Consider the following 72,089-nt stretch of genomic DNA (forward strand, 5'->3'; position numbering starts at 1 on the left):
TGGGATGGGATGGTGTTGCATGCATTGGTAGCACACAGAAGTTCAGTGTGAATGGCAGAAGTAGCAAATCACCTCTATCACCTATCCCATCAGATATCTTCTCACTGTTTCGCCAAACTCGCGCTCATTCTGCCAAGGTCTAATCAATCTCACAGTTGCTAACTATTTTAACTGCTCTTCCCATTCCCAAATTGACCTTTCTATCTTGGGCCTCCTCCATTGGCAGAGTGAGGCCACAAGCAAACTGAAGGAGCAGTACTTCAAATTCCACTTGGGTAGCTTACAACCCAATGGTATGAGCATCAAATTCTAAACTTTTTGGTAACTACAAACACCTCACTCTCACTTCTCCCCCCACACCACCCCCACTCTCTCCACTGTGCCCCATCTGGGCTTGCACATATTTCTCCCCTTCCTCTACATACATACAAACCTTCCTCTAGCTTTACAATTCACAACTATTCAATCCTTTTGTCTCACACCTTCTGTCTTTTTATCTCTGACATTTGTCCAACCATCTGCCTATCAAAAATCCCTCTCACCTGTATCCACCTATTACTTGCCAGGTTTTGTCCTGCCTCTCTTCTCTCCCCCTCCCCCTCACACATAATCCTAAAGAAGGGTCCTGACCCAAAATGTCAACTATCCATGTTCTCTTGAGATGCTGAGAGACTAGATGACACAATTTGTTTGCCATACAGCTGAGACTATGCAATAATAGACAATAGACAATAGGTGCAGGAGGAGACCATTCGGCCCTTCGAGCCAGCACCGCCATTCAATGTGATCATGGCTGATCATTCTCAATCAGTACCCCGTTCCTGCCTTCTCCCCATACCCCCTGACTCCGCTATCCGTAAGAGCTCTATCTAGCTCTCTCTTGAATGCATTCAGAGAATTGGCCTCCACTGCCTTCTGAGGCAGAGAATTCCACAGATTCACAACTCTCTGACTGAAAAAGTTTTTCCTCATCTCAGTTCTAAATGGCCTACCCCTTATTCTTAAACTGTGGCCCCTTGTTCTGGACTCCCCCAACATTGGGAACATGTTTCCTGCCTCTAACGTGTCCAATCACTTAATAATCTTATACGTTTCGATAAGATCTCCTCTCATCCTTCTAAATTCCAGTGTATACAAGCCTAGTCGCTCCAGTCTTTCAAAATATGACAGTCCTGCCATTCCGGGAATTAACCTAGTAAACCTAGGCTGCACGCCCTCAACAGCAAGAATATTCTTCCTCAAATTTGGAGACCAAAACTGCTCCAGGTGCGGTCTCACTATGGCCCTGTACAACTGCAGAAGGACCTCTTTGCTCCTATACTTAACTCCTCTTGTTATGAAGGGCAACATTCCATTGGCTTTCTTCACTGCATGCTGTACCTGCATGCTTCCTTTCAGTGACTGATGCACTAGGACACTCAGATCTCGTTGTACGTCCCCTGTTCCTAACTTGACATCATTCAGATAATACTCTGCCTTCCTATTCTTACCACCAAAGTGGATAACCTCACACTTATCCACATTAAACTGCATCTGCAATGCATCCGCCCACTCACACAACCTGTCCAAGTCACCCTGCAACCTCATAGTATCTTCCTAACAGTTCACACTACCACTCAGTTTTGCATCATCTGCAAATTTGCTAATGGTACTTTTAATCCCTTCATCCAAGTCATTAATGTATATTGTAAATAGCTGCGGTCCCAGCACCGAGCCTTGCGGTACCCCACTAATTACTGCCTGCCATTCTGAAAGGGACCCATTTATCCCCACTCTTTACTTTCTGTCTGTCAACCAATTTTCTATCCGTCAGTACCCTACCTCCAATACCATGTGCTCTAATTTTGCCCACTAATCTCCTATGTGGAACCTTGTCAAAGGCTTTCTGAAAGTCAAGGTACACCACATCCACCGGCTCTCCCCAGTCAATTTTCCTAGTTACATCCTCAAAGAATTCCAGAAGATTAGTCAAGCATGATTTCCCCTTCGTAAATCATGCTGACTCGGAACAATCCTGTTACTACTATCCAAACGCTCCGCAATTTCGTCTTTTATAATTGACTCCAGCATCTTCCCCACCACTGATGTCAGACTAACTGGTCTATAATTTCCCATTTTCTCTCTCCCTCCTTTCTTAAAAAGTGGGACAACATTAACTACCCTCCAATCCACAGGAACTGATCCTGAATCTATAGAACATTGGAAAATGATCACCAATGCATCCACAATTTCTGGTGCCACCTCCTTAAGTACTCTGGGATGCAGACCATCAGGCCCTGGGGATTTATCAGCCTTCAGTCCCATCAGTCTACCCAACACCATTTCCTGCCTAATGTGGATTTCCTTCAGTTCCTCCATCACCCTAGGATCTCTGGCCACTAGAACATCTGGGAGATTGCTTGTATCTTCTTTAGTGAGGACAGATCCAAAGTACCGGTTCAACTCGTCTGCCATTTCCTTGTTCCCCATAATAAATTCCCCCGCTTCTGTATTCAAGGGACACACATTTGCCTTGACTATTTTTTTCCTCTTCACATACCTAAAAAAGCTTTTACTATCCTCCTTTATATTATTGGCTAGTTTACCCTCGTACCTCATCTTTTCTCCCCCCTCCCACACTCCAAAGGCGTACAGGTATGTAGGTTAATTGGCTGGGTAAATGTAAAAATTGTCCCTAGTGGGTGTAGGATAGTGTTAATGTACGGGGATCACTGGGCGGCACGGACTTGGAGGGCCGAAAAGGCCTGTTTCCGGCTGTAGATATATGATATGATGATATGATATGATCTTCTGTTGCTCTTTAAAAGATTCCCAATCCTCTGGCTTACCACTCTTCTTTGCTTTGTTGTACTTCTTTTTTATTTTTATGCTGTCCTTGACTTCCCTTATCTGCCACGGGTGCCTCTTACTCCCCTTGGAATCTTTCCTCCTCTTTGGGATAAATTGACCCTGCAACTTCTGCATTATTCCCAGGAATACCTGCATTTGCTGTTCCACCGTCTTCCCTGCTAGGGCCTCCTTCCAGTCAATTCTGGCCAGCCCCTGCCTCATGCCTCTGTAATCCTCTTTGCTATACTGTAATCCTGACACTTCCGATTTTCCCTTCTCCCTCTAAATTTGTAGAGTAAAACTTATCATATTGTGATCACTGCATCCTAATGGTTCTTTTACCTCGAGTCCCCTTATCAGATCATGTTCATTACACAACACTAAATCACTAAATCCAGAATTGCCTTCTCCCTCGTAGGCTCCAAAGAGGGACATTGGCATCAGTGATGGGCTGTAAGCAAGTGTACAATTTTATAACTGCATTTATGAATTTTCACAATATAAACTTCGATTCTTTGACGATATGTGTTTTTGATTTCTGAAACCATTTTTTACTATAATGGATGACAGGCCATTCTGTGCCCATTGTGGATCTTATCCAGCTTTTTTTTTAATGTATGAAGTTTTGCTTACAAATTTTGCCTAACAGATTTTGCTTGCAGAAATACATAAATTTTGCAATTTGAAGATTGTCTGTAAATAGTTGTTGAGGGCCAGAGAATTTGCTGAACTGTAATTATTTTTCCGTATGGCATTAAGCCCTAATGCAGCAAAGCCAAAGAATTTGATGTATTTTGCAGCAAGAATACTCTATGTTCTTACCAGTTCAGATAATTCCCTTTGATTCCAACAGGGAAGGCTGATCAACAGTGGAACCAATGGAGGGTGCTGGAATCACTGACAGCAACTTTAGGAAATTAAAATATTGCAGAGACTTTCTCTGTTTAATATTGATTATTGCTCTTAGTTTTATGATCATTATAGTCACAAACTAAGTGAAGCATGATGAAAGGAAAATACTTCATACAAAAATGGCTATTTTCACACATTACTACAAGTAAACGTTGAAATGGCCAGAAATCCACTTGTCCCAAATTGACTGAGACCACAAACATCCTTGTGAAGATTGTATTGTATAGTGTAACTGGCATCGAGAATACTATGTTAGCAATATGTCTTCTTATAGAATTATCAAGACTGCCTAATTGTCTGATGGCTAAATCCTGGTATCTACTGGGACATGTCAATAATGATACTGAATTCATCCATTATTAGCCTGTCAGGATTTATCTTGTTAACTCCGACAGGAGTTTATTTACGTGACAAGACGGTGGCAGGTTTTAGACAGCTGTTTTGTTTAATTGCATCTTATCAAATTGCAGAATACACAGTGCAAAAATCAGTGTGTTGTTCAGTTATTTAACAGCTGCTACCAGTTCTTGATAGAATATCCATACTTTTTATTTTTATCACTTTTTCTGTCGTGTCTTTCCCAATCTCTGAATTATGCCCCAGTCTCCACTCCCTGTTCCCTTCCATATCTGAGACTGTTAACGATCAGTTTTCTACCCATTGATTTACATAACATTATTGACAAGGGAGCCACAATAATTCGGGTTTCTTACTGGTATTTAAGTTGACAAAGTGAAGCTATCCATGCTGTCACTCCAAATTTACTCTTCTGTTTGAAATGCACTTTACTGGAATTAGGAATTTAGTAAACTAGATTTTTCTCTTTGTGGCTCGGTGAATTGGATGTTCTCAGCACATCAATTAGAAGAACATTATTGATGTGATTTTCCTGTAATAAGAAAGATAGTAACTAGATTTAAATGAATAGTTAGAAAGTTGTACAGTCCTTCATACTCCTACTGAGCTATGTCCCCAGTTTAATCGACTGCGAAAACCATAATTTATTATAATAATCTCTGATTATTAATAGACTATAGAATTTTTTTTAAACTGTTCGCAACTTCAAAAAAGTAAAAGAATCATCTAAAACAATACAAATACTCATAAGGCTTTTTAAAACACTCAATGTAAACAAAAACTGTATATGAACTAATACCTTAGTCCAGAGAAATCTCATCCATGATTTGCTGACTAACTTTAGCTTGAGGTACTCCAGCCTGGGCTACTTAAAGGGGTGTAAACCTAAGTCTGGGACTGATGATCTACTGAACATAACCCACAAGGAGCTGTGAATAACATTTCCTTCATAATTACCTACCACACTGGAGAATGTAGATCGCTGAATAAGTGGTTTTGAGAGAGGACTACAAGAGGGTAGGCTGCTGATGGGAGAGGCCTGAAAGTGGAGCCTCAGAGAATCGATCACAATAATAAAGAGACAGAGAAATTATTGGGAAGGATGACATCGTTTTATACAGGAAAGTGGATCTTGGAGTAGGGTTCAGCCCTTTTTCTTACAACAGAGGAGATTTCCAAGTCGGATCTGAATTAATGTTCTTTGGGCCTCATTTGAATGGTACAATTTTGCACAAATTACCTCGTACAAGTGTTCTATGCCATTATACCAATTTAAAACCCTAGCACATCCATGTGTTAATGTGCCATGCACATAAAACTGCTGGCATAAGTTTTGTAGTTTTATTCTTGAAATCATTTACCATTCCTAAACATAAGGACACACTTTCCTTGATATGTTATAGTTTCTATCTGCTTTTGAAATTAATGGCAATATACTCTTTGAACTGTGTCTAACCCGATGAAGAATGGCCTCCACCATGCCAGAGAATTACTGGAACTTTATGTTTCCAAGCTGGTCAACAGCTTCAAATTCCTTGGCATCACTGTGGCGGTGATTAAGGAAGTGCATCAGTGTATTTATTTTCTAAGGCAGCTGAGAAGATTTGACATATTCATGAAGATTTTCTCAAGCTTCTACAAATAGCTATCAATGCATAGAAAGGAGCTGCAGATGCAGGTTTACACAAAATGCTGGAGTAACTCAGAGGGACAGACAGCATCTCTGGAGCGAAGAAATGGGTGATGTTTCGGGTTGAGACCCTTCTTCGGACTGAGAGTTATGGGAGGGGGAGACTAGAGATATAGAAGGGTAAGGTGTGAAAATGGCTGATCAAAGCAGATGATGGTCAAGGAAATGTAGAATGGTACATTGTTAGCTGAGGGAGGTTGACAACAAGGCATACGATCAGTACAATATCTGTAAACTGAATCAGGAGGACAGTGAAACTAGTCGGAAACTAGAGTGGGGGAGGGCCGGAGAAAGAGGGAAAGCACGGATTACTTGAAGTTAGAAAAATCAATATTCATACCGGTGTGTTGTATGCTGCCCACAGATCTGCTCTTGCACCCCCCCCCCCCCCCTCCAGTCTTAACAGAGACAGTCCCCCAAGTCCTCACCTTTCACCCCATCAGCCGTCACATATAGCACAACATTTTTGCCACCACCAACGGTGTATCAAACAAGCTGCCAGAGGAGTTAGTTGAGGTAGGGACATTTAAGAAACAGTTGGACAGGTACATGGATAGGACAGGTTTGGAGTGATATGTACCAAATGTGGGCAGTTGGGACTAGTGTAGCTGGTGCATGTTGACTGGTGTGGGCAAGTTGGGCCAAAGGGCCTGTTTCCACACTGTATCACTCTATGACTTTATGACTCTCTGACTGATGAAGGCCAATGTCCATGTGTTTTCTTATCTACCATAATCTTCCAGTACTGCCATCTTCAAGGAGTTTTGAACCTGTACACCAATGTGCCTCAATGCTCTCTAGTACTTTGACATTCATGGTTATATTCTAGCCTCATTAGCACTTCCAAAATCATCACCTCACATATATATGAATTAAACTCCACCTGTTATTTATCAGCTTCAATATAACCTAAGCAAAAATTATCCTTCACATTTTCAACAACTCCACCAAACTTATTGATCATACCTTCTACATATACATCCAAATCATTTGTGTAAATTGTAAACAGCAAGGGTCTCAGCACCAATTCTTGTGGATCCCCACCAGTTATTGGCATCCAATTTCAAAACCAACCCATCTCAACCTTCTCTCTCTGTTTCCTATTGCCAAATCAATTCTGGATCCAATTTTCATACTTGCCCGAGATCCCAAAGGGCCTAGCCTTTTTACTCATCTCCAATGTGGGGACTTATCAAATGCCTTCTTGAAGATAAAAAAACACAAAGTTTTTTAAATAACTCAGTGAGTCAGGGAGCATCTGTGGAAGAAATGGATAGGTGATGTTTTGGGTCACCTATTCATGTCTTGCAGAGATGCTGCCTGACCCACTGAGTTAATCCAGCACTTTGTGTTTTATTTTGTAAACAACCCCCCCCACCCAGTTCCTTGTGTCTTTGCCTTATTGAAGTACATGTGAACCATATCTATTATATTGTTTTCCTCAATACTCTATTACCTGGACAAAATATTCATTCAAATTGGTTAGACAGTTTTTGCCCTTGACAAAACCACCGAAGTGACTATTGATCTTGTTTCTCTGAATTTTTTCCAATGACCTCCCTACTACTAAAGTTAATCTCACAGGTCTCCAATTACCAGGCATTTCCTGCTGCCTTTTTTGAATAATGGGATCGCATTTGCTACTCTTTAATCATCTCGTACCTCACTTGACCAGCTATATTCCCCCAAATAAGATCTAATTGGTCTATCTACATACTGCGTCACCTCTCCTTGACACACCTCATAAATCCATTCCCCTCTGCACCTTTTATGCTAAGGCAATCCCAGTTCATATTTGAGAACTTGTAGATCCCTAGTGACAATACCCTTTTTGTTCCCAATCTCTTCCCATTTAGTCTCATATGGGGAACCTACTTGGATATCCTCACTCAATACAGAAGTAATGTATTTCTTGACTAAGAGTGCCATGCCTTCTCTTTTATTTCCCCTCTGTCTTGCCTGGAAATGCTGTACCGCAAGATACTGAGTTGCTTGTCTTTCACCCACATCTCAATGATGGCAACAAATATCAATATAAAGCTTTCAGTTTATCTACATTACTACTTAGATACCCTGCATTAAAATAATGCAATTAAGCTTTTTACCTTTTACCCATTAGCTCTGCCTTTTGACCTTACTAATATTTTATCTTTCAAGTTACTGTACTTTCCTTTCTGAACATTTACTCAAGAATATCTACACTGAGCCCCTATTCCCTTGCTAACCCAGTTTAAACTTCCCTAGTAACATTTAGCAAAGCTCCCCACATGGATGTTGGTCTCATTCTGGTTTTGGTGCAACCTGTCTCATTTATACTGGGTCCCCCTTCTCAGAAATGGTCCCAATGATCCAGGAATATACAGCCTTTCTTCCTACACCACCTTCAGGCATGTATTAATCTGGTCTATCTTTTTCACGTACTCATCAGCTTGTGGCACTGGAGGCAATCAAGAGATTACATCCTTTGAGATGCTGCTCTTTATATGGCTACCTTAAACTCATATTGCAGAACCTCATCTCCTACTGATGTTTTTGGTACCAAGATGCACCATAACTACTGGCTTTTTATTCTCCAGATTGTCCTGCAGCTACACCAGGCATCCTTGACCTGAACACCATTCTGGCTGAATGAATATACGTCCTGTAACAATCACTTTGGCACATCTCATACCATTCTTAAGCTATACCATGATTGTGAGAAGCTGTTTCTAATGTCTAGAATTCTCTGCTCTGACTGGTAGAGGAAGCTGGATCATTAGAAGTATTTAAAGTGGAGGTGGATAAATATTTGATATTAGAAGAATTGGGGAGAGGTGGGGGTTCTGGAAAAATGGTGCAGAAGAGAACATGAAGCCAGCATGAATCACCCATGATAATATTAGATGGCGGGGCAAGCTTGGGGGGCCTGGAAATGCAATATTGTTTTTACTTTCAGATGTTCTTGTGTAATTTACATCGTTTTTCAAAATTAGTAGAGTAAAGCACTTTCTATTGATCCCACTTTACAAATCTCTCATTATAGGACTACTTAAGATCTTTGGTGGAATTTTTGAAAGCAAACTGGAGACAAGGGAAGGACTTTAATTTTAATTGGTCTATTTCATTTACTGTATCTTATGATTGCATCTTTGTCAATATATAATGATTATCTTGTGTTTAAAATATTGATGTTCTTTGTTGTCCATTACGTCTATTTTAAAAAATTATGCATTTGATCGTGTGATGGAATGTTCACATTTCTCAGTGACTTCCATAACTCCTTAATTGATGCACATCTTGCACTGCACTAACATATCCTGATGACCCTGTGACACAAGAGGTCTGATAAATTGTTGTTGAAGTGCATTGTGCAAGGCTGATTGTGCAAAGCCAAAAGAAACTTTGAAATTCCCCTTTCATTTTTCAGTACAGATTCCTGCAGCACATGTGATGTGGGGGTTTGTTATAGTTCAATCCAGTCCCATTCCATTTTTATGTCACTTGATGCAAAACACAAAATACCTGAGATTTGCTTGAACATTGGATGAATATATTATCATTCTATCTCTAGTCTATGAGTCATTCAAATGAACGGAAAAAACTATGAACTCTTCAATCAATTTCCGATGGCAAAATGAAAAAAAAGAATAAGTTGGAAAATTTCTGATCAGCTATATTTCGATCAGAAATGGAAAAATGCGCAATGCAAATGATGGTCGAATAGATGCGCTTTAGGGTGGGCATCAGTAAAATTCTCCATTTCCTGTGATATTCAGATCCACAGTATTATGCAAATCAAAAATCTTTGATAGAGGTTGAAATTGATAGACTTGGTCATTAACCAGAGACGATCCATCCAATTAATTCTGAGTTATGATACACTTTTCAATACTTAAAGATTTGGACATCATTATATTCCACTTTTATAATGATGTGATAACTTATTGGCAAATGAAAAGAGAAAGCAGCACACCATTAAGAAGTAGAATGGAATGAAAGAGGATAGAACTTTTAGCAGAAAGTGGTTTGTGCAGAAGTGCCAAGATGTTCTAACTATGAAAACAAGGCTTTCAGAGAGAGAATTATTGAATTCCATTACATTAAAGCATAGTATTAAGAATCTCTTGCCAAAAGCTGTGAAGTTATCCTGAAATGAACATTGTGATTTGATAATGATTTAGTGTTTATGATCAAGGGGAAATGTACACATGCAGGAATCTTAATCCTGCTCAGAGGAAGCATGTGGGGACAATGTTTTCCCTAGCTGGGTTTTTTTGAATGAGGTGTCACAGACTTAGGTTATAGGTTGAGAGATTTAGTACTCAGATGTTTCAGAGGCTAGTGAACACTTTTAAGATGCATCTACACCGCATCTGCGCCCGGGACGAGGTGTTTCACACTAGGGCGTCAGAGATGTCCTCATTATCCAGGAAACGGGGCTTTCCCTCTTCCATTATAGATGAGGCTCTCACTAGGGCCTCTTCTACATCCCGGAGCTCCGCTCTTGCTCCCCCTCCCCCCATTCGTAACAAGGACAGAATCCCCCTCATTCTCACCTTCCACCCCATCAGCCAGCGTATCCAACAAATCATCCTCCAACATTTCCGTCACCTACAACGGGACCCCACTGGCCATATCTTCCCATCCCCTCCCCTTTCTGCGTTCCGCAGAGACTGTTCCCTCTGTAACTCCCTAGTCCACTCGTCCCTTCCTACCCAAACCACCCCATTCCCGGGCACTTTCCTTCTCTCATCCGTCACCCATTCCTTCTCTCCTGAGATGCTGCCTGACCTGCTGAGTTACTGCAGCATTTTGTGAAATAAATTCCTTCGATTTGTACCAGCATCTGCAGTTATTTTCTTACACTTTTAAGAAGGAGCTAGATTTCTAGTTGTAAAGAGCATTAAATCGGGAGAAAGTGGGAATATGATGCTGAAATAGATAATCAACCATGATTTCATTAAATGGAAGAGCAGTCTTGAAGGACTGAATCACCTACTCCTACTTTATTTTATGGGACTTAAATATTCCTGAAGAGTGAATGAAATCGAGAGTGAAAAAATGAAAATGTGATATAAGAGGCAATTTTATAAATCACTTATTAAACTGGTTTTAGTTTGTTTAAAATCATTTTAGAATGATTAGAATACATTTAGAATTTTGAAGTTCAGTTAATATAATTTTTTTTGAAGAACACAAGTCCAATAATTCACAGCCCACTTGTTAGAGTTTGTGTACTATTGGTTTTATTTGAAGTTTTAAATTGGACCCTTCAATAACTAATAATACAGGAGAGTGCACAGAATGAATGTCCTGGTAAAAAAATTGCAGATGGGCCACTTGTCCTGTATTTTGTGGTAGTGTCTAAGTATTGTATGTTTGCATGAAGATGGTAATTCCCACTAAGAGGAAGCAAGAGAATCCCATTGAGACAAGTAATACCATTCCCAATAGCAACATCGTAAGCAGCATTTAAAAATCTGTTCAAAATATATAGAATATACTGCAATTTGGACTGAATCAAACAGAAAGTATCTTGAATGAATTATTCGATGGATTGCAACATGTTGCATTACTCATCAGGTGCGTATGCTTTAACCATTTCATAGAGCTGTGGTTAAAGATAATGAGCTGCATTTCAAGTGTAATGTGCAAAATATGTTCAGAACAAATGGGTCATATGATGGAGCACATTAAGTTAAATCCAGCAACAATAAGAATAAAAGCATAAGTCAGGAAAATGTATTGTAAGCGTATGTTAAAAAAGTCAATATAAAAACATAATGCTGTAAAACAGAAATGTAACAGACTTTGCGAGAGCATAAGATTATCTGTCAAGACACCAAGACACAACCACATATTCCTTATGACTGATCTAATCTTTTAACTTTTATTCTGTTATATGAAATCATCAGAACACATTGATTCTAGCACTTACTTATGATACTGTACATACCCATGTTTCTATATTTTTAATTGCTCTAGTCGTGTTTGATGATAATTATGTAAGGCTAATATAAGAAAATAACTGCAGTTGCTGGTACAAATCGATTTATTCACAAAATGCTGGAGTAACTCAGCAGGTCAGGCAGCATCTCGGGAGAGAAGGAATGGGTGACGTTTTGGGTCGAGACCCTTCTTCAGGGACAGATCTGAAACATCAGTTTTCGGTAAAATCCTTTCATAAAGATACATAGATACAATTGATTTTGTGGTCTAAGGAAATATGCAGAGATGTTACTTAACTTAATTCAGTTCAGAAATAGCACTTTTGTGGAGGCAATGATATGTACTGTGTAAATTATTGTGTATTCAGTTTTATTATCTTGCTTTCAGCTAAGTGCATTTTGTGATTTATGATTGCTGTGTTGTCAGTGTGTCATAGTATTAACTTCAGATTGTTGTAAAAACAAGTATTTATCACCAGTGATTGCAATAAATTTGCAACATAATCTTCAGAAATAAAGTGCTGTTTAAACTACTTTTTTTCCAATAACATCTTGACAACTGTTCAGTGAGTGTTATATATTGCAGTAGCATGCCCTTTGCAGATTATTGTAGTATTTCATAATAGTGGGAAACTGGCTGTTTTCAAAGACACAAAATTAAATTTGTTTTTGTGAACATTTCCATTCAGTGGACAGGAAAGTAGGTTATTCTAGATGTTATGATATTAAAACTGTAGAAAATATATCAATGACATACATATAGTCCATGGAATCAGCTATATATACTTGCTATACTACTGTTATTACACACCCAGTGCAAAAGAATAGGTAGAAATGACAAAAATTCCAAAAGGAGCTTAAACTGTGCGATGATGAGTAGGATCAAAATCCAGTTTGACAAAGATTGAAATGGACAGCAGTAGATGTGATCCAGAAACACCATTTTCAAGAGCTGGAGTAAGTAAAGCATATTTTTTCATTAATGTCTCTGCAGGGACTCAAAAGGTTTTACTGTTTTAACTTTAATCATTAATCAAGGAAATGGAGTGATTCAGGACCTTCCGGCCTGAAATAGCATCCACGTTACAGTAAAATAAACAAGTGAAAATAATACTTTTTAAAACTAAAATGTTCATACTATCAAAACACGAAAGAATGGTAAATAATGGAAAATGAGGCGAGGTGAAGAACACATTCAAAAGCTTGAATTGTGTTATCAGAAATTCTTGACTAACAGAAGATCTGAAATGTACCATTGTGGTAGTAAGCATTAATGTGTCAGGCCCCGTTGATCAAGTTCATAAAAAGCACAGTTTATAATGAACCGGGTATGTGCTGCCATGTAATGAAGATCTGTGATTTGAAGGACTAGCAATTGTGTATTGAATTCACATAGCATTATATAATATATGAGAAACATATAATATATAATATACTATAATATATAATATAATATAATATAATAGCTTCACGACATCATCTAGTACTAAATTTAAAAGGTAAAACAAAAGGTTTATAACACTTCTATGACATTTAGAATAAGCCAAATGACGCACTTTTTCAATACATTTGATTCTATCTGGTCTTAGGATATAACCATTTGAACTGCAATCATCTACATTTTGGTCACTGGTGACCTGATGATGGAAGACCTGGTGATTGAATGCTGAGGATGGGTCTATCGTAGTAGAGAAAGTCAAGGACTCACAATTTTGTTGCATAATAATACCTGCCACATATCAGCCCATATCCAAATGATGTCTTGGTCTTCTTGTATGTGGGAATGGAGAGCTTCATTTCCTGAGAAGTTGCAATTGAGAATTAACATTGCACAATCATAACCAAATATACCCACTTCCGAGCTAATGAAATTAATTGATAAAGCAGCTGGGCATGGTTGAGAACACTATCCTGAAGAGATACTTCAATTATACTTTTTAGGATGGGTGATATCTCAATGATATCTCTGAGTTTTTTGAGGAATTGACAAAGATGATTGACGAGAGTTGGGCAGTGGATGTTGTCTACATGGATTTTAGTAAGGCATTTGAAAAAGTCCCCCATGGTAGGCTGCTTCAGAAGATTAAGATGGAGATAGCATATTATTGCATATGGAGTTAGTTATTGCCCTTTTTAAGTGTGTTTAAGCAGTTTAGATACTACGTTGGCTTTGGGCTTGGTTTTCTTGGTGAGCACTTAAGGTGGGGTTATAGCACAAGTACTTTGTGTTTAAATAGTGATTTACAAGATTAATAGTGACCGCTTATAGATTCAGAACTGGCTTACTGACAGAAGACAGTGGGTTGTGGTGGAAGGTAAATATTCAGGCTGAAGAGCTTTGACCAGTGGGGTTCTGCAGGGATCAGTGCTGGTATTTCTGCTGTTTGTGATATAGATAAATGACTGGGACGTAAACATAGATGGGTTAGTTGGTAAGTATGCAGATGACGCCAAGATTGCTAAGGTGGTAGAATTTGGGGAAGACTGACAAGAAGTACAGCTGGCCTCCTAGGGAACTGTGGAGAAGCCGGGCGGCAAGACCTGTCTAGGCCGAAGGAGCCTCAGCGGCAGTGGCGATGGGAGCCATGCGGCAGTGTGAGCCTTGACATAGGCGGTGGTGGAGCCTCAGTGGCAGCATAATCCTTGGCGGCAACGAACGCCTCGGTGGTGGTGAGGCCTCGGCGGTAGCGGGAGCCTTGGCGGCGTGAGCCTTGGTGGCGGTGGTGCTTCGGCGGCAATATGTGCCTCGGTGGCGGTCAGTAGTCGATGAATGGGGAGGAGACAATAAGGACCCCACGTGTGGGGACTGCCATGAAGACCAATGGGGAGCCAGCGTGGGAGGACTGCCATGAAGGACAATGGAGGATCCGGCATGGGGGGGACGGTGGGAGAACAAAGGGGGACACTCTAGTTGTGGGGGGGGGGGGGGATTCTAGTTTTGGAATCCCCTGCCCAAGGGATAAGCTGCTGTTTGTTTGTTTGTTTGTTCGTACATTCCGGTTAAGGCGCCGTGCACATGGCAGCCAGCCAACAGTTGCTTGTCTTTTTCTTTTTTTTTCTCAATTATAATTTAATTTTAATTTCAAGTTTTCGTGTGCCTTGTGTGTTGTGACTGTTGGCAGACCAAATTCCCTCCGGGGATGAATAAAGTTTTGTTGTATCATATCGTATCATATCGTATATAAATCAGCTACCAAAATGGTTGAGAAATGGCAGATGGAGTTTAATCTGAGCAAGTGTGAAGTGGTACACTTTGGAGGTCAAACGTAAGGGGAAAATATACAATTTATGGCATGACATGCAACAGCATTGATGTACAAGTCCATAGCTCGAGTAGATAGAGTGGTAAAGAAGGCATATGGTATGCTTGCCTTCATAGTTGGGGCATTAAGTATAAGAGTCAGGATGTCATGGTACAGCCTTGTAGGACTTTGGTTAGGGCACATTTTGAATATTGCATGCAGTACTGGTCGCCCCATTACAGAAAGGATATGGAGGCTTTGGAAAGGGTGCAGAGGAAGTTCACCAGGATTTTACCTGAATTAGGGGATATTAGCTGCAAGGAGAGGTTGGACAAACTTGGATTGTTTTCTCTGGAATGCAGGAGATCGCGGGGAGACCTGATAGAAGTATATAAAATTATGAGAGCCGTAGATAGGATAGACAGTCACAATCCTTTTCCCAGGATAGAAAAGTCAAATAGTAGAGGCCATAGCTTTAAAATGAGAGGCACAAATTTTATGATTTGTGCGGGACAACTTTTTTTTACATAGAGGGTAGTCAGTGCCTGGAACACGTTGCTGGGGGGTGGTGGTTGAGGCAGATACGACAGTGCCATTTAAGCGGCTTTTGGTTGGACATATGGATATGGAAGGGAATGAAGGGATATGGATTGTGCACATGTAGATAAGAAATGGTCTTGGCATTGTGTTTGGCATGGACATTGTGGGTCAAAGGACGTGTTATTGTGCCGTACTGTTCTATGTTTTATTCACCTCCAAAATCTGTAATCAATCTACATTTGGCTCCAACATTGGAGTGTTTTCTTCTATATTTCTTGGATAAAGAAATCAGAGTCATTTGTTTCTTAATACAATATGATTGAATTCATTCCATTGAAAACTAAAAACATCAGTTTTACCAAGGCTCCTTAATTTCACATTACATCAAATATGTTCTTTATGTCAAAGAAAGCACTCTCAACTCACCTTTGGTTCATGTTTGGATCAAGTTTATGATGTGATGTGGACCCAAGTGGTCTGGTGAAACCCAAATTATGTATCAGTGAGCATGTTATTGGTGTGCATATGCCACACAACAGCACTGTCTATGGCACTTTATATAGTTTACAGATGATTAAGAGTGAACTAATTAGGGAAAACTTAGTCAGATTGGATTGCCCTGCTTTTGAAAGGAGTGCTCCTGAATTTATTTTCTTATATTAGGGCAGATTCCATCTGGAATATACTATGACAGCTGGCAAGCGGCACAGTTATTTATGGAGAATAGGACTTCAGTTCATTACTGCAGATGAGGTTGTCTGGTGTCATGTCTTTTGATGTACCCAGTGCTGTCAGTCATTTCTTTATATGACTTGGATTAAATTTATTTAGTTGAAGACTGACTTCTGAAATCTTGGGTATCTTAGGAGGAAGCCAAAATGTATCATCCACTTAGCCCTTCAGACTGTACATGATTATGAATGCTTTAGCCATTTCTTTAACACTAATTTGCTGGGTCAGCCATAACTGTCACCTTTCACCCCATCGGCCATCACATACAACACATAATCCTCCGATATTTTCGCCACCTCCAACAGGATCCCACCAGTTGCCATATCTTTCCATCTCCACCCCTTTCCACTTCCCGCAACGATTGTTCCCTCCACAACTCCCTGGTTAACTCATCCCTTCCTACCCAAACCACCTCCCCCCCAAGGTACTTTCCCTTGCAACCACAAGAGATGCAACACCTGTCCCCTTACCTCCTCCCTTGACTCCGTCCAAGGTCCCCGACAGTCCTTTCAGGTGAGGCAGTAGTCCATTCCACCTTCTCCAACCTCATCTACAGTTTCTGCTGTTCCGTGTGGATTCCTATATATCGGCGAGACCAAGCACAGACTTGATGATCATTTTGCTGAACACCTTCGCTCAGTCAGCCTCAGACTACATGATCTCCCTTGTTGCTAAACCCTTTAACTCCCCCTCCCATTCCCATACTGACTTTTCTGCCCTGGGCCTCCTCCACTGTCAGAGGGAGGCCAAATGTAAATTGGAGGAACAGCACCTCATATTTCGCTTGGGCGGCTTACGATCCAGCGGTATGAATGTTGATTTCTCTAACTTCAAGTGACCCTTGTTTTCCCTCTCTCTGTGTCCCTCCCACCCTAGTCCTCTGACTAGTTTCAATGTCCTCCTGATAAACATTTCTGTTTGTATGCCTCGTTGTCATCTTCTCCATAGCCAGTAATGAACCATTCTACGTTTTCTTGAACATCGTCTGCTTTGATCTGTCGTTTTCACACCTTACATTCTCTTTGTACCCTTCCATATCTCCAGTTTCCCTCTCCCTTGACTCTCAGTTTGAAGAAGGGTCTCGACCCGAAATATCACCCATTCCTTTTCTCCAGAGAAGCTGCCTGGCCTGCTGAGTTACTCCAGCATTTTGTGTCTTAGCTGTAACTATTCCCTCAAACATAGCTATTTACTATAAAGCATCGTCAGCCGTAACTATTCCCTCAAACATAGCTATTTACTATAAAGCATCATCAGCAGTAACTATTTCCTCAAACATAGCTATTTGCTGTAAAACAGCATTACCATATGACCTAATCTGATCAACAGTTTCAGTCTAAGTCATAAGTGACACATGTGAAGGCATAAATATCCAATTTTGAATTCAAAGTACCATGTTGGATATTGAGTATAAGACTTTGTGTTAGTGTGGGCACATTGTTAGACCCAGAATGCTTTTAGGAGGGACAAGCATTACTGTATCTTAGAGGATATTTAAGATTAGACCAAGGTTTGTAGTACATAATTTTGCTGGCATACATTGAGTGTGCAAGGTTGCATTACAAATTCAACTGATCTGAGAAGATACATTGCAGATTCCATTAGTTAGGTTTAAAATGGTAATAAAAAGCTTGTATATAATATGGAGGCCTCAATTTTGTCAGTAAAAGTCGCCAATTGCCTTAAACAAATGCAGAACTTCTGTATATGTTTAAAATGGCATTTTTTTGAGGATATTTAAGATTCAATTAAGATTATTTAAAATATGACATGGATTGAATTCATTCTGATGAAAATTGTAAAAAAAACATACACGTTACCAGGTTCACATTACATCAAATGTTATCTTTGTGAGGAAAGCACTCTCACCTCATCTCTGGAATGCAGTTATTTAACTCATGTTCGGGTCAGGTTTGTGATGTGATCTGGACCCAAGTGGTTCCGAATTATGTATCAGTGAGCAGACAGATTTGAGTATATATTACTTTGCTTTTGAAATTGGGTTAACACCAATGTCAGCAAAGTTCTATTTCAACAAATCTTGCTTAGTGGCAGCAGAAATATTTAAGGCTAAATATGGACTATTGTAAAATTAATGGCTGCACATGGAGTATCGTATATGAACATGTAAAATTAAATTTCTGCAGATATGAAGCCTGTTTTACAGATTGTCATTTCATTTCATAATAATACAAAGCTTTATTAATACAAAGGAAACATCATAATCTTTAGCCAATAAAAGTTAGTCAGAAGAATAAATCATTTGTGGGATAGTTTCCCATCAAATGAGCAAGATTTTCCAATCAATCTAACAAAACATCAATTTAATTAGTCAATCCCAGTCTAGTTTATTTAATTATTTCTAATTTTAAAACTTAAAATCAATCAACTAATTGCATATATTTTACTTCATGTATCGAAATTATCATGTATATTTTCCTCTGAGATCATAAAATGTAGGCATGCATTAAAGACATTGGTTTATCAGTCCAATGGGCAAGATCAATGTTTATGGTGGTGTGGGCATTCACGTGGTTTCAGTGTTCAATTGATGCATATTGGGAAATTATTCTTATAAAAGACTATTTTTTTAATCGTACCTTTCAAATGAGAACATTACATTATGTTATAGCTGTTGGTACAGAATATGAAACATGGAAGCATAGAAAAGTACAGTACCGGTACAGGCATCGACTGTGTGAAGAATGAAGCTTGCAAATCTTCTTTAAATTTTTAACCTATCACCTTAAACCCATGCCTTCTAGTATTTTAGATTTAACCCTGGAAAAAAGACTGAAAGGCAATGAGCTCCAGGTACTCAACTCACTTGTATGCACCCATTGGATCTTCTCTAAGTCTCTTACTCATTACCTTAAAGCTTTGCCCTCTATTTTAATTTCTATCGCTAATATGGGAAAAAGATCCTTGCACTCTCCCCTGTCTATACCCATCATAATTGTATGTACCTCAATCATGTTCATGCTTAAATGCCTCTGTTCCAGGGAAAACAGACCTGGGCTCTCCAATATTTTCTCATTGCTGAAATGTTCCAACCCTGGCAAATGTTGACGAATCTTCTCTGCACATTCTCCAGTGCTGTAATATCCTTCCTGCAATCTGATGATCAGAATTGTACACTGTACACCAGCTGAGATTTGAGCAAGTTTTATAAAATTGGTGCATAACCTCCCTGTTCTTCTAATCAACACCCTGACTAATGAAAACCAATATCCAATTTGCCTTTTTAATCATGTTATCTATCTGTGCTGCCAACTTCAAGTATCTTTGGAATTGTACCTCAAGGTCCGTCAATATTGCTTTGGACCCTACCCCCTCCCCTCATTGCTTTGTCCTGCCCCCTCCCCTGACATCAGTCTGAAGAAGGGTCTTGACCCGAAACATCACCCATTCCTTCTCTTCCGAGATGCTGCCTGACCCGCTGACTTACTCCAGCATTTTGTGTCTGCCTTTGATTTAAACCAGCATCTGCAGGGTTTTTTTCCTGTACATCCTAGTTTCATTGATACTGCCAAAATGCATCACCTCATATTTATCTGGATCAAGTTCTAGCTGCCAGTTCTCAGTCTATTTCACCAAGACATCAATGTCAATCGATAGCCTAAAGGGCTTGTCCCACTTAGGCGATTTTAAGGCGACTGCTGGCGACTAGGCTGTCACCGACAGTTCGCCGGGGTGTTGCAGGGAGGAGTCTTCCAAGAATCATAGTGGATCTCAGCGCGTCGCTGATAAATCATCCGGAGTGAAATTTCTCGGCCACATTTGACTTGTCGCCAGGTATCGTTGCTTATTGCGGGCGCTGTCGCATGCTGTCCCCAGGTTTGCTAAGTTCTCTTAGATGCATTTAGAAGCACATAATATTAAAATAAGTAAAGCAATTTGAAGATACCATAAAATACTTGTGTTTAACCAATTTATTTACCGTCAGGACATTTGACAGGTAGATTGGAGGCGACAGTTTGACGGTCAGGTAAGCGTGGGAATTTTCGCGATGTTTATGGCCATCAGCGATGACATTTAAAATATGCTCCCAACCCAGATTTGCAAACCAGAAACCAGATATGCATCTCCCGTACATTTGCAAAGAATGCCCACACACTTTTCACAAAAATCCATTTAACCACTTTTTAAATTAAATTTCTTAATACTGCTATTAGTAAACTGGAAGTAAATCCAGTTTATGCCTTGTTACTGTGAAGCTTGGTTTTCAAGTAACCCGGGCAGGATGTTATATTTCAAAACTCTCAAGTACCTACCGACTTGTCAGTGATTTCAGCGAAAATTAGGACGCCGGAGAAGCCTTGACAGCGTGGGAATTTTTGCGATGTTACCGAAGACGGTGTAATCTCGACCTGACTCGGCTGTGTTGTAGGGTAAAAGAAAATTTTGGCGATCTGCTACGACTTTGACAGTCGCTGGCAGTCGCCTAAAAAATCACCTAAGTGGGACAGGCCCTTAAGAGTACTGTTCACACTGTCAACAACACCAATTTTCATGTTGTCTATGAACTTACTACTCACATCCAAATTATTCATATCTGGTATAAACCATGATGATGCCAGCACTGACCCCTGTGGAATACTGGTAGTCGCAGATATTCAATCACATAACTATCCATCATCCTCTGTCGAGAAAATTGACTTAGAGGAAAATTAAAGGAAAAATTAGACTTTGAGTTTCACTTCAAGAGGCTTTATTGGATGATATCATGGAGAGATGGCGGCAGTTAACTGCTCACCAGTTCTCTGTCTTTGCAGCAGAATTAGCCGACAGTTATACAGTGCAGAAAACAACTTTTATTTTGTTCGATACAATTATACGAAAATATACTTCGTTCTTGGCTATATGTTTTCCTGTTATTACTATTCACTACATGGGTATTAATATTTCATTAGTCATAATATACTTTTTGTTTATGCTAATCTTATTCAACAACGGATGGTTAATACAAGTCAAACATAATGCAAGGGCATTTTGGCATTATTCTATCTCATCTTTCAAGCAGACCGCACCACTGCCCCCTCCCCGAACCAATCCTAAGCCCCCATTGGCTGCAACGTTTCTGCGCTGCTAGTGGCAGGGGGTGCAGGTGGTCTACCCAACTATTGCTGTTGTGTTTTGTTCACCAACGCTACGCATTCCCAGATAATAAACACATTCTAGGAGATAACATGTTTGAAACCTGTTTTACTCTGCAGCTGGTCAACAAGGGATGCCAATTGCCACATCCGCACACCCTTTTGTCACCTTATTTAATTCCAACTATAATTATCTGGAGATTTTAATTTGTCTTCTACATTCCCTTCCCTGTTGATCTTTTATGATCAACACTTATACTATAGTTTCATTGGCTTCAAAAAAGGGTGGGCTCTACTTTTGGGGGTAAGGACGCATTCTTAGGCATTCTTCTTTATTATAATCATTATCCACTCTGTCCATAATACAATATTTTAACTTGTTTCTTAGCAGATCCCGTCATTAGTTAATTTGCAACAACATTTCATCAATCTTAAAGTTATATACAGCAGTACAACCAAAACTAAAAACACTACCACTGCAAATATTAATTTTGCTCCCAATTCACCAAACCATTTCTTTTTTTGTTTCCATTGGTTTCAGGGTCTTTTCTAAAACAAGTTGCATCCTTGATTGTCTCATTAATTAGGTGCAGAAATGGAGGCATACGTGTCCGATTATAATCTGGTTGGGACCAGTCCTTGAACATAAACAAATTGTGCCCTGCTGAGGACCATTCTCTTACGTCAGAGGTGTTGCTATGGTCTCCTGAATGGTTCCATCTAATTAGCAACCTCGGACACTGTAAATGGAATAGCTCGCAAAGCGATACCTCTTTCAGCATGGGCAGGGACATGGGCACAAACCCAACATCCTAAACATTCTACACAGATAAGCAAGCCTGTTTTATCAGCAGTGTGTTCACTGTGCTCTGTGTGAAAGTTGTTAGTTGAATTTCATAGTTTTTGGTTTGTTTCCTTATCGAAGGTCCCTTTATGGCTGTGGGTCCATATCATACTCCAACCTCTACCTTCCTCCTGTTTCTTGTATCTACCTGGATGCCTCACTTCGCCCTCATGTCCTCTATGATGCCATACAATGCTAGTATATCCATAAGTATTTAATTACACAATGATAGTTAATAAGGAATATGTCTTCATTTTGACTTTTTATCTGCCTTGTTATCTTTTACAAAATTTTACGGCTCCTGTGTTTCCTTCTCCTCAAGGGATCCGTCTGAGTGATGCAGTTTACATCTGGTGGCGTGTATCCAATCGGGTTTCTCTTTTACTTTTACTGCTGTTCGTGTTAGCAGCACCAAATATGGTTCTTTTCACCTAGCAGAGAAATAATCTTTGTTCTTTGCTCGCACATAAACCAGATCTCCAGGTTTAAATGGGTGCATATATCCTTTTGTTGGAGGGACCTGTGCCTGCTTTTCTTTCTCATAGATTTTGCTAACTGTTTCACACATGGCTCGAGCATATCTTAAGGATTTTTCATCATTCCAGATCAAGGCTAACTTTTTAGGAGTCATCGGGGTCTGGGTTCCTATTGTCATAGGTCGCTCCATTAATATCTCGTGGGGTGTTAGGCCCATGTTTCTATCATGGGGACACTGGAAACCCCAATAGTATTAATATTTGACTGACGGACGGGTATATCCACGGAGGGTGGTATAGATGACATATGGCTCCGGTATCGACCAGAAATGGCAGTCACCTATCTTGACTGTAGCCATGGGTTCTTCCTTCATTGATTTAGCCAATCTGGTCATAGCCGCCTGTACCTCCATACCTCAGCGGCATCCCTAGGATTACTGAAGGAGAAAGGGGCAGGGGCTGGATACCCTCCCTGTTGGGCATTCCCTTGCTGTTGCTCCAGAGGGGCATAAGAGTTATTTTGTCCATTATGGTACCAAGGAGGATAGCTAGCTTGACACATAATCACCTGTTGATATAAATACATGCTTCTAGCATGAGAGCATGAGCTTTATCTTCGGGGAGAGAAAGGAGCTTCACCAAGGAGAGAGAGAGAGAGAGAGAGAGAGAGGAAGAGCTTGGACCGTGGTGTGTGCCAGTGCTTGCCAGTGCAGACAGGAGACTCGAATACAGAGGGGGTTGCAATGCAGCCGCTATCATCAACAGGTTATCAAATTCATCCTCAACAGGGGGCACCTTTTCCATAGCGAGTCAGGGATATATTCCTACCACCTGCTTTTGTGTTATAGGCACAGGTTCCTTATTTCCCTCTTTTTGTTTGTCAGCTGCTTCCTTCTTCTTTTCCATCTTCTTTGGGGGTGCCTTTTTGCTATCTCAGTCCATTTCTTTATCAGAGATAGCTTAAAACTTCTCCCACACGGCGAATCGCCCTTGACCAATCATACAGATCGTTACTGAAAGTTACCACATATCGGTCATCTCCGGTCTCTTTTATTACAACATCAGTTGGCGATCCCGGTGAGACAATAGGATCTCCTACCTTTGAACTTATGTGCCTTATGATCTTTTTTTTATCACCTTAGCAATCTTCTTACTTATCTGCATTTTTCCTTCCTGGACCTACTGTTTCTTTTCCTTTGGTCTTTTTCTACCAGTAGAATCAGATTTATCCGATTGACTACTGTTGATTCCCATGTTCTTTTCTCAAGTCTGTAAAACAAAATTTATGTTTCCACGGACTACGCCAGATTCTGTCGAGGAAATTGACTTTGAGGAAAATTAAAGGAAAAACTGAGACTTTGAGTTTCGCTTCAAGAGGCTTTATTGAGTGATATCATGGAGTGATGGCTGCAGTTAACTGCTCACCAGTTCTCTGTCTTTGCAGCAGAATTAGCCTACAATTATACAGTGCAGCAAACAACATTTTCTTGTCAGACACAATTATACAAAAATATACTTCGTCCTTGCTATATATTTTCCTATTCTTGCTATCTACTACATGGCTATTAATTATTTCATTCGTCATAATATACCTTTTGTTTATGTTAATCTTATTCAACAACGGATGGTTAATATGTCAAACATAATACAAGGGCATCTTGACATTATTCTATCTCATCTTTCAAGCAGACCGTGCCACTGCTCCCTCCCCACGACAATCATAAGCCCTCATTGTCTGCAACGTTTCTGCGCTGCTAGCGGCAGGGGGTGCAGGTGGTCTACCCAACTATTGCTATTGTGTTTTGTTAACCAATGCCATGCATTCCCAGACAATAAACACATTCTAGGAGATAACGTGTCTGAAACCTATTTTGCTCTGCGGCTAGTCAACAAGAGATGCCAATTGCCACATCCGCTCACCCTTTTGTTGCCTTATTTAATTCCAACCGTAATTAAGTATCTGAAGATATATATTTTTCTTCTACACCCTCTGTGTCCTATTAACAAACCAGTTTTGGATCCAATTTACCAACTGCCCAGGATCCCATCTTTTTGTACTAGCCTCGCGTGTGGAATTTTCTCAAAGAGCTCATTGAAATTCACCACAGAATCCTATGTGCTCAATAAGATCACCTGTCATTTCTCTAAAGTCTGATGAATAATATCCAGCTGCATAATCAATGATCATGAGATAGTCCTTTCATCCTAGGATTCAACCACAGTGTGTGGTTTCACCATCCCACTGTGCAGTTGTTACAGGAATTCCCTACTTCTGTACTTAATCCTCCTTAAAACTAAAGCCAACATTCCACATACCTTTCTGTGCAGACACTCTCTGCATCTGCATACTAACATTCGTTTACTTGTATAAAGACAGTCAGATTTTTTTATTCAGAAGCATCGTGCAGTCTTTTTCCATTTAAACCAAGTTCTGTTTTTCTATTCTTTCAATCAATAGACAATAGACAATAGGTGCAGGAGTAGGCCATTCAGCCCAAAGTAGGCCATTCAGCCCAAAGAGAGTTATGTCATATTTTCCCACAATGTATTTTATCTGCCATTTTTTGCCAATTTATTCAATCAATTTATATTTCTTCAGAGAATCTGTTGCTGAGAAATTTTAAATGCTTGGGGGTGAAAGCCATTTTAGGTCAATCTAGTGATATTTCCCCCCCCAATTGATCTGATACGATTGGGAAATTATTCTGAATACCCCCAATCTCCATTCATCTTAGCTCTCTGATGTTTATCTGACATCTAGTAAAGTCATTCAGTGCACTCAGGCCTTTTTCACATTCAGTGACACAAATTGGATCTGAAAGGTGTGACTAATGAACCACACTTCTAAATTACAATTAAATGGCCTCCATCAATATATTGATATATGCATCTTTCCATCTCAATTATTGCAGACATTACATTTCTAACAGCATTTCACAACTTATAATGTCTCTTCTATAAAATTCACTGTACATGTATACATGCTGCAATTTCTGCTCGTGTGATGAATCCATGTTTCATAGGAATGTGAAGCCATTTAGTGCATGGACTTTGATCTGTGTGCAAAAATAAGTCAGCTTCCTTACCACATTGAAAAGGTTGAATTACAATTTCTATTTATGTGTCCTCCGGACAACTTTTCCACCTTCTTTTCCTACACAGAGCATCTCTCAGCACCAAGGGTAACGCTTTCATTTCCATTTTATGGTTTCTTCGGTCATTAATGAGACCAAGGTAGGACTCTTCCACAGTGGGGCAGGAGGTGCCTGATATCTTGTCGGTGGTTAGTTTGTAAAGTTTCCTTTCAAAGGACCATAATACCATAATTTATTTGGTAAATTAGGAGTCGTGTACCTTAAATATTGGCTCTATGTATTGCAGTATTGCTTTGCTAACATCTATTGTAGCAAAAAAGGTTTTGAAGATGGTATCAGCAATCTGCTGTTAGAGTCCAGAAACTGTTTCTTATATATAAGCCTGAAGTATGGCTGTCAACAGTTTATTTGATCTTGGAGTACACCACAGTCAAGGTCCATTTCCTACTAACCTTGTGCCCTCTTGTGCAGTTACTACAAGTGCCTGCTGTCTTACATTCATACATATTGGGACCTCAATATTTTCCCTTCCTACTCAGTGGGTACTAATGCTGATGGTTGTACTTTGGAGTCTTCCCAGCTTGAATTACTTTATATGCTATTTAATGGCTTTAACAAAAATCCATTAGAAAGTTGATGAACATGGTTTAATGACATCCAATGTCAGCTTTTGCGAGGAGTTGCATTCCCACTAATCTGGTTCAACAACGACAAGACCTGGTTCACAGCAGAACTCAGACAGCTCCGCCAGTCAAAGGTTGAGGCCTACAGGAGTGGGGATGCGGACTTCTACAGGCAGACCTCTAAAGGCAGGCCTGAGAAGAGGAATCAGAGCTGCAAAGGAAAGGTACTCTGAGAAGCTGAGGATCAAGTTCTCAGCTAATGATTCTTCTTCAGTTTGGAAGGGCTTGCAAGAAATCACCAGCTACAAGAGGACAATGGTCAGCTGACCAATGACCTGAACTAGTTCTACTGCAGGTTCGCGAAACAGAAACATAACCCTGGGACCCCCCCCCCCCCCCCCACCAATCACCACTTCACCTCTACTCACAACTTGACTCTGTTCTGCAAAGACTGGACCCTACCCCACCCATTCCACCCTAATCACCACTTCACACCTACTCGCAGCCTGACTCCAGTCTGCAAAGACTGACCCCTTCCCCTCCCCACCCCTCTACAATCACCACTTCACATCCACTTACAGCCTGAATCCAGTCTGTAAAGACTGGGCCCTCGTCCACTACATCGCTGCCCAACATCAGTCTGGCCATTTCTCCATCTCCAAAATTAGAAATTGAGGAGGTGGAGAGGTTATTCAGGAGACAGAATAGCCGGAAATCTCCAGGAGAGGACAATGTTTCCCCCTCTACCCTCAAGCTCTGTGCCGAACAACTGGCACCGGTCTACACAGACATTTCTAACCAGTCCCTACAAATCTGTACTGTCCCTGCCTACTGAGGAAACACAATCTGTCACAGGCAATGATGGTCCAATTCTATACTGCCATCGTAGATCACCTTCTCCATCATGGTCTGGTTTGGCTCAGCCACCAAGCACGACATCCGGAGGCTGCAACAAATCGTTCAATCAGCTGAAAAGGTTGTTGGCTGCAATCTTCCCCCCATTGACAAACTGTACACTGCAAGGGCCAGGAAACGAGCGGGCAAGATCGTCTCTGACCCCTCTCACCCTGGCCACAAACTCTTTGAAGCACTTCCCTCTGGAAGGTGACTCCGGACTGTCAAAGCAGCCACAGCCAGACATAAAAACAGCTGTTTTCCGGAGTAGTATCTCTACTCAATAATCAAAAGTCTGTAGTCTCTTTTTGCTCTTGTTTATTTGACTCACGTGTTTAATCTGTAATGTTGTATTCTTAATGTTTTAATGTTTTATGCTTTATTCTTAATTGTTCACTGTATGTTCGTGTTGTTACTTGCGAACGGAGCACCAAGACACATTCCTTGTATGTGTACAAACTTCGCCAATACACTTATTCATTCATTCATTCATTCATTGTTCTATACCACACTTTATTGTGGTATATTAACTGTTTTCTCATTTTTCTGATAATTTATCAACTCAGAATCAAAAATGATTATTTGGGTTACCAAATGAGTTCCTGGTATTGGCTCCTTACACATGGAAGACTGTATGTTTTTTAATTGTATATCTGGATTAATGCAATTAAGTACATTTGCTAAAGATTTGTTCAAAAGTGGTTTGGCTACCTTCATCCTATTTTAAGTATGGCATTTTAGGAATGATGTGACTGAAGAAAAGGCTGAATGTGACTGAAGGCCTTTGAAAAGATTTATTGGAATTTTCAGGGATGAAGGATTTCAGTTTCATGAATTCACTGGAGATGCAGGGGGTTGCTCCTTAGGGCAAAGAAAGTTGAGAGGAGATTCAAGAGAAGTGGTCAAAATCATAAAAGATCTGGAGAAAGTAAATAAAGAGAAAAGCTTTGAGAACCAAAGAGCCACATGTGACATGAAGAAAAACTTTTTAATGCAGTGAGTAGTTAAAATCTCGAATACTTTGCAGAAAGGAAGCATATTTATTCATGGATTTCAAAATAAATTGAGTAAACAATTGGAAAAAATGTACGACCATGGGGAATGGAGCCAGCTGCAAAATACAAGCATGAGATCAGTGGACCAAATGGGCTCATTCTGTGCTGTAATGTTTCTTCAATTCTATTATTTGTTGACAATGTGGATACAAATTAGTTTGCTCAATAATGAAGAATCAAATACACGTCATTATTTGGCTGCTATTTCATTGTTTGGCAAAGCACTGAGCATGAAGAAATAATTACCTGATGAATAACAACTATTGGAACACATCTTTGGGTTGTAGTTAAAGATATATTTTAGACAAAATAACTTATATGTTTGCCTATTAATCATTATTTTATTAAACTAATTAAATTAGATAACTTATTTAAATGTACTGCATAAAATTAAGTTGTGCTGAAGGTTGTCTGATTCATTTTTCAAAACCATCCCTGCCTTATAATGCCCTTATTGCTTTCATTTATAGCTCCAACAGTGCGATGTGACACTGTCTTGTAGCTAGTAAATTCAAGTGGTCATAACTACTACTTAATTTATTATTGAGAGTTTGATGATTTAATCATCCTGTTTGTGTTTCATTGTCTGTTATCAATTGTGATGCTTTTAAAGATGCCCATTATTGCTGCATATGCAATTACCATTGCTAGCATTAAAATATACTGGATTTAAGTGTTTTATTAACTTCCTTCAGAGTTTATATCACAGTCCTTTATTAATAGCCCTTCACCAGTAAAATCTGCCGTGTCTGCTGATTGTAAAAATTAATGAAACCCCTGTGACTGTGCCACATTTATGGGGAATGGTACTGCAGTTTTGTTATTCACTATAACTGAACATATGACACATTCGTAAATTATGTTTATGGCTTAACTTGTAATGTGACACCCCAAGGCAAAGAATTGTAATAAGATGCCATGCAAACGTGGCTTTGGTTTCTTATATTCTGCTTCATGTTTACTTAATAGTATCACCCCACTGTAATATTAAGTATAGGACATGAAATATGCTTTAACCTTGTGAATTAAGGGGCAATTATGTGCTTCAGGGAAAGTTAAGAGGGGCTAAATTGGATAGCCCTCAAAAACAGGCGAGGTGATCACGATGAACGATTATCCGATGCCTGCTGCTTTTGATGCAGGCAACACGCCAACTTCGTGCTGTCTGCTAATTTACATGATTGCTGTGAGCAGCTAGTGCTAACCATGCTCTTGAGTGGCTGTACTCCTCAGCAGGAGCACAATAACCTGAGAGTCTAATATCACTTAAAAGTAGCCTTAGTATTACCTCTTAAAGGGGAGATGCTTTGTGACTGCAGCAGGTGAGGGACATCATTGTAGAAGTCTTTATGATCTGAAAAAAGAATCCTGCAATGGGACAGAGCAAGCTGCAAGATTTTATGACACTGCAATGGAGGCACAGGTGGAGGAAGTGGAGAAAAATATGTTTGTATTGTATCCACTGGAGGGCAGAAGGCTTTTCAGTCTAATTTTCCAGTCTAACTTTCCAAAGACTGTGGGATCTGATAATCTTAGCAAAACACGTAATAAATCAATTCATGAGGAAATGCATGCAGTGTGATTGAAATTCCAGGATCTCACATGTTTGCTTAGTGTAAGTTATGCAACTTGAAATGCCATTTTCCATTGAATATACCAATAGCCACAAACAATCTTTCATTCTTTATAACCACGTTACTCAACTAATTTCAATATCTTTCAGTGAAAACACCAACATATTCCGCCCTTGCATACGCAGGGATACTGCAAACTCTGAGCCATATGTTACAGTCACACAATAGTTCCACAATAGTTATTCAACAATGCCGTGCACATTACCTATATGCATTGTATGACACTCACTGACACATTCTTTTGCAAAACTAGGCAGCACACATAATAACCCAGCAAGGAAGAAGTATGACCTGTGTCATGGCATCAAGTCAAGAATGTCAGCGTGATGAAAGAGTTGGTTGTTGATCTAAGCAAGCGAGGGGGTGGACACAACCCATGCTCATCAACGTTGTTGCTGTAGAGATGATCAACAGCTTCAGGTTTTTTAACATCCATATCATCAGAAATCTAACTTGATCCCTCCACAATGATGCAAAGATCAAAAAAATGCATCTGTGTATTTACTTTGTTTGGCATCTGTGAAGATTCATCATGAACACACAAGGATTCTCTCCAACATTAATGGATGCATTATAGAGAGTATTTTCATGGGATGCATCTCAGCTTGTTATGGCAAATGCTGTGCTCTTGACTGCCTAAACCTGCAGAGATTGGTGAATGCTGTCCAGTGTATCACTGGCTCATCACTTCCTTTCATGCAATCCATTCCATACTGGAAATATCATCAAGTTCACCTGTTACCCTGCCATTCCCTTTTCTCTCTTCTACCTTCTGGAAGAAGATATAGGAGCATGAAAGCTTGGTTGTCCAGTCTTAAGAACAGCTTCTTCCTGAAAGCTGTCATGTTCATGAATCAGTCACCTCTTTCATGCTCCTTTTCCATTGTTGTTGCCACATACTCATGCTCTGAGCTCTACCTCATTTGGTTATTTTGTAATTGTTCTTTAATAATTTTTAACGTTCTCCCTCGGGTTTCACTACAATGTTTGCACTATTCTGTTGTTTTGCATTCATTCAATTAATTATGTACTTGTATTTATTGTTTACTGTGAGCTTCATCTGAACTAAGAATTTCATTGCACCTTGGTGTATATGACAATAAACTAAATTAAATCTGAATCTAATTTGAATCTGTCTTTATTCCGATGAACAAAACAATGCTAATTCATTAAAGGAATTCAGTGGGTCAGCCAACATCTGTGGAAGGAATGGACAAAGTCGGGACAAAGTCAGGTCTGGACCCTTTATCAGACTAATTGGAGTCGTGGGGGGTGAGTGCTGGCCAGTGATAGGTGGATACAGGTACGGGGGATTGGTTTACAGATGGGTGAGTAAGTGACAATGGGTAGAGGTGGAAAAGAAACAAAAGCATGTCAAATGGGGAAAGTAAAGGAGGAGTGACATGTAAAGCTAGAGGGAGAAATATGAGTGGAAGAGGATGATGGGAGGGGTAAAAGGAGGGAATGAAAGGAAACCTGAGGGATGGAAGATGAGCATACCAAGGAGGGTAAAGGAGCAGTGTGACTGGGGTGGTGGGAGATGGTGGTAGAAAACTGTGCACAATGGGCTGGAGGCCATGGTGCAGAATAAAGATGGGCAGGGGGTATTACTTGAAATAGGAAAATTCAGTGTTTATACCATTCCATTGCAGGCTATCCAAGAGGCTACTGGTTCTTCCAGAAGCTGTGCTAATGCAGATTGTGTACATTTATCCATTGCTGATGCTACAAAAAAATCTTAAAAAATAAAAGATGTGAGTATCTTCATATCACATCCTTCTCACATTCCACTTCCTACATAGTTTACAATCTGTTATAATTTATAAGTTTCAAATAATCTAAACTGAAACTTGTATTTCCTCATATCCATGTTCTTGATTATCCGAGTGCCCTTTTGGTTAGCCAATAATTGTAACCTGTGCACTTTATGGTGAAGGAACAGCAGGTGATAAAGCAATATTAATGCAGAAGTAAATATCTGTACAGTAATATTTATTTATTCCTCGAATTGCAACTTTACAATGCTAATTCATCGACATTGACATTACCACTACAATAGTGCCCCAATTGCAGTTGCAAACTTGTTTGTGGAATGCTATTTCCTTTCAGTGCATATGAAGATACTGCTTGTAACTAAATATGTATGAAGCACAGCTAAAATCATAACATCTGTAGTTGAATCATTGCAGTTTGGGATCGCTGGATATTGGACGCATGCAAAGGCATTGGCAAAGAACCTACAGTAGGTGGGTGAAGTTAAAGAATAGAAACAGATAAAGATTACAACACAGAACAAAGCCATTTTGCACATCAGATCTTCAGTAATTGAAAAAGAGTTGTCCAGCCGAATTCCATTTCTACCACTTAGTTTATGGACCGACAGGTCATAACTTTTAAAGTACACATCCAAGATCATTTTAAATATGAATGAATGAATAAGTTTATTGGCCAAGTATGTGCATATACAAGGAATGTGCCTTGGTGCTCCGCTCACAAATGACAACACAAACATGCAGTTAACAATTAAGAATAAAGCTTAAACACATCAAAACAATAAGGATACAACATTACGGTCTAAACATGTGGGTACAAAATAAACCAGAGTAAAAAAGAGACTACAGACTTTGGTTATTGAGTAGAACTATTACTCGTGGAAAAAAAGCTATTTTTATGTCTGGCTGTGGCTGCTTTGACAGTCTGGAGTCATCTTCCAGAGGGAAGTGCTTCAAAGATTTTGTGGCCAGGGTGAGAGGGGTCAGAGATGATCTTGCCCGCTCGCTCCCTGGCCCTTGCAGTGTACAGTTCATCTATGGGGGGAAGGTTGGGGCCAACAACCTTCTCAGCTGATTGAACGATCTGTTGCAGCCTCCGGATGTCGTGCTTGGTGGCTGAGCCATATGTGTGGCTTAGTAACCAAAACAGTTAAAAGTACACTAGCTCTGGCTTTGCTCATGTTTTATACATTTCTATCTCTGCATTGAATTTCATTTAATATTTTAGTTCCCATTCATTCAGTCCATTAATATTTTTGTGCAGCCTGGATCTTGCATTGATTTCTATGGCCATTTTCTGCTGCTTTCTTCTTGTTGCTGCTCTCCTGGTAGATGATGTGACTCTCCCGCTGGATCTCATCAACAGGGATATGATGGTCCATTTTAGTGATACAGAGAAAATGCTCCATTAGTTACTCACTGCATAAAAACAGGTTGTGTCGTGTTCTTTTTGGATACTTTGCTAAGTATTAACTTTGATTCTTGACAATGGAATGACCTCAGAAAGAGACAGCAATAACCATGTTGTTGGGTTATTGAACGTATTAGCAGTGGGTAGTTGTTGTTGGTTAAGATCAGCATCATTCAAACTCAGAGACACAAGAAACTGCAAATGCTGGAATCTATAGTGAAACACAAAACCCAATGGCATCAGCTTCAGTTTTAAATAGCAAAACACAAGGTCAGCGAGTAGGCAGCAGTGTTTGAGGGTGTGGATAGATGATTCTTCATGTTGGGAAGAGTGAAAATGGGGTCCCAACCTAAATTGTCATCTGTCCATTCCTGCGACTGATGCTTCCTAAACTTTTGAGTTCATCCAGCACTTTGTGCTTTGCTACTTAAAACTGCAATGGTTGAAGACATAAGAGGTAAAGAGCATGACATTCTAAGGAAAAGCACAACATGAAAAACCCAAGGTTTAAGATCTAAAACAAAATTAGGTCAGGACCGGAAACATTATCTGTCTATTTGCTCCACAGGTGCAGCCTGGCCCATTGAGTTTCTCCAGAACTTCATGTTTTCCTCAAGATTCCAGCATCTGTAGTTTCTCGCATCTCCAAGGTTTAAGATGTTAGGAGATGGTAAAGGCTTTGATAGATGAGGTGGAAAGAAGAAAAGATGTTCTATATGCACAATGAATGTATCTACAAATGAATCATTCTTTACATTGCTATACATTCACCAAATCTCATCCCTATCTAACATTCTTACAACATGTACAATTTGCATTATTAGAGGTGTTAAACATATCACAGAATCAGCATGTTTTCAGCTATTTAGCGAATCAGAAATATTGTCTCCCAGATGTGGCCTCCTATGCATTGGCGAGACCAAGTGTAGACTTGGCCATTTTTTTACCAAATACTTGCATTTGATCTGCCAAGACCTACCAGATATCCTGGTTGCAGACCATTTTAACTCCCTTTCTCATTTCCATACTGACCTTTCTGTTCTGGACCTCCTCCATTGCTAGAATGAGGCCACACATCAATTGGAGGTACAAAATCACATATTCCTCTTGAGTAGCTTGCAACCCAATGGTATGAACGTTGAATTCTCCAATTTTAGGTAGTCTCTAACATCCCTCCCTCCCCTTTATCCCCCTCCTCCATCCCCCCCCCCTCCCTCCTTCTCCCCTGTGCCTCACCTGGACGAGCAGCTATTTCTCCCCTCCCTCTCCACCCACATTCCTTCCTCTGGGTTCACAATTTGCAGATCTTCAATTCTCTCATCTCACATAAACCCCACCCCCCTCTTGTCTGTGTTCGTCTGCTACATGCCACTTTTTGTCCTGCCCACCCTCTCTTCTAGCTATCTTCCTTCTCCCCCACAATCAATCTGTAGAGGGGTTTCAACCCAGAATACTACCTATCCATGTTCTCCATGTATACTGCCTGACCTACTAAGTGACTGCAGCACTTTATGTCTTCTTTTTTAACCCAGTGTCTGTAGTTGCTTGTTTCTAAATAGTCTAAATAGTCTCCACAACATTCATTGATACATTTCCCTCTTTCCTGTAGGACAATGTAGTGCAAAATGAGATGCAGGATCCGATTCCAGGCAGGTGAGTATCTCATGAAATCTCATTGAGGAGATGGTGCAGATAATAATTGGAACTGCAATTGCTGAACCCATGATCAACAGAGGCTGATTGGCTAGAAACTCACTTTCACTCATTGTTGGCAAGCTAACTAAGTGTTATGTTTTGTTCAAAAAATAAATCAGGGAAGGCCAAAAATATATCAAAGAAGAAAGGGCATGTGCTCTTAATTGTTACAGGTAAATGCTTTACCATGGCATTTAATCCTAAACTGGAATGTTGTCTTTGTGGTGTTTTTTGTGTGTACTTGGGTTTCCTCCAGGTGTTCCAAATTCTTCTCACGTCCCAAAAATCTGCCTATTGGTAGGTTATTGGCTGCTGTACATTACCCTTATTGTGGAGCAAGAAAGGGATGATCATATTTATGGGGGTGTATTACAGACCCCCAAATAGTCAATGGGAATTAGAAGAACAAAAATGCCAGGAGATTGCCGACAGCTGCAGGTCAAATTAGGTTGTTGTAGTAGGGGATTTTAACTTTCCCAATATTGACTGGGAAAATCGTAGTGTGAAAGGTTTAGATGGGGTGCAATTTCTCAAAAGTGTTCAGGAGGGTTCCCCCCAGCAATATGTAGAGGCCCCCACACATGAGAGGGCAACACTTGATCTAGTCTTGTGAAATTCGGAAGGGCAAGTGAATGAAGCGTTCATGGAGGAACCTTTTGGGATCAGTGACCATTGTTCGATTAGATTTAAGATAGTTATGGATAGGGACAGAGTGGGCCCACGTGTTAAAATGCTCAGTTGGGGTAAGGTCAAGTTTGAGGGTATGAGAGAAGATCTCGCTCAAGTTGATTAGAGCAGGTTATTTGAGGGGAAAAGAACATCAGCTAAGTGGGATGTTTTTAAAAGTGTGCTTACAAAAGGATATGCATGTCTCTGTTAGACTGAAGGGCAAGGCAGGCAAATGTAAGGAAGCTTGATTGACGAGGGAAATTAAGGCATTGGTCAAGAAAAAGAAAGATGCATGGGACCGGTATAAGCAGCTGGGATCAAGCGCATCCCTGGAGGAGTTTTGGAAACTGAAGGGTAAACTAAAAGAGGAAATTAGAAGGGCAAAAATGGGACAGGAGATAGCTGTGGCAGAGAGCATTAAGGACAATCCCAAGAGATTTTATAAATACATATTTATAAATATTTATAAATAGGGGGAAAAGGTTAACTAGAGAGAGAGTGGGACCCCTCAGGAATCAAATAAGTCACCTCTATGCAGGGTCACAGGAGATGGGCAAGGTCTCAATGAATATTTCTCCTCTGTTTACTGAGGAGAAAGACAGGAGATGGAGGAAATTGGGGCAGTCAATGGAAGTGTCTTGAGAGCAGTCAGTGCTATGGTCGAAGAGGTGCTAAAGGTACTAATGGTAGACAAATCTCCAGGGCCTGAGCAGATATATCCATTATCGGAAACTAGAGAGGAATTTGTGGGAGCCCTGTTTGAAATTTACAAATCATCTTTAAATACAGAAGAGGTGCCAGAGGACTGGAGAGTGGCAAATGTTGTGCCTCTATTCAAAAAAGGCTGCAGGAAAAATGTTGGGAAATATAGGCCAGTGAGCTTAACATCTGTAGGTGGAAAGTTACTAGAAAGTATTCTGGGGGATAGAGTACACATGCATTTAGATGGACAAGGGATGATTAGGGATATTCAGCATGGTTTTGTATGTGGGAGGTCATGTCTCACAAATCTTATTGAGTTTTTGAAGATGTGACCAAAAAGCTGTAGATGTTGACTTCAGCAAAGCATTTTACGGTTCCGCATGGTGGCCGCTGGAAGGTTAGATTGCATGGGATCCAAGGAGAGATGGATCCTTCAATAGAAGATGGATAGAAAATGGAAAGAAAATTGGCTTCATGGAAGGAAGCAAAATTAACATATTATGAGCATTTGAAGGCACTGGGCTTGTACTCGCTGGAGTTTAGAAGAATGAGAGGTGACCTCATTGAAACATACAGTATAGTGAAAGGCTTGGATAGAGTGGATGTGGAGTGGATGTTTCCACTAGTGAGAGTCTAGGACCAGAGGTCATAGCCTCAGAATTAAAGGACGTTCTTTTAGGAAGGAGATATGGAGGAATATATTTCATCAAAGGGTGGTGAAACTGGAATTCTTTGCCACAGATGGCTGTGGAGGCCAGTATATATTTAAGGCAGAGATGGATAGATTTTTAATTAGTATGGGTAACAGAGGTTATGGGGAGAAGCCAGGAGGATGGGGTTAGGAGGGAAAGATAGATCAGCCATGAAGTGCTCCTATCACTTATGATCTTATGAAGCAGAGGATGATGGGAAGTGTTGGGCCCGTTACTGTTTGTCATCTATATCAATGATTTGGATGATAACATACATGACAAGATTATCAAGTTTGCTGATGATACAAAAGTGGGTGGTTTTGCAGATAGTGTAGATGGTTTTGAAAAAACGACCTTGATCAATTGGCCAGGTGGCCTGAGGAATGTTTGATGGAATTTAATACATAAAAATGCGAGGTGTTGCATTTTGGAAAGTCTAACATGGACAGGACCTACACAGTGAAATATAGGGCTCTGGGAAGTGTTGTGGACCAGAGGAATCTTGGAGTGCACGTGCATGGTTCCTTGAAGGTGGAGCCAAAGGTAGATAGGGTGGTCAAAAAGGCATTCAGCACATTGGCCTTCATCAATGAACGTATTGAGTATTGAGGTTGGGTGGTGTAAGATTTGAGAAGTTTTCCCTCATTCTGCAATCAACACCAAACCAAAGAGCTGCAGTTTGGACATTTTACACGGGAGACTGGGGCTGATATCAGAGAAAGGCTGCGGTCAGTTTACCAAGGGATGTCACAATCCGTGGGTCCCAAGATGGCCGCGGGACCTCGTGACCAGCCACAAAAGCAAAAACCCCACAGCCCAGTCTCTAGGTTTCTGCAAAGCCACGGCCAGACCAATGGATGGATATTGGCCGTGCAGAAACCCGCAAAACCAGGTGGAAGTCCAGACACTGGGGCGCTGACATCAGCATACTCACAATGCCCCAAGCCGACCTACACAGTTAATCCCGTTAAGGGGGCACAATAGCCCATAGAAACCTACCTGGCAGGTGATGGGAAACCAGTTAAACCCATCACCTCTCAACGAGAAACAGATTAACAGACCGTCTAGCCATCACCGGTACCCCCGGACATAACGCAGATCAAAGAGAAATCTCGAAACCTATCTTTGAAACAAAGAGATCCCGAGATCTGGCGGGAGATAGGACGGGTCAGGATTAGTATAACTGGCCACGACTTTTGGGTTTTAAACTCATGCAAGTCAGAAGTCAGGCACGCAAGAAAGTTAGAGGAAGAACTTACCCAAGGAGGGGACGGCAGTCAGAAGTCAAAAGAAGAAGTCTCACGGCAGAAGTCAGAGGACGCAACAAACGGCACGGAGAACGGAGACTCACCGAGAAGAACGGAAGGAAGAAACTCACGGAACAAGCACGACCCTCACGGAAAACAATGGAGAAGCAGCACGAACAGCCAGTGACCCTAGTAATAGCCCCATGGTAGGCATGTACCCCGATCCTGCACATCCTGGACATAGTTTTAGTGTAGAGGGGAGGGTGGCTTAATTAACGTGGGTGTATAAGTAAATATGTGTTGGCCAATTTTGCGATGTGTCGTACGTTCCCCATCTTACAGTCGAGTGTATGTCTTATAGAACTGTGCGTTTATAATTCAGAGTCAAAGTATCCATGTAATTCAGTATATGTCTTATAGAACTGTGCGTTTATAATTCAGAGTCAAAGTATTCATGTAATTCAGTATATGTCTGATAGAACTGTGTAAAAGCATTCATGTACAATAGTCCCAAGTGCACAATAAAAGCCTTTTCCGTTTAAACCCTGATCTTCAAATCTGGTCTGGTTGAATTTTTCTGCACTATCAACGCTCCTGCATCTAAGTCCAGTGTCTAGAACCGTAGGGGGTGAGTGGGTCGAACCAGTGTGCGTGGCCTGGTCGAGGGACCAGAGCAAGGCACGGGGACCTTAGGTCGGGCGAAAGCTCGGCGCAGAAACCCCTTACAGATAATGGCGACCACGAAGAGACACTGGCAGCAGGACGATAGTGTACCAGAAAAGGATTTGAAAACTAGGGATGTAATGGATGAGCGCATTGCGGACTATGTCTTTAGCAAGGTGAATATCACCAAACAATGGATGTGTGTTTTATTAGAGGACAAGCGCCCACTGGATGCAGCGATCCGGTGGACGGCCAGCAAAGCCCACAAGAAATCTGTGGAAAAGGCGGTCTGGCTGACCTGCTATAAAAAGCAGGTCCAGCTCTTGGACCGCGTGGTTGTGGCACAGGCAGCCCAGATCAGGGACCTTCTTGAGGAGGTAGAGGAGAAGGCTGCGGGTGGGCACCAATTGATTGAGGCTCTGGACTCTTTAAACAAGGAGCGCCGGGTCGTGACCAACCGCCACAAGGCCAGGGTAGAGCTGATGGAGTGCCAGATCACTGAGGCCATGCTCAGTGAGGGCAAGCTCAGGGAGCAGTGCGCTTTCCTGAGCCACCAGCTGGAGACCCAGGAAGAGAACCTCAAGGGGGTTAGGGCAGCCTACAAAATGGTTTTAGAGGACAGGTCGGAAGGGGCCGACCATGGGGCCTGCCTGCAGGAGGTAGAGGGTCTGCGGAGTGCTTTAAATAAAGCAAGCGGGCTGGTTTGTCTAATGAACCCCCCAGCGAGCCAGTCACTGGCGGTTGCGAAGGTCCCGGTTTCGATCCCCAGAAAGACCGTGGTGGCTTCGGCCCCCAGACTCCGCGATCCCCCTAGGTACGAGGCATCCTGGGAAAGGGGTAGTGTAGGGGAGAGAGAGAGAGAGGAGCTCCCGGTCGAGGACTCGGCACCGGCGCCCATGTGCCCGGTCCTGGAAACCAGACGGGGTCCCACCGCGCTGAATGGGGACGCCGGACCCATTCAGAGCGAGATCGTGGTGCCCCACAGCTCCCAGCAGTTAAGAGCCATGATCGGGCATGTAACAAAATTGTCCGAATCAGGGGACCCTTCGCTGCATTTCAGAGAAATAGAGCAAACCGCCGCAATCAACGGTTGCGACGAGGGAGAACGGGCAAAATTGTTGCTGTTCTCCCTGGACAGCTCGATCCTCCAATGCCTCTCAGATGAAAGTAAAAGAGGGACCAGGACCTACGATCTCCTACGGGACGAGGTCCTGGAAGTCTTGGGGATGGGCGATGAGGGTCCATTTGCCCGATTGGGGAAGACCCTCCAGATGGAGGGGCATGGTTGCTGGGCGAGGGCCGCAGCAACCTCGAGGACCTAAAAGAAGGATTGGTCCCGTCCTGGATCAGTAACAAACACCTACAGGCGCTGCTACGCTTTCAGAACGCGCTCACCCCGTGCCAGCTCAGGTTAGCGTCGGAGGCATACCCTGTTCCCGTAGATTGTGGCCAGTCAAACCACACAGTCATGGGAATAGTGGTCCGGATGCCAGTGTTGGGCAAGACGACAAGGCCCGCACCGGTGTACAGGGTGGAGAACATTGGAGTCATTCAGGGGGGAGCCCATATTCGCTACGCAGCGGTCCCACCGTACGTCATCCGCTGGGAGCAGTCGATGACTGGTACTGACCTATCGGGGTGTCGGAGCCGGGGAGCACATATCATATTGTGTCCTCAGCACTTATATGCCCTTTCGGAACAACAGTGCGGGTTCAGGACTGCTGGCGCGAAGCCTATGAATTGTACCATGGAGGCAATGGCACAGAGCCATGTGCCCCCACAGGTGGCATACATAGGGGGTGGTACCTATTGCGTTACCACTGCAGCGCAGTACTATCGACACGGACAGCACGGTTCGTGTCCGGTAAGAGACAGCAGCTTCTGTTTTAAACCCAGGGCAGAGGTTCAAGTGGCACAGCAGCGAATTGTCCCCATTCCTGAACCCTCCACGGTTCACCTAACTGTACAGGAAAACTTCACCGACCTGCAGCGATTTGTAGCACATTTCGGGTACGCCATTCCCCCTCTCCCCGAACATCTCACAACCCTGTTAAAGGCAGTCGCCGTGTCACAAAGCCACTTTTACACCCTGGAGCAAAAGACAGCGGAGATAGGGTCTGAGATATTGGACATTGTGGTTCCACCATGGTGGGACCTGTTCACCAATATCGAGGTCCCCTCTTGGGTTAGGATAGCGTCACACGCATTAGTTATTATACAAGCAGGAATAGTGTTATATTTACTATGTGCGAAATGTAAAAGAGGGCAGCGCCTCAATAACCGGGTATATCAAGGAGGATGGAGAGACCGTTACGTGCGGGTGGGCGGGCAGGACCCAGCCGCAAGCTGCTAGGAGGACGGGCCCCTCCGCACCGAGTAAACTGTGTTTTGCATTGTCCTTTTTCAAAATTGTATAAAGAGTGATTGTGTTGAAGGAATGTACAAAATGTATCGTTTTGCTGTTGTGTTGTTTTCATGTCCTACATTAAAGCTGACACCAGTAGGAGGATAGCGGAGGCATCGGCCTGGGACAAGGTGTGAGTGTATAGGTAGACAGGAAATGTAAATATTTGTAATATAGTTTTGACCGGGACACGGACAGTATAGGTCAGCCTAAAAGATGAGGACTGTATGTTCGCAATGGAGCACTAGTTAGTGAAAACCTCAGGGGTCTGGATGTGGAGAATCGGGAAAACATTGCTCAACCACATTATTGAATTGATTCGATAAGCTGGGGTTATGCAAATCAATAGGATGGACTGTAAGATTTGAGAAGTTTTCCCTCATTCTGCAATCAACACCAAACCAAAGAGTTGCAGTTTGGACATTTTACACGGGAGACTGGGGCTGATAGCGGAGAAAGACTGCGGTCAGTTTACCAAGGGATGTCACAATCCGAGGGTCCCAAGATGGCCGCGGGACCTCGTGACCAGCCACAAAATCAAAAACCCCACAGCCCAGTCTCTAGGTTTCTGCAAAGCCACGGCCAGAACAATGGATGGATATTGGCCGTGCAGAAACCCGCGAAACCAGGTGGAAGTCCAGACACTGGGGCGCTGACATCAGCATACTCACAATGCCCCAAGCCGACCTACACAGTTAATCCCGTTAAGGGGGCACAATAGCTCATAGAAACCTACCTGGCAGGGGATGGGAAACCAGTTAAACCCATCACCTCTCAACGATAAACAGATTAACAGACCGTCTAGCCATCACCGGTACCCCCGGACATAACGCAGATCAAAGAGAAATCTCGAAACCTATCTTTGAAACAAAGAGATCCCGAGATCTGGCGGGAGATAGGACGGGTCAGGATTAGTATAACTGGCCACGACTTTTGGGTTTTAAACTCATGCAAGTCAGAAGTCAGGCACACAAGAAAGTTAGAGGAAGAACTTACCCAAGGAGGGGACGGCAGTCAGAAGTCAGAATAAGAAGTCTCACGGAGGAAGTCAGAGGACGCAACAAACGGCACGGAGAACGGAGACTCACCGAGAAGAACGGAAGGAAGAAACTCACGGAACAAGCACGACCCTCACGGAAAACAGCGGAGAAGCAGCACGAACAGCCAGCGACCCTAGTAATAGCCCCATGGTGAGCATGTACCCCGATCCTGCACATCCTGGACATAGTTTTAGTGTAGAGGGGAGGGTGGCTTAATTAACGTGGGTGTATATGTAAATATGTGTTGGCCAATTTTGCGATGTGTCGTACGTTCCCCATCTTACAGTCGAGTATATGACTTATAGAACTGTGCGTTTATAATTCAGAGTCAAAGTATTCATGTAATTCAGTATATGGCTTATAGAACTGTGCGTTTATAATTCAGAGTCAAAGTATTCATGTAATTCAGTATATGTCTGATAGAACTGTGTAAAAGCATTCATGTACAATAATAATAATAATAATAATAATGCATTTTATTTATATAGCGCTTTTCATATACTCAAAGACGCTTTACAGAGATTTTGAGAACATAGGGAAATGAATAAATAGATAAATAAGTAAATAAATAAATGAACAGAGAAAGGAGACAGAAGGTGAGGTGACCTTCAGTGGTTGAAGGCAGTACTGAACAGGTGAGACTTCAGCGATGTTTTGAATGTGGTGAGTGTGGAGGAGTCTCTAACGGTTTGGGGTAGTGAGTTCCATAGGGTGGGAGCAGCGATGGAGAAAGCCCTGTCCCCCCAGGATCTGAGTTTGGTCCGGATGTGGGGGGATAGGAGATTGGCAGCGGCAGAGCGGAGGGTGCAGGTGGGAGTGTGCCTGTGGAGGAGGTCGGTCAGGTAGGATGGGGCCAGGTTATGGAGGGCTTTGTAGGTTATGAGGAGGATTTTGTACTGGATTCTCTGGGGGATGGGGAGCTGGTGGAGTTTATAAAGTACGGGGGCGATATGGTCACGGATCGAGGTGTGTGTGAGGAGACGGGCAGCGGAGTTTTGAATGTATTGAAGTTTATTGATGATTTTTGAGGGTGCGCCATAGAGGAGGCTGCTGCAGTAGTCGAGACGGGAGGTGATGAAGGCGTGGATGAGGGTTTCTGCAGCTGTGGAGGAGAGGGATGGACGGAGACGGGCAATGTTTTTGAGGTGGAAGAAGGCTGTCTTTGTGATGTGTTTGATGTGTTTGTCGAAGGAGAGGGTTTGATCAAGGATGATTCCAAGATTCCGGATGTGAGGTGAGGTGGATACTGGGAGACCATCAATGTTGAGGATGAAGTTTTGGGTGGATTTGGTGAGCGTTTTTGGACCAATGATGATGATTTCAGATTTGTTGCAATTGAGTTTGAGGAAGTTTGATTGAAGCCAAGATTTTATTTCAGTGATGCAGTTTGTCAGTGTAGAGTGTGTGGTGGGGGAGATTGACTTGGTGGAGATGAGGAGCTGGATATCATCGGCGAAGCAGTGGAAGTTGAGACCATGACGGCGGATTAATTGACCAAGGGGGAACAGGTAGAGGACGAAGAGGAGGGGGCCAAGGACTGAGCCTTGGGGGACACCTTGGGGGAGGGGAGCGGTGGGGGATTTACAGTTGTTAATGATAATTTACAGTTGTTAACAATAGTCCCAAGTGCACAATAAAAGCCTTTTCCGTTTAAACCCTGGTCTTCAAATCTGGTCTGGTTGAATTTTTCTGCACTATCAACGCTCCTGCATCTAAGTCCAGTGTCTAGAACCGTAGGGGGTGAGTGGGTCGAACCACTCACGGGGAACCAGTGTGCGCGGCCTGGTCGAGGGACCAGAGCAAGACACGGGGACCTTAGGTCGGGCAAAAGCTCGGCGCAGAAACCCCTTATAGTGGTCATATTGCAGTTGTATAAGATGTTGGTGAGGCTGCATTAAGAGTATTGTGTTCAGTTCTGGGCACCATGTTATAGGAAAGATGTTATCAAGCTGGAAAGGGTACAGAGAGGATTTCCGAGGATGTTGCCAGGACTAGAGAGTCTGAGCTATAGGCAGAGGTTTAGTAGGCTGGGACTCTATTTCTTGGAGTGCAGGAGGATGCGGAGTGATCATATAGAGGTGTATAAAATCATGAGAAGAATAGATTGGGTACATGCACAGAGTCTCTTGCCCAAAGTAGATGAATCAAAGTAGATGAATCAAGGAACAGAGAACATAGGTTTAAGGTGAAGGGGAAAAGATTTAATAGGAATCTATTAAAGGGGTAACTTTTTCACACAAAGCATGGAACAAGCTGCCAGAGGAGGTAGTTGGGGTAGGGATTATCCCAACATTTATGAAACAGTTAAACATAGGACAGGTTTTGAGGGACATCGACCAAACGTGGGCAGGTGGGACTAGTGTAGCTGGGAGATGTTGGCCAGTATGGGCAAGTTGGGCCGAAGGGCCTGTCTCCAAACTGTATCACTCTATGACTTTGTGGAGGAGGGGTAGCGGGAGAATTTGAGGAAGTTGATGAGAAATATACAGAAATAAGTTGTCAAATTGACTACTGGGAGTACTCTCAGAGAGTGGCAGAGAGATGGCCTAAGAACCTCCTTGTATGTGGAAAGAAAATATAAGAAGTGTAAGAAACCATTTAGATAGTATTCTTCTATTTATAAGCAGTAGAACGTGACGGGTGACAGCTGTTTGCAGAAGCATAGTGCATCACTGCGGTGAAAGTGAACTTTGCTTTCCTTAGCAATGAGAAAAAATGGAGGAGGAAGAAAAAAATCAATGAGATTGGGAAAAATTATAAGTGAGACTGAAAAACCTGACAGAAGAATTAAAGAACAGATTAGAGTGCTATGGAACAGTCTGATTGGGTTCTGGGTTGTGATCAGGCTGCTGTGATTGGGGCTACAGATTGCGATATTTCACACCGAAGTGATTGGATGCTTCATTTTGTGAGTGCTACTTGACTCACAGAATGAAGGACAGCAGATGGAAATCAGCATGGCGGACAGTGAAGATAAAACTTATATTTCAATGCTGAGGCTTATCATATCATATCATATCATATCTTATATATACAGCGCGGAAACAGGCCTTTTCGGCCCACCAAGTCCGCGCCGCCCAGCGATCCCCGCACATTAACACTATCCTACACCCACTAGGGACAATTTTTTACATTTACCCAGTCAATTAACCTACATACCTTGAAATCACATTTGGTGTCTGACTTGCAGCACAATTGCTATTGTCTTACTAAGTTGCAATTCTTGTACATGTATCTAATAGATGTATATAATAGATGTACCGACGAGAAGAAAGGTGCAACTGTAGTAAGGAGAGGAAAGGGAAAATAAGGGATGCAGTCCCTGAGATGGTAGTCTCCCACCCCTAACATATTGCTAGCTCAATAGATATTGCCTGTCAGCTAATTAGTTTGGAATGCAGCTACCCATAACCAGAAGGGATATTCGTAAGCTAAGCTCTCTGGTTCATTGGTCTTTGAGGTTATCCCCCAAACTCAGCTTTAGTTTTGAAAGATAGATATTAATTACTACAATAGCAGCATTCAGTGCCTTTCTCTAATTGTACATGAGAATGTGGTTGTAAGCTCCATTTTAAAAACCATTGTGATCCATTTAGACGCATAGAGTTTCTTGCCCAGAGTAGGGGAATCGAGAACCAGGGGACATAGGTTTAAGGTGAAGGGGGAAAGATTTAGTAGGAATCTGAAGAATAACTTTTTCACACAAACGGTGGTGGGTGTATGGAACGAGCTGCCAGAGGACGTAGTTGAAGCATGGACTATTAAGAATCAATTAGACAGGTACATGGAAAGGACAGATTTGGAGGGATATGGGCCAAATGTAGGCAGGTGGAACTAGGGTAGATGGAACATGTTGGTCAGTGTAAGCAAGTTGGGCCGAAGGGCCTGTTTCCATGCTGTATGACTATCTTTCTATAACTCTCTGTAAATGGGAATCGCTCAGGTAAGCAACATGTTTGATATAGATGAGATAGGCCAAAATACCTATTTCTGTGCCATGTAAGTCTATGACTCAATGACTCTTCCAGACAATTGTGGTCTTCTGTGAAGGACAAGGCTTGGTAAAATCTCTTGGAAGTTAGAGATTAAGGGATTGCATAATTACTTTTGTGTGCATCTTGACATGATTGCATTTGATTGTAATATACTTTTTTTTGTGGCTTTTGTTTTTGCACTTTGGCCAAGCAGATTATCTCTTGGTCAATGAATGATGGAAATTAGGGGAAGGACTGTAAGTAAATGGAGAATTGAGGATGACCTTATACAAATATATTTTGATTCATTTTTTGGAGATAACTCCGGACCAAGAGAGTGCAATTTAGATTTTCCTCCCCTCTTCAGCATCTTCGTGTTCCTGGTCCAAAATTCTCCAGTGGCAATTTTTTTGGTGTTTTATCATAGCATAGAAAAGATCCTGTCAACATGGAAAGATACATAGAATAATAAGATACTAAAACATAGAACAAAGCAACCACTAAGACAGAAAGTATGAAATATAATTTGAAAGACATACCAAAATCACCATTATATATTATACAGTTATGTTAAGTGACGGTCAGCAGCAAAGTAGACCTCTTGAAAATTAATATTGCAAATGAAATGGGAGTTAGGTCATATGATCATGTTGGCTAGCGGAATAGATGCAGTCAAATGATTCATTTCTGATCTAATGTGTTTTGTATCCTGAATATATTTGAAGATATTTTTTGTCAAATTCCGCTTAAAAATAAAAAAATCCTGCTTAATATTTAATTTACTGATCAATTAATAAGAAAAGTACTTTCTGTAAATACTTGATGTAGAATTTCATAAAACAAGCGAATCTCCTTGACTTTGTTGCCAATTTATGGAAGCAGAACAATTTTATTTTTTGAAGAAGCAAGTCAATAGGTAATCAAATTACAAATATGTGAACTATAAATTTAAGTTCATTGTTGCCGTTTCATGAAAGTTGCATCGATAACAATTATTAATTCTAGAAAATAGATTCACAATTTAAAACAATAATCATTTTAGTTGAGCAACATCCTGTGAAATAATATACACTTTATAAATACACTTTATGATATACACCATAAAGTACACTTTAGTTCTTTTTATAGTAGCCAAAATCTTTTACTTAAATCTTTAAAACAGTAACGATAATGCAATGACCTTGTTACTGCAAGGACTGTAATTACGAATCTTCTTGTTAAAGTGAACATTATTACCCTGATCTCCAAAGAACTGTCACCACGGCCAACAGAGGAGAAAATTATTTTGTTACTGTTCATGGCTTCCTAATAATAAGGCTGGACAGTATTTCTGAAATAGTTTGAAAGCAAAATCTGCTTTATTTCTAAAATTATATGAGATTTAATAGTCAATTTTTCTAGTATCATTTCAAATTCATTTTGTAGCATCCTTCTTTCTGCTGGTCATTTCTGTCTTTTACTAAATGAGGAAAGTAATTTATCTCTCTAGCATTTTGCTATGTTTTGATATTCTAAATTTATAGCTGATACTCTTTCTTGCTTAGCTCTCTGTATGGGTGATGAAGGTGCTCAGCTTTTGAACACATTAGATGGGTTACACAGCTTCACAATGATGGTGTGTGAAATAATATAGCCACAGGGAGTGTATTAATATGACAATTTTGTAATTATGTGTTGCAAATAGAGTTGGCACTGTAATTTGTAATATAAACAAATTCATATTAAAATATACACACATACCAAACCTAAGGTGATTGCAGCATGCATTCAGATACAGATTCTTTACCATACTTGCTTTGTACTGAACAAAGGTAATAATGGTAAAAAAAAATCCTCCGATCTCCTCCAGTAAGAAAATAAGTGATGCTAACAGGGAGGTGAAAGTGTTTTATCAAACTATAGCAGATGGAAACTCTCAACTGACATCATAAATTGTTTCATGCTTTATCATATGAACCTTGTGAACTACGTTTATGCTGGAACCAGTCATACATATATTTCGTCATCATGTTTTGCGATTTGTAAATTTTGCTCATTCTTAGTATTTTTCTGAAACTTACAAGACATGATGAGGCCTCAGGTGAATATTCTGAATAGCACGCATGGGCACTGCATACAGGTAAAAATGTAAAGGCAGAAAGAGTGCAGAGGTTTTTCATGCTATTATCAGGTATAATTCAGAGAGGGGCTTGAAAAAGTTGGGGATATTCTCCTTGGAACTGAAAATGTTAAGGCAAGGCAAGGCAAGTTTATTTATATAGCACATTTCAGCAACAAGGCAATTCAATGTGCTTTACATAAAGCATTAATGAGCAATTAAAGCAATTAAAAACAGACATCAAAGAGAATAGAAAATAAAAACAAGCTAAAATAGAATAAAACAGGTATAAAGTACAAGAATAAAAGTTGTCGTGCAGTGTAAGAAATGAATAATTATTTGATTTAATAAAAGGCAGCATCAAACACAAAAGTCTTCAGCCTCGATTTAAAATAACTGAGAGTTGCAGTGGACCAGCAGTTTTCTGGGACTTTGTTCCAGATATGTGGTGCATAAAAACTAAACGCTGCTTCTCCATGTTTAATTCTGACTCTGGGGACAGAAAGCAGACCTGTCCCAGACGACCTGAGAGGTCTGGATGGTTCATAATGCAGCAGAAGATCAGAAATGTATTTTGTCCCTAAACCATTCAGTGCTTTATAAACCAATAGTAGTATTTTGAAATCAATTCTTCGACAGACTGGAAGCCAGTGTAAAGACCTCAGAACTGGAGTGATGTGATCCACTTTCTTGGTCTTAGTGAGGACTCTCACAGCAGCGTTTTGATTCAGCTGCAGCTGTCTAATCGATTTTTTAGGGAGACCTGTAAAAACAGCATTACAGTAGTCAAGTCTACTGAAGATAAATGCATGGACAAGTTTTTCCAAATCCTGCTGAGCCATAAGTCCTTTAACTCTTGATATATTCTTAAGGTGATAGTAGGCTGACTTTGTAATTGTCTTAATGTGGCTGTTGAATGTGGTTGGATTTTCCCTAACCATCTGCAAATGGATCAAGGACTTCCTGACCAACCGCCCCCAGACAGTCAAAATAGGCCCTCACCTCTCCTCCACCATTACACTGAGCACCGGCTCACCACAGGGCTGTGTGTTGAGCCCCATCCTTTACTCCCTCTACACTCACGACTGCGCCCCCACCCATCCCACCAACACCATCATCAAGTTCGCGGATGACACGACTGTGGTTGGACTTATCTCAGAAGGAGATGAGACAGCCTATAGGGATGAAATCCAAAGGCTGGCAGCATGGTGTTCAGTGAACAATCTGGTCCTGAACTCCTCCAAAACAAAGGAACTTATAATTGACTTTAGAAAAACCAGTGGAGATTACGACCCACTCTACATCAATGGGGTCTGCGTGGAAAGGGTACCAGCTTTCAGGTTCCTGGGTACGCACATCGCAGAGGATCTCACCTGGTCTACCAACACCATCACCACAGTAAAGAAGGCACAGCAGAGACTCCACTTCCTGAGGATCCTCAGGAAAACCAACCTGCAGGAGAAGCTCATGTTGTCCTTCTATCGCTGCTCCATCGAGAGTGTGCTGGCATACTGTATAACCACATGGTATGCCAGCTGCTCAGAAAAGGACAGGAAGGCCCTTCAGAGGGTCATCACGACGGCCCAGAAAATCATCGGCTGCTCACTGCCCTCCCTGGAGCACCTGTTCAGCCTGCGCTGCCTCAGTAGAGCAGGCAAAATAATAAAAGATCCATCCCACCCCGGCCACCGTCTGTTTGTTCATCTGCCCTCTGGTCGACGTTTCAGGTCAATCAAATCCCGAACAAACAGACTTAAGAACAGTTTTTACCCCAGGGCCATACGAGAACTGAACACTACCTGTGCACTAGGCAACACCGTTAAAAAATCTTGTACTTAATTTAATTGTATTTATGTATTTATTTGTTTTTGCATTTATTGCATATATGTTTGTACGCACCGTCAGGATTGGCTGTTTTTTAATTTCGTTGTACTCGTTGCAATGACAATAAATGAATATTATTATTATTATTAAATTGAGGTCTGAGTCCATGACTACACCAAGATTTCTGGCTTTGTCCGTGGTTTTTAACATTGCTGATTGAAGCTGAGCACTGACTTGTTCCTCTTTGGCTCCAAAAACAACGACCTCATTTTTGTCTTCGTTTAATTGAAAAAGGTTTTGGCACATCCAATCGTTGATTAAGGGTGAACTGTAAGAGTTTCCAAGATTATGACTGGTTCTGGTAGAAAAAAGAACAACCCTCCAGTGACAAGAAACAAGAATTTTATTTTCGATCTCCATGGCTGTCACCTAAACTTCTAAGTATATCAAGAATTTTCTGCTTTAAATTCATTGACATAAGATGATAAGATCACTAGCAAAAGAATGGGTCAAGAAATTTAAATTCTCAGTCTTAGAAATTCATTTTGACAACTCCAACATTAAGCATTGAAAATTGAGTTAACTTTGCAGAGGGCAATTATATGCATATTTCTGTATTCATTAGCACTATTAGGATATGGGTTCTCATTCATCCACAAAATGTTTATTCCTCCATGTGCATAATTCCTCCTAATAATATTGACAATCATGCAACACACAACAATTCTGAGATTTTCCAGTGGGCTGACAGTTTCAAAGTTTTGACAAATTAATCTGATTCCTATCACATACATTAACTTTGTTTTCCTTACACCTCCCCAATTTGCTGCAGCTTAAAGCATGTATGATTTCAAACACTTTTCAGTTCTGATAAATGATCATTGCCGTGAAACCTTAATTCTATTTCGCTTCTAAGATGCTGCTTGACCAACTGAATGTTTCTTGCGTATTATTTTCTGTCGTTGCTCTTCCCACTCCCTCCCAATTTTCAGACATTTATAACACTCCAAAGCAACTGTAAAAGATTTGCTTGAAAATTTATGTTCTATTAAAAACTGGCTGCAAATGTCACATTGCTGTATTGAACAGTAACTACTCCACATGGTTACAACACCTTAATAGAGAACACTGGAACATTTAATTTTAAGTTGTGCATAACAATAAAACTGGATCTCATAGGAAAGTGCTGTATTTGGGGAAGGCAAATTACTAAAGTATTAGGCAGGAGTTTGGGAGAGTAGATTGGGAGTGGCTGGTATCGTGTAAGTCTACATCTGACATTTGGGAGTTGTTTAAAGACCAACTCATCAGGCATTTTGTGACTATGAGCAAGACTCCATGACAGTACCAGGGACAAGAACTCTTTTGTAATGTTGATGTACTCCAGGATATGACTGTTTCCTTCACTGCTCCACATATAATTTATTACACTGACCCTTAATGGAATCTATTTTCTCCCTTGCACTTTCGACCTTCACATTAATTCTTAATATACTTATGCAATCTTTTAAGATTCTCCTTTAATTTATCTTCCAGAGATATTTCATGGTCGCTCTTGCTCTCCTAATAATGTTCTTAAGCATAATCCTACATTGCTTATGCTCCGCAGGAAATCGTTTGATCCCATCTATCTATTTGTGAAATATAGCTCCTTTATTTCTTCACCAGGCCCCCAATAACATTCGTCAATCAAGGTTCCATAATCCTGTGAGCATTGACCTTTGCTCTATCAGAAACATGTTGGCACTGAAGTCTATCTCACCTGCTGAATCTCCGTTGACTACATTGCCATTATGGGACTCTCTCATATCAATACTTTTTACATAAAGGGCCTGCAAAACTATTGTATCTGCCCAGGAGGAACAAATAGATATTAATGTAGCTTTGAAGCTTATTCAGTGAATTTCATTGATATTAAGGATTGGAGTGTGGAGGGCTCATTTTGCACAGGGAACTATAATTTTGCAGGGTCTTACTAGGAGGTGTTTTGATATGAGCATGTCCTGCAGTGATGGTGCTGCCAATTCTTCCCAACTCTACTCTGCTGAATAACGAGGCTGGTGATGTTCTGCTTGGACTTTAAAACATGGAACATAGAACAGTACAGCACAAGAATAGGCCCTTTGGCCCACAATATCTGTGCTGAAAAGGATGCCAAGATCATCACTTATTTACCTGCATGTAACTCATATCTCTCCATTACCTGGAAATCCATATGCCTAACCAAAAGTCTTTTAAATGCCACTAGTGTATCTGTTTCCACTACAACCCCAAGCAGAGGGTTCCAGGCACTCAACCTCCTCTGTGTAAAAAAAACTTACCGGCACATCTCCGTTAAACTTTGCCACTCTCACCTTATAGCTGTGTCTTCTGGTATTTGATTTTTCCATCCTGGGAAAAATATTCTGACTGCCTCATCTATTTATGCCTCTCTTAACCTTATATCCTTCTATCAGGTCTCCCAGTAACCTTTGGCATTCCAGAGAAAAACAACCCAAGTCTGTCCATTCTCTGCCTATACTCCAAATGCAGCCTAATCAATGTCCTATAAAGCTACATCATGACATCTTGATTCTTATACTCAGTGCTCCAACATATGAAAGCAACCATAACATATGACTTCTTTACCACTCTATCTATTTGTTTTGCCACTTTCAGGGAGTTATGAACTTGGACCCAAGATTCCTTTGCACATTACTGCTGTTAAGGATCATGCCATTAATTATATATTTCCCCCTTACATTTGAACTCCCAAAGTGCAACACCTCACACTTGCTTAGATTAAATCCACCTGCCAAATTTATTTGATAGCCTTCCCTGTTATTCTGTTTCTCTTGCACCTGTGGTTCCTTAGCCTATGTGTCATGTTTCTCTTGGTCCAGGCCCATATATTGCTCATCCAGTTATAGCAACACTGTCTTTAGATTGTTTGATTGTGTAACATATAGCACACAACATTGCTGTCTATACACTGCATGTTATCCTTGACTGATGTGGGCACTGGAATCTCATTCTTAAATCAAGTTGAGTTTATTGTCATTTGCACAAGTACAGTGAGGTACAGGTACAATGAACAATTCTTGATGATTGAAGCTGCCTTCTTGAGTCAGCGCCTCATGTAGATGCTATTGATAGTGGGGAGGACTGTACACATGATGGACTGGGCTGAGTCCACTATTCTATAGTACATCTACAGAAGATTGTTGAGTATTTGGTGGCTTGTCAAATTTCTTAAAATTTTTAAAGAATTAAATGTGCTGATATGTCTTTTTCATGATTACATTAAAGTGCTGGGCCCAGAGGTTCTGTGATATTTTTTTCTGTACTCTGACACTTGGATGACTTTCATTTTACTGGTGGTCAGTAGCAGTGATAGGACTGTGAATTGGTGTCAGAATCCAAAGCAGTAGTCATTACTTTCCAGGATCCATATATCTGAGCAAAGCAAGAAAATGTCTGGCAGTTGAGTTTCCCGGAGGATCAATGCACAATGTGTGCTTCCTGGAAACCAGGCATTCATCATAAGGAAAATATTTGAATGCTCTATAATTATCTGAATGTTGTGGGAATAAAATTGTTGAATAATTCAAGTTATTAATGGTAAGTTTTATTGGCACATGAGTGCAGTCAATGGCTGGCTACACTTACCGAATGCCAACAATATTGGCAAATTCCAAGCCTGAGAAGCCATCTGGTTGTCACGGAAATCAAAGCAGTTAAACTCATCTCTGTGTGTGGGTGATATCTCTGCTGTTGCAGAGAGCAACAAAACTGTGAGACAAGGCGATGATCTGCTCAGGCTGCATGAAGGAACTTGTGGTGAGAAAGCTGAGTCAATGTGACTTCAACTTTCAAGGAATGAAAAGCCTGGTTGGAAGAGTGTGGTTTAAACCTGCCTGCAATATTTCACATACCTCTGTGATGACAGTCTTGGAAACCCTGAGCCTGTAAATATAGCAACAAGGGCTACATATGATTTAATGTTGGAATTGTTTTTCTGGAGATGAGCACATATTTACTTTATGCTCTTAAGTTTCCTGACAATCTGTATAACTAATCATTGCTCCACTGATGTCTTCAGTGATGGTGTGCTACTCCTGGTGTCACACTAAGATACCAATTGAATGAGTATCACAAGAACTAAATGCTAATGAAAGCATCCTCTATCAGTTTGAGCACACTCTATGAACTTTGGAGAAGGTGTTTGACCGGCTTCAAGTCATGCTTACACTGTCCAGATTTCCTTGTATCAGCAAAACATCTCGCAAACGCTTGTAAATGCAGAAAATGAAGTAAGGTAACAAATTATTTTGCCAATGTTTAACAAAGTTAAAAGGTTGCTTCCTAAAAGCTCCAATTTATGCCAATATGGGTAAGTGTGGCATATGTGATATGTGTTAATATTGGGTGTGTGAATGGCACTGGAAAAATTATAGGTGTGTTATCATGAACTGTGCATTGAAGTACCAATTACCAGTTTTCTGATGGGAGCAATTTCACCCAGAAATGAACACTAGTGCATTCTAACACAGATTAAATCACTTTTATATGTGATCTATGCAGAAAAAGAACGAATGACATGTATCCTAGTTCAATGCCACTGATTCTAAGATGTAATGCCTCATAATGTTTGTAATGGGACTGCTAAATTATTCCTTCAATCATTTTTGATTATATTTTCGAGGGAACAAAAGCAGCACTTCTCAAAAGACTGAAATAAAATCAAAAGTTCTGTGCTTTCTGAAAGACTGAGGTGCCATTTTTGCTTTCCACTTCCCTCCCTCTCATGGGATAGACAACTATTACATCTATGACCTTTACATGAAGTTGATGGATAGTAACAAGTATGCTATTGACTAGTTTTTTAGTACAAATATGTTTACAACTCATCTGGGGACTCCAAAGTAGTTGAAAAAGCTGCATTGACATTGGATAGAATAACACCTTTTACTGTTTATGGAGCAGATCTAATCTTGAAAAAATGTCTTTCATGAATATCAGTTTTATACCAAAATAGATCAAAAACATAATGCAGAAGACTGGAACCTTAATTCATACATTATTTGCACCCGTTGTCACTGAATATAGCAGTGAACTGAACTGTAATACGAGTGTTTATCACTTTTTATGTAGTCCCTCAATGCTCTTGAGTTTGAAGTGTTATCAAATTACTTATACAAGATTACATAATATTATCTTAGCCATCCTAGAAATATAAATATATAACAAATCTCATGGATATCTTCATAAACCTATCATGATTATAATAATGCCAATAAATCATTATTTCTAAATAACTAGTTATATGTCTTGTCGTTTGTGAGAGAGATGCCAAAGCTAAACTGTGAAGATTATCTTTAGGGAAATCTGCGAACCCTTGATGCATGGTCTCCTTTTTCATGAATAAAAATATAATTTGAAGCAAATAAATTATATTTTGAACTGTAAGGATAAACTTTAATAAAATGGAGAATTCAACACCGAAGAGATGTCAGAAATTAGATTCATGCATTGTAAACAGGTTGCTGAGCTTAGCGTCAATGGTATCACAAAATGCTGGAGTAACTCAGCAGGTCAGGCAGCATCTCTGGAGAGAAGGAATGGGTGACGTTTTGGGTCGAGACCCTTCTTCAGACTGATGTCGGGGCGAGGCAAAGAAAGGATATGGGTGGAGACAGGAAGACAGTGGGGGAACTGGGAAGGGGAGGGGAAGTGAGGGACAAAGGAACTATCTAAAGTTAGAGAAGTCAATTTTCATACCGCTGGGCTGTAAGCTGCCCAAGTGAAAAATGAGGTGCTGTTCCTACAATTTGCGGTGGGCCTCACTATGACACTGGAGGAGGCCCATGACTGAAAGGTCAGACTGGGAGTGGGAGGGGGAGTTGAAGTGCTCAGCCACCGGGAAATCAGGTTGGTTAAGGCGGACTGAGCGAAGGTGTTGAGCGAAACGATCGCCGAGCCTGCGTTTGCTCTCGCCGATATAGAGAAGTTGACATCTGGAACAGCGGATACAATAGATGAGGTTGGAGGAGGTGCAGGTGATCCTCTGCCTCACCTGGAAAGACTGTTTGGATCCTTGGTTGGAGTCGAGGGGGGAGGTAAAGGGACAGGCGTTGCATCTCCTGCGGTTGCAGGGGAAAGTACTTGGGGAGGGGGTGGTTTGGGTAGGAAGGGACGAGTGGACCAGGGAGTTACGGAGGGAATGGTCTCTGCGGAAAGCAGAAACGGGAGGAGATGGGAAGATGTGGCCAGTGGTGGGATCCCGTTGGAGGTGACGGAAATGTTGGAGGATAATTTGTTGGATACGCTGGTTGATGGGGTGGAAGGTGAGGCAAGTGGGACTCTGGCCTTGTTACGAATGGGGGAGGGGAACCAAGAGTTGAGCTGCGGGATATATAGGAGGCCCTAGTGAGAGCCTCATCTATAATGGAAGAGAGAAAGCCTCGTTTCCTAAAGAATGAGGACATTTCTGATGCCCTAGTGTGAAACACCTCATCCTGGGCGCAGATGCGGCGTAGACGGAGGAATTGAGAGTAGGGGATAGACTTTTTGCAGGAGACAGGGGGGGGAAGAAGTATTGTCCAGATAGCTGTGGGAGTCAGTGGGTTTGTAGTAGATGTCGGTCACTAGTCTGTCTCCTGTGATGGAGTTGGTGAGATCCAGAAATGGTAGGGAGATGTCGGAGATGGTCCAAGTATATTTAAGAGCAGGATGGAAATTAGTGGTGAAATGTCTGAAGTCAGTGAGTTCTGCATGGGTACAAGAGGTTGCACCAATGCAGTCATCAATGTAGCTGAGGTGGAGTTCAGGGATGGGGCCAGTGTACGTCTGGAACAGGGACTGTTCGACGTACCCGACAGAGGCAGGCATAGCTAGGGCCCATGCGAGTGCCCATAGCTAGGCCTCGGGTTTGGAGGAAGTGGGAGGAGTCAAAGGAGAAGTGGTAGAGGGTAAGAACCAGCTCTGCTAGGTGGAGGAGAGTGTTAGTAGATGGAGATTGGGTGGTTCTACGGTCGAGGAAGAAACGGAGGGCTTCAAGACCATCCTTGTGGGGGATGCAATGTCGAGTGACTGGACATCCATGGTAAAGATGAGGGAGTGGGGGCCCGGTAACCGGAAGTTATTAAGGAGACGGAGAGCATGTGAGGTGTCTTGGACATCGGTGGGGAAGGATTTGACCAGGGGGGATAGGATGGAGTCGAGGTAGGTGGAAATTCAGTGGGACATGAACAGGCAGAAACAATGGGTCTGCCAGGACAGTTCTGTTTGTGTGACATGAACAGGCAGAAACAATGGGTCTGCCAGGACAGTTGTTTGTGGACATGAACGGGCAGACATGGGTCGGTCTGGAGGTAAGGGTCTTGCAGAAGTGATTTGGTTGAGAATCATGTCATTTCAGGCCCAAGGGAATGCTTAATCACACATTCACCAACGCTTTGTAAAATGTGGTGGAATTAAGACTTTATACGTACACCTGAGTAAGATGGTATTTAAAAAGCCCATGTAGTTTAAATCAGAGCATGAAGGTTTATTGATTTTGGTCAGATGTTTCTTCTTTGACACCAGAAATTCTAGAGTCAATGGTGTCCAATTCAAAGTACCTAAACAAACGAGGAGGTTATAAAGTTTACATCATTATGAAGACAATAAATATAAGGTTATTTCCCCAGTCATTTTACCTTAATAGAAATAATTAACTTTTCTAATTATCAGTTATGTTTGCATAAACTGTTTATAGGGCATACTAAATTGAACAGCAAATATTTTTGCTATAATTTAAGAATAAATGACAGATAATAAGAATACTCATCAGTAATAATCTATAAATAAGGTGAAAGTGGACTTTGAGGCCAAGTTATGGTTTTCACCTGCTGGGATTTGTGGTGCTTTTTGAACTTTGGAGACATTACTTGGATATATTTAAGGGTGAGGCAGACAGATCTTTGGATTCTAGGAGTATCAAGATGATGGGAACAGGCTGTCATGTTCAGACCAATGATCTGATCATACTTGATCTTACTGAATGACAGAACAGGCCTGAGGGGAATGATGCTCTGATTTCCATGTTCTTTTGGGAAATGATCAGGAATCAGCATTGGTAGATTTGCGCTGATTTAAGGTTCTACTGAATTTTCCAACCCGGTGTGTGCAGAATGTTTGAAACTGCAGTCTCATCGGCGGAGCCGGCCGTCTTCGGAGGCTGCGGGAGCGGCTGCGACTCGCCTTAGGCTCGGGCCGCTGCGGACCGTCTGGCGCGGCCTCCAACCACAACAACCTGGCCGCGGGAGAAGACGGCAGGAGAAGGGAAAGACATGGTGGCCTTCCATCACAGTGAGGGGAGGACTGGAGGAGACTCACTGTGATGGATGTTTCTTTGATGGATGTTTCTTTTTTTGTGTGTTTTTGGGGTTGTGTAATTTTAATGCCTATTTAATGCTTTTATTGTTGGGCTGTGGGTGACTGAATTTCGTCCAATATTGGATGACAAATAAAGCTATCTTGAATCTTGAATCTTGAATGGGTTGGTCTGGAGGTAAGGGACTTGCAGAAGTGATTTGGTTGAGAATCATGTCATTTCAGGCCCAAGGGTATGCTTAATCGCAACATTCACCAACGCTTTGTAAAACGTGGTGGAAGTAAGACTTTATGTACACCTGAGTAGGATGGTATTTAAAAAGCCCATGTAGTTTAAATCAGAGCATGAAGGTTTATTGATTTTGGTCAGATGTTTCTTCTTTGACACCAGAAATTCTGAGTCGACTTCAGAGGAGGAGCAGACTAATCGAATGTCAGGCGGCGTGAATGATACTCTGGGGTTTTCTGCCTGCACCCACATTTCAATAGTGGCAAACAGATGTAAATAATCTCACTTTAGCAGATGTTGTTAATTGGGTGCACAGGCACATTCTGTTGGCATCACAATGAAAAGAGAATGCATGTCAGCCCCTATGTTGGAAAGTACTTGAGAAGTAAATCAATCACAGCATGTAATGCTTTAGTTCATTGAAATATTTTACCTGCTTAAAACTCTTTCAGTAAATCTTTGTGTCTCTCATGCTACCCTCATGATCAACTTCTGTAAAGTTCACCTTAGGAAGCAGCCTAGATAACCACTTTTTACAGCTCCTATTTTGAACACTTTTACTTCTTTGTGTTCTTTCTTTCTTGAGACCCTGCATCACAATAGCTTTTGGTTAGCTCTCTTATCTTTTACCTCATGCCTTTGTGCCTAATGTCTTTTTGAAAGAACATAGAATCAATTTTCCACATTAAAGGCATCATTATAAATGCAAGTTATTCTTGTAATTATAGTAATTCAATTTAGTAGATCGTGACATCTCTAAATGTTAACAAAATATCAAAATTGCATTACTGAATCAAACCCACTGTTTTTTTTTAATCTATCTTCAATTTAAACCAGCATCTGCAGTTCCTTCCTACACACTTCACTGTTTTTTATATTCATTCTTGTTAAAGGACAGCAGCTAAACACAATACCCAAAAAACAAGATGCAATGTGATTGAAAATAGGCTTAACCTGGAATAGAGTATTAATGCAACCATTCCTGGGCCTCTTGTCTCCCAGCAGGAAATTTGACCTCTAACCTCCTGGCAGAATTTTCATTAGCATTGGAATTTTTTCCTGTGTAAAACAACCCTGAATGATGTCAACAATAGTGTAATACTCAAAATTTGTCTCCAATATAATTTTCAATCCCACTGATCTGAGTTACTGACAGAACCAAATGTTATTGACTCTGTTTTCCATTGAATCCAGACTATTTAAAAGATCAACACTGAAACTGTAATCTTTATTCTTAACTACAGTAATGCATATGAACTTGTACTGATTTGCCTTTCAAGATCAATGGAAGAATTTGCTGAAACTGGCACCCTATTCTGTTCTGGGAACCTTGTCTTGAATAGCTTGATGTTTATGGGAATTTTTTAAACAGTGTCACAAAATGCTGTTTTTATACTAATAAAAAGCTGTAAAGCAGTTTTTTGGTTACTTCTTTCAACTAATACACCATTAATATTGATGAAAATCTGGTGAAAATGTCAGAGCATATAAAAGTAGTTTCTCAGCTCTGTATCCCTCTTGGCCAAGGCCACTGATTTCTGCCACATCACACATTCTGAGGCTCACTGCGGCAGTAGGGCAATCAACCAGCCTCCATGTTCAAGAAAAGAAGACTTAATCTACTTTTCTTTAGACCATCAGAATAGGAAGAATGGGAATCTGCCTGTATTGATGTTTTCTTCAAAGTTCCGACATTCAAAGTCTGGACTCTGAAGAGACTTCTTAGAAGCATTTGTCTGTGTTCATTGGCCCTTTGGAAAAAGAACATGCCTTCTATGAGTACTGTTTTCCATTAGTCTGTTTAAGTTAATCGGATCCTCTCAGTACACTCTCCTTTCCTTCTCTCAACTGAACCATTCACTTTTGAGCATCACTGCCTCTTAGTTCTGGGAAGAGTGGTGCTTGTATTGTACATATATATTTTAAAGCTTTGTTTCCAACATCACAGCAATGAGACTCGAGGCTAGTGGCTGCAAAATTAATAGAGTAGCTTATGTCAAAACTGATGCAGTGCTGGGAGATCCAACTGCATTGTTCTTTAGTCCTCACAAAGGAAGATCTAAATGTTTTTGGGAGTTGTAAAACCTATGAGTACAATGATGTTTTAGCATTACTAAAAAGTATCAAAACAACATAATCATTTTCCTTTTAGATAATATACTAATGAAATAGTGAATAATCAGATGGAAAGGTAATGGTATATAAAACACATGTAGGTCCTGATGCATTGCCAATTTTATTTTGGGAGTAGTTTGGCATAAAGTAAGCAAAATATAGCACAACATCTGCTAACATTGGAGAAATGCTGCTAATGGTGATTTACCTATGCTCAATTTTGACATATGTTCAATTTTTACAGCCGACCTGATGTTGGCTTACTGTTAAGGACTGTTCCAGAACTAAACAACAAGACGGCACGGTAGCGCAGCGGTAGAGTTGCTGCTTTACAGCGAATGCAGCGCCGGAGACTCAGGTTCGATCCTGACTACGGGTGCTGCACTGTAAGGAGTTTGTACGTCCTTCCCGTGACCTGCGTGGGTTTTCTCCGAGATCTTCGGTTTCCTCCCACATTCCAAAGACGTACAGGTATGTAGGTTAATTGACTGGGTAAATGTAAAAAATTGTCCCTAGTGGGTGTAGGATAGTGTTAATGTGCGGGGATCGCTGGGCGGCGCGGACTTGGTGGGCTGAAAAGGCCTGTTTCCGCGCTGTATATATATGATACGATATGATATGATATTCTGCACAAAGACAGAATCTTGCATAATGTAATTTCTTCATGTGATTGGGCCAGAAAATTTCCCTCCCTGGAAACATAGGAATGAAAACTGTCATGCTCCTCCAGACTTTGCCACATTCCAGACTTGAATGCTCCAGAATATTCCTGGCATTGAATGATATTCATAACTATTGAACATCAATTAAATCATTTAAAAGTAACATTTGATATGAATAAAACGCTGGTAGCAAATTAAAATAATTAAAATATCAAAATGCAATTGTATTTTATTTATTTGTTCACTAGTCTACACGAAAGAGTGAGAAGGAAAGGTGGGAAAGAGAAAAAAGAGAAAGAGTGTGAAATAACTGGCATTTGTTGTCTATCCCTTCTTTTACGAAGCAGAAAATCATCCTATAGAGAGGTCATTAAGACACCCTCATTATTGTTCTGGAATCACATAAAAGCTAGGCTGAGTAAGGAAAGGAGGTTTTGCTAGCCAATGTAAAAGTATCTGGGTTAAGTTTACAGATTATGGCATTGGTCCACATGCTACACTTTTCCCAAACCTTACTGTAGTCCCCCTGGCATTTAAAATGTTTTATTCTTACTTTACACCCTATATCATTGGTCTGGCTAATTCTGACAATGGTTTGCTAGCTTATCTTTACCACAATATTTGGAGACTTGAGTGTTGCTATGTTTAAGCATTTATATATTGTGAGAATATATATACAGGTAATTGCCATTGTTTGTGTAAATTTAGTTCCTTTTTATGTTTTTTTTGGTATCTAAAGGAATGAAAATTATCATTCATCAGAGTCTGAAGCTTAGGGTTTGTTTAAATTATTGGCAGATGCCTGGTTATCTGCCAATTGTAATAAACTTGATTATGTAAGTAGGATTAATCAAAACTGTAATATCTATAATAGAAGAAAGCTACCATAACACATTAAGTACTCCTTCAGTTTTATCAAACGGTGAGTTCCCAATCTATGTGTTTATCAGTCATTATATATTTGGTAGCACTTTTGCTTATGTATTCATAGTCTTCCAGAGACCTATTTTCAAAAATCTCAACTGATATTCCATTGTATTGCTGATGGAGTACTGCTTAAGGGGTCCTGCCTTTGGTCCTGGTCGAACAATTAGAATAGATTTTAAGAGTTAGACCTACTGATGAAGTATAAGATCTGATGAGAATTAATATTAGAAATTCAGGCTCAAAGCATATTGTGCTGAGTGGTATGCATCCCATTTAAATTATCTTAACAAGCAAATTTTTGAAATATGCTTTTGATTTATGAAGCTTTGTGCCAGAAATACTTGTTTATAAAATCCACTTCACTGTTTCCTCAGGGAACAATGCCACAGTGATTAATTTATTAACTAATAAATTTAGAAGCCTGGATTAATGAGTCAGTGACAAGAGTTTGAATCCCACCAAGACATTTGGGTGATTTAAATTAATTAATTAAACAATCTGCAATTAAAAACATTAATTTGGTAGCCACAAAAATAACTTAATTGTGATAAAAAAATTCACCTGATTCTCTTTAGGTGTCTTTAGCGGGTCTGGCCAGGATGTTTATACAGATCTGCAACCATGTGGTTGACTCATAAACACTTCAAAAATTACCAAGCAAATTACTCAATTAAGTCTAACTATTATCGCTAAACATAATAGGCAGACTTTCCACCGTCCTCAGTTCTCAACTTGTCTGTACCCTGGACTGCGCTGTTTCTTCCAGCTAGGTCCCAAGTGTAGTGTTCAGCTGGGTGGCTGACTCCCAACTCATCAGTAAGGCGCAGAGCAGAACAAGTCTAATCAAAGCATGTGGTCAACTGCAGTGACAAGAATTGTGTCAACATTTGATTAGTTGGCTGTCATACACACTATTTAAATTAAATATCTTTAACATTAATAATAAGTTAGGACCTATAAAAATATATAGAAACAAACATTACATTTTTCTCTTTAACGATTAAATATCCATGATTGCACATATATTGAGCCGCATGGCCGTACGCACACATACACACATGCGCATGCACACAAACACCCACACAAACACACCCATGTAAAATATTTACACCATTTAAATCAAATCAAATTTTTAAAATATTTTTTAACCTAGTAGCCAATTTCTCCTTTTGATTACAAAGGGATTGTTATATTTATGCCATGCAAATCTTGTGTTCTGGGAAATCCATGGAAGTTCATGTTGAGCTTTTGGACACCATGAGTTTCTGGTGCCTTGCGGAGCAGAAGACTGCGTGATAGCTTCTGTCTAGAACTTGCTTAATTAGAAGCATATCAGCTGCTAATTTTATCATGTGTAGGAAAGAACTGCAGATGCTGGTTTTAATAGAAGATACTGCTGTGCTACCAGCAGGGTGGGTTTCCCACAGATGTTGGCACAATGATACCCAGTTTAGATAGTAGTGACCCTAGCAATATGCAACAGTAATTCCAGATCCTTGTTGAATACCAATTGGAAGAAGCACAGAGCAATGACAAAAAATGGACCTTGGAGAAATTCAAAATCTCTCACCAAGAATGTCTTGAGAGTATCATTACTGACCAGCTTTAGATGATATGATGAACAGACTGAGCCAGCAGCAGGTGCTAAGAGAGCCAACATGAGAGGAGGTAGACACAAAAAGCTGAAACTCAGCGGCACAGGTAGCATCTCTGGAGAGAAGGAATGAGTGACATTTCAGGTCGAGACCCTTCTTCAGACAGGTTAGCGAAAAGGGAAACGAGAGATATAGACTCTGATGTGGAGAGATAAAGACCAATGAATGAAAGATATGCAAAAACGTAATGATGACAAATGAAACAGGCCATTGTTAGCTATTTGTAGGGTGAAAATGAGAAGCTAGTGCGACTTGGGTGATGGAGGGATAGAGAGAGAGGGAATGCCATGGCTACCTGAAGTGTAAGCTGCCCATGCGAAATATGAAATGCTGTTCCACCAATTTGCATTTAGCCTCATTCTGACAATGGAGGAGACCTAGGACAGAAAGGTCTATGGAGGAATGGGAAGGAGAATTAAGGCCCTGTCCCAGTTCGGCGATTTTTTAGGCGACTACAGGTGACTAGGCTGTCGCCGCACGGTTGCCGGGGTGTCACGGGCACGGTCGTGAGTAGTCTCTAAAGGGTCGTAGCGTTTTTCTGGTCGTTGCTGGATTTTGTGAAGGCATGACATTTTTCGGCGACTATTGGTTTGACGCCAATGAGCGTAGCCTGATGTCTCCTGACGTGGGGGGCTGTCGTAGGTTGTCGCCAGTTTGTCGCCTGGTGAAGTAGGTTGTCGGTCGGTGATTAAGGTTGTTGCCGGTGCTGACTTCCGCGAATTCCAGGTGTGGACTTGATCTGATCATCCATCAGTCTAATGTGTCCATAAATGATGTTAGGTTTTGTATGTTTTTGCACTTGTATTCTGTTTAAAGTTTGAATTTTAAAGTTTGAAGTTTATTGAAATTTATTGTAGTTTATTACAATATATTTGTATGCACTGTTATTTGTTCTTATCAACCTTTTTAAAAACATTGTTTAAATATCAATAAAGGAAATACTTGACATTTTGACGGAAAATTGATGTATGGAGTTATTGTATTTCAGAGTAGTTTCTCATGGCATCACTTTCAAATAGTCATGATGCAGAATGATTGGAAACCCTACCGTACACCCCTTTTATAGGGAAAGTGGGTGAAACGTGAATTGTCTTCAGTTGTCTTCAGTCTTCAGGGTCATAGCTTGTCATAGCTTGTCACAGGGTGGACGTAGGTTGACTTCTTTTGTCATAGATTGTCGCCTCTGTGGTGGTAGGTTGTCGTAGGTGCGGTCGTAGGTGGACGTTCTACTTGTGATGATTGGGTCGCCGGTTTTCAGTAGCTTGCCGTAGCTTGACGTCGACTAGGTGGTAGGTTGTTGTAGCTTGTCGTAGACATTGACGTAGGGGGGATCCAGTCGCCGGTTTTTCAGTGACCAGCTACAACTATGACAGTCGCCGCAGTCGCCTTAAAAAACGCTTAACTGGGACAGGGCCTTTAAAGTGTCCAGCAGCCGGAAGGCGGGTTGAATGAAGGTGTTCCATGAAACGATCGTCCAGTCTGCATTTGGTCTCGCCGATGTGTAACAGTCCAAATCTTGAACAGCAGATACAGTGGATGAGGTTGGAGGAGGTGCAAATGAACCTCTGCCTAACCTGAAAAGACTGTCGGGGTCCTTGGATGGAGTCAAGGGAGGAGGTAAAGCGACAGGTGTTGCATCTTTGTGGTTGCAGGGGAAGGTACCAGGGGAGGGTGATTTAGGTGGGAAGGGATGAGTTTGAATCTTCTGTGGTTGCAGGAGAAGGTACCAGGGGAGGGAGTGGTTTGGGTGGGAAGGAAAGAGGAGGCGTCCTGAACTTGTTTTCATCAGTATACATGTTGCAAATCTGGGCCATTAAACTAGAGACCAACCGTGATTGAATGCCAGCTATAAAAATGTGCGCCAGTAGTATCAGTTGTACCTAACAATAAGCTATCATTCTGGAGAAGCTATAAAGCAAGTACATCCTCATTGTGGAAACACTTTGCATCACGAAATTGCCCATCACCAACATACTAGGGTGTACCATTAACCTGGATGAACCACATCTATAATATAATTAACAGAATGGCTATGGCTATGGCAGCGCGGGCACATCGCGACGCCCTGTGTCTCACCAGAATCTGCGATTTTTTAGTAATTTGCTTATTTGTCTCATGTCTGTTCACACGGTATAGTCTTGCTCACTTATCATACAACCGACAGGAGCTTTTAAACATCGGTTCCTGCATCGGTTCCTGCAACTATGACAACTTTTTAGGCAAACTCCATTTCGCTCCTGAACTGGCCAGGTCAGCAGAGCGTACCAAGCCAGCTCGGCCGACCGGAAGCGCCCATAGATGGCGCAGCGAACGTAAACATCGTCGTAGATGCCGAGGTGGCTTAAAGGCTAGGCTATAGCTAACTCCACACAGGCCATCAATTCCTAGCCTTTTCTTTGCCAACGTACGATCATTGGCGAACAAAATGGACGAACTCCGGCTGCGGATTACCTCCCACAATTGGATTAAGGACTGCAACATCATGATTTTCACGGAAACATGGCTTAACAACGACGTTCCTGATAGCGCTATTGAGCTAATGGGGCATCATATACTCCGAGCGGACAGAACAACTGACTCCGGTAAAACCAAAGGTGGGGGTCTGTGCATCTATGTAAACAAAACGGTGCACGGACACTACCTTCATCGAGAGTCACTGCTCAGTTAACCTAGAGTTTCTCATGGTCAAATGCAGACCGTTTTATCTGCCCAGAGAGTTTACATCTACTGTTGTGACTGCAGCCTATATTCCTCCGGATGCTAATACTAAGCTTGCAATGAAAGACCTGCATACTGCCATAAGTAAACAACAGACTCACAATCCTGAGGCAGCCTTCATTGTTGTGGGTGACTTTAATCACTCCAACTTGAAGACTGTACTCCCCAAATTCCATCAACATGTCTCCTGCGTCACTAGAGTAGATAAGATACTGGACAAAGTTTATACAAACATGGTTGAGGCCTACAAAGCTGTCCCCCTCCCCCACCTTGGTCTGTCTGATCACCTCTCATTGTTCCTGGTCCCTAAGTACTCCCCACTCATCAGACGGGTGAAACCCACAGTGAGGACAGTTAAAGTTTGGTCAGACGAAGCAGACTTCTCACTTCAGCAGCGTTTTGGAAACGCTGCCTGGAGTGTGTTTGCAGCTCAGGCCACCCTTGACTCCCACATGGACATTGACTCTTATACCTCCTCCGTTCTGGATTTTATCAATTCCACCATTAACAGTGTCACCACCCTCAAACGGATTACCATATTCCCGAATCAGAAGCCATGGATGAATAGTGAGGTCAGACTACTGCTGAAAGCACGTGACACCGCTTTCAGGTCAGGTGAGGCTCGGGCCTACAGTTCTTCCAGGGCTAACCTGAAGAGGGGCATCAAGAAGGCCAAGCACAGCTACAAGCTAAAGATCGAGGAGCACTTCAAGAACAACTCCGACTCCCGACGTGTGTGGAAAGGCATCCAGGCCATCACAGATTACAAACCCACCAACTCGATCCCCACATCCAGCGACGCCACCTTCCTTGAGGAGCTTAATCACTTTTATGGCCGCTTTGACAGGGACAATCAAGAGGTGGCCATCAAGGCTGTGCTCCCTGCTGATCATCAGCACCTCACACTCACCCCCACCGACGTGTGTATGGCATTGAGCAGGATTAATGCACGAAAGGCTGCTGGCCCTGATGGTATCCCCGGGCGCGTCCTCAGGGTCTGTGCTGCGCAGCTGACAGATGTTTGGACTGACATCTTCAACTTGTCACTTGCCCAAGCAGCTGTCCCTACGAGTCTTAAAACCACCTCCATCGTGCCGGTGCCAAAACACTCCACTGCAGCGAGCCTCAACGACTTACGCCCAGTTGCACTTACTCCCATCATCACTAAGTGCTTCGAGAGGCTGGTCTTGGCACACCTCAAAGGCTGCCTACCTCCCACACTGGACCCCTATCAGTTCGCCTACCGCCAGAACAGGAGTACGGAGGATGCCATCTCCACGGCACTTCACTCCGCCCTCTCTCACCTTGACAACAGAGACACCTACGTGAGAATGCTGTTTATCGATTTCAGCTCAGCATTCAACACCATCATCCCTTCCAAACTGATTGTCAAACTCAACGACCTGAGCATCAACCCCTCCCTCTGCAATTGGATATTGGACTTTCTAACCAACAGACCCCAGTCTGTTAGATTAGACAACGACATCTCCTCAACCATCACCCTGAACACCAGCGTTCCACAAGGCTGTGTGCTGAGCCCTCTCCTCTACTCCCTTTTCACCTACAACTGCACACCTGTACATGGCTCTAACACCATTATTAAGTTTGCAGATGATACAACGGTGATTGGCCTCATCAGCAACAATGATGAGTCGGCCTATAGGGAGGAGGTCCAACTACTTGCAACGTGGTGCGCTGACAACAACCTGGTCCTTAACACCAAGAAGACCAAGGAGCTCATTGTGGACTACAGAAGGACTAGGGGTGGTACGCACACCCCCATCCATATTAACGGGACGGAAGTGGAGCGTGTTTCCAGTTTCAGGTTCTTGGGTGTCAACATTTCTGATGAACTCTCTTGGACCCACAATACCTCAACACTGATCAAGAAGGCTCACCAGCGTCTCTTCTTCCTGAGGAGACTAAAGAAGGTCCATCTGTCTCCTCAGATTCTGGTGAACTTCTACCGCTGCACTATCGAGAGCATCCTTACTAACTGTATCACCGTATGGTATGGCAACTGCTCTGTCTCTGACCGGAAAGTACTGCAGAGGGTGGTGAAAACTGCCCAACGCATCACCGGTTCCTCACTCCCCTCCATTGAGTCTATCCAGAGTAGGCGATGTCTGCGAAGGGCACGCTGCATCGTCAAGGACAGCTCTCACACCAACCACAGATTGTTTACCCTCCTCCCATCTGGAAGGCGCTACAGGTCTCTCCGTTCCCGGACCTGCAGGTTCAGGAACAGCTTCTTTCCTGCGGTCGTTACCTTACTTAACTCTGCGCTTCGGTGATTGCTGCCACCCCCCCCCACCCCCTCGGGCGCTCCTCCCATCAGTGACTGATCTCGCTCACCGGAATTTCCACTACCGCTACTGAATTACTGTATATATTATATGTTTTACTATTCCATCGCATGCACTCTGGTTAAGATGCTAACTGCATTTCGTTGTCTCTATACTTGTACACTGCACAATGACAATAAAGTTTGTATTGTATTGTATTGTAGAATGATCGAAAGCTGAGTAAATTTTATCTGAATGACTGCAGTTCTTCAAATACAAGAAACTCAATATCATCCAGAATAGAGCACCTTGTATGTTATTCCATCTACAACCCAAGACATTCATTCTCACTACAATGACCATATCGTGTCTGATATGTGTCATGTACAGAAGTAATTCACTGAAGCTTTGTCATAAGCTCTTTGCAAATGTAAGATTCTACTAGTTAGAATTTTGTACACAACTCTTGTGCGGGAGGGTCAAATTTAAAATTCAAATAACTTTTGATGGTCATTTATGTGAAACATATTTTATCTTAATTTTGTGTAACCACATAGTGATATTCATATTGGAGCAAAAATGGCAAATGTTGGAAATCTGAAATAAAATCAGACAATGCCGGAGGCACTGAATAGATCAAACAGTATCTTTAGTGGAGAGAAAAACAGGATTGATGTATTTAGTCAAGGGATCTTCAGCAGGAGATGGAACAGTGAAAGAGCAAAAAACAAATAGCTGGAAGAACTCAATGGGTCAGGCAGCATATGTGGAAATAAAGGCATATTTCAGGTAAGAACACTTCTTCAGACCTGAAAAGTCATCTGTCCAAGTCCTTCCACAGATGATACCTGATCCACTTTCTTCCAGCAAGTTGTTTTTTTTACTCAAGATTCCAGCATCTGCAGTGTCTTGCATCTCCAGAGAACAAGCATGTTAGTTTGCAGAGAGGGTAAGGTGTAGAGATATAGTAAAAGTCTATAATAGGGTGCAGGTTAAAGATGATTAAAAACCAATACAAATCTGCAAGATGATGGAATCCGAAATACAAGCAAAGCATGCTGGAACCACTCACCAGATCAGGCAGCATTTGCAGCAAGAGAAATTGAGTTAACATTTTTGAGGTTGCAGAGGATCATAAGATCTTAAGAGATAGGAGTAGAATTAGGCCATCCAGCCCATCAAGTCTACTCCACCATTCAATCATGGCTGATCTATCTCTCCTTCCTAACCACATTCTCCTGCCTTCTTCCCATAACCTCTGACACCTGGATGAAGAGTATTCAACCTGAAATATTTAGTGTTTCTTTTTTAGAGGTGCTATCTGTCCTGCCAAATATTTCCAACATTTTCTATGTTTATTGCAGATCAACATTGTCAAGGGAACAGATTCTTTAAAAACCAAGAATTGGAGACAGAAAGAAAAGAAAAACATTCTGAACAGATGTGGCTGTATTTCTGTATTTCAGAGGGAGAGAAAAAAGTGGTTAGCTGAAACTGCTAAATTTAATATTAGGTCCTAAGGACTTCGGCATATCCAGATCATACAGAAGGGAAAAGCAAGTTATCTGAGATTGATGTAGAAAGCAGAGACATTTCCTTCTGCATCTCCTTGGTTCACTGATCCCTTCCCACACAAACCTACCCCTCCTCAGGTACCTTTTCCTGCAATCACTGGAGATGTAGCACCTGGTCCTATACCTCCTCCCTCACCTCTATCCAGGGACAAAGGTTAACGTGCACCTTGTCTGATCTCATTTACTCCATCTAGTGTTTTCATTGTGGCCTCCTGTACATCAGCAAGGCCAATCCTGGACTCAGCAGCTAATTCGCCGAACACTTGCGCTCGGTCTACCAAGGTGTACTGGATGTCCTGGTTGTGAAACATTTTAGCTCGTCTTCAAATTTCCATACTGACCTCTGTCCTGTACCTTCTCCATTACCAGAGTGAGAATAACTAGAGGAACAGCATCTCATATGCTACATGGGTAGCTTACAACCCAACAGTATGAACATTGAATTATCCAACTTTTGGTAACTTAAACCCCCACCACCTCACCTTTTATTTTCCCATCCCCTGTGTCTCACCTCCCTCCCTTTTCGCTTCCACCTCCACTCCTTCTCCTAGATTCACAACTCTTCAATCCTTTTGTGCTTCACCAATACCTTCTGTCTTTTCATCTCTGTCCAACCATCTGCCTAACAACCCCCCCCCCCCCCCACCCCTACCTGTATCCATTTCAGCTTTGCCTTGCCCTTCCGCTGTTCTAGCTTACTTCCCCCTCCCCCCTTTAATTAGTCTGAAGAACTGCATGGTTCTCCAAAGATGCTGCCTGACCCACTGAGTTACTCCACCAATTTGGGTCTTTTTTTAACTGATACTGATATAGATCCCAAAGCCTGGAAAGTGTGGATGAAAATTAAGTGCTGTTTTTTGCTTACAATGGCATCGTTGAGGAATGAAGGAGGTTGAAGTGAAAGAAGTTAGAGTGGATACGGGGCAGGGAATTAGAATTACAGGGTACTGGAAGCAAAATGAGCTGAGATGTAGTTTTTTTTTGCAAAGGATTACCTAATCTGGGTTTCATTTCTCCATTGTTTAGGAGACTGCATTCGGAACACTGAATGTAATGTACTAATTTGGAAGACAAGCATGTGAATTGTTGCTTCTCTTTGGGTCTCTGAATAGTGCAAAGAGCAGATATTGCATACCTTATGATTGCTTGAAAAAGTTCCATGTAAAGGGAAATATTTGGTAGAGATAGACGAGAGAATAGTAGATGGAATGGAAGGAGTGGTAAAAGGTAGTTCAGAGGGCTGCAAGGAGAGGTGATTGGAGTGTGTCTTTTTGCAAAATTCCATTGGAAATTGTGGACATTGTGGAGAAATGGTCCATTAAATATGATTATGTATGGCTGGTGAGGAAAGGGTGGCATGGTAGCTCAGTGGTAGAGTCAGAGAGTCATAGAGTGATACAGTGTGGAAACAGGCCCTTCGGCACAACTTGCC

Source organism: Rhinoraja longicauda, chromosome 13 (genome assembly GCF_053455715.1).
Source record: "Rhinoraja longicauda isolate Sanriku21f chromosome 13, sRhiLon1.1, whole genome shotgun sequence".
Classification (NCBI taxonomy): domain Eukaryota; kingdom Metazoa; phylum Chordata; class Chondrichthyes; order Rajiformes; family Arhynchobatidae; genus Rhinoraja; species Rhinoraja longicauda.